At 42.0% G+C, this 57,039-nt stretch overlaps 3 protein-coding genes across 4 annotated transcripts; 2 read left to right on the forward strand and 1 right to left on the reverse strand.

Moving 5' to 3' along the window:
- Window positions 1-4,350: 4,350 nt before the first annotated feature.
- Window positions 4,351-26,355, forward strand: zdhhc5a (zDHHC palmitoyltransferase 5a). Of its 2 annotated transcripts, XM_076091063.1 has the most exons (13): window positions 4,351-4,850; window positions 8,145-8,653; window positions 8,784-10,256; window positions 11,555-11,676; window positions 12,361-12,518; window positions 14,466-14,638; window positions 15,326-15,428; window positions 15,971-16,062; window positions 17,011-17,137; window positions 17,661-17,769; window positions 17,897-18,006; window positions 20,728-21,863; window positions 23,386-26,355. In XM_076091063.1, exons 3-13 carry the CDS (start codon window positions 10,093-10,095, stop codon window positions 23,618-23,620), a joined length of 2,529 nt encoding a protein of 842 aa, XP_075947178.1. In that variant the 5' UTR covers window positions 4,351-4,850; window positions 8,145-8,653; window positions 8,784-10,092; the 3' UTR covers window positions 23,621-26,355. The 2 variants fall into 2 exon arrangements, with proteins under 2 accessions (XP_075947178.1, XP_075947179.1); XM_076091064.1 differs by lacking the exons at window positions 4,351-4,850; window positions 8,145-8,653; window positions 8,784-10,256; window positions 11,555-11,676 and adding an exon at window positions 13,506-13,594 and having other exon boundaries at window positions 12,378-12,518.
- A 587-nt stretch (window positions 26,356-26,942) lies between these two features.
- Window positions 26,943-33,819, reverse strand: tmx2b (thioredoxin-related transmembrane protein 2b). Its single transcript, XM_076091065.1, has 8 exons — window positions 33,514-33,819; window positions 32,402-32,462; window positions 31,921-32,034; window positions 31,200-31,276; window positions 31,002-31,108; window positions 30,846-30,911; window positions 30,619-30,748; window positions 26,943-29,162 (listed from the first exon to the last, which is right to left on the reverse strand). Exons 1-8 carry the CDS (start codon window positions 33,700-33,702, stop codon window positions 28,989-28,991), a joined length of 918 nt encoding a protein of 305 aa, XP_075947180.1. The 5' UTR covers window positions 33,703-33,819; the 3' UTR covers window positions 26,943-28,988.
- A 4,279-nt stretch (window positions 33,820-38,098) lies between these two features.
- On the forward strand, window positions 38,099-53,078 carry tesk1a (testis associated actin remodelling kinase 1a). Its single transcript, XM_076091066.1, has 11 exons — window positions 38,099-38,259; window positions 38,864-39,700; window positions 42,765-42,886; window positions 43,777-43,825; window positions 44,172-44,318; window positions 45,321-45,403; window positions 46,035-46,125; window positions 47,032-47,115; window positions 47,377-47,463; window positions 47,680-47,773; window positions 49,582-53,078. The coding sequence occupies exons 2-11, from the start codon at window positions 39,494-39,496 to the stop codon at window positions 50,814-50,816; spliced, it is 2,199 nt and encodes a 732-aa protein (XP_075947181.1). The 5' UTR covers window positions 38,099-38,259; window positions 38,864-39,493; the 3' UTR covers window positions 50,817-53,078.
- Window positions 53,079-57,039: the final 3,961 nt, after the last annotated feature.

The raw sequence follows: 57,039 nt of genomic DNA on the forward strand, positions 1-57,039 counted from the left end.
CTGGCACACAAGGCCCATGGGTTGCTGATGAGCTCAGGTGTTTCCACTCTGCTGATGACCCTCTGCCACACCCACCTCCAACACCTGCTTAGACAGGGCAGAGAGGGTCGTCACACTAATATAGAGTTCACCAAATGATCTCTTACGTGGACGAACTAACTTGTGTGTCCCAGAACATCACAGGCAGCACTAGAGCACAGAGAACCCCCTCACACTAGACTTAAGTAATATCACTATGATAACCCTGCATGCTTTTTGTCAGCACATTAGGCCAGATGTCTGCTGTTATTACAAAAACTTGTAATTTAATTTCAATCAATTTATTTATACAGCATTATTTTGAGACACTTCATAAAGAGCGGAGCCAGACTGCATTCTATGTTTTCAGAGACCCAGCATTACCCCATGATCAAGCACTGGGGGGACAGTGGCAGGAGAAAAACTCCATCTGCCTTGACCTGTTGGATTGAGACACAGCAACAAACAATAACAGCGCAACAGCTGTAGTTATAATAGAATTAGGTCTAATAACAAAAATTATAGTAGCGGTGGATATAATAGAATGACAATAATAAAAGCAGCAACAATTATAATAGAACTATGACTACTACTACTACAGCAGCAGTGGATAGAAGAAACTGAATTGAATACAAATTTGAGAAAACTTCCTCAATTGTCCCTTGGCTAATTATAACCCTGGTATTATTGCAGGTTTGAAATACATTTCCCAAAATGCTGTGGTTTGCATGACTCTTCACTGTTATGTGATATTTCTTCCTCACATATTGGCAAACAAAGACCATCACTGACACAGGGGGTTGTGTCTGTCCATTCAAATCTTCCAATCAATGTTGACACTGAAAGTGAATGTCCAAACAGTAATGTATCTTTGGGTGATGGTCACACTTTTTGCAGAATGATAATGTTACAGACAGAAACAGTTTACTGTGATGGCATGAACATGAACATGAACATGAAAGTAATAGTAGTAGTATTTTGGCGTTGAACACAGTTACTTGATTATGCCTATTGTTCTACTGTATGTGCCGCTTGCTCCCATCACCTGTGCGCAACCCTCCCCCTGTTTACCTGTAAACTTCAACCACCTGACACACATGACCTAACCAGTGTCATAGACTAGGTACATACTTCCATCTAGTGGTCAAAATGTTCTAGTCTGTCTGTGTGACAGTAAACGTTGATTTGATCTGATATTAGGCTGAGGAGATTGGAGCTGGGCTCCTCCTGCTGCTTTCCACCAGGCTCCTGTTGGACTTCTTATCCAGTCTAATGATCTAGGGCCACATTCTTTTCAAGGCTGAGCATAGATCCACACTGGTGAGACTACACTGTTCACATATTAGATCAAATTCACAATTGATACAAAGGGTTTAAGTGCAGTACATCTGTCGGGGGTTATTGAGAAGTGTTCAGTGCATTAAGGGTTAAAACTGTAAACTGAAACTAAAATGTGAAAATTTCAGATTGAGATTGAACCATCCATGTGAAAAAAAGGCCCTTTAAATATGGCTGTCAGGCCACCACTTCCATGTAGACTGAGGTGTAGTTCTTTGGTATAAAGACCATTTGCAGTCACTGAAGGTACCCACATCCAGCTGTTTCCTCTTGAACTGTTTGACCTCTTTATACTCTTTCTATGTATATGTACAGGTGAGTATTGTATTACCGTAAGATAAACTTGACCTATCCTTTAACACATTTAGGCCTTCCTGCTTCACATGGAAGCACACATGAAAAACTGTTTTCTTTGTCCGACCCCATATGGCAGTGATTCTTAACCATGGGGCCGCGGCCCACGATGGGGCCGCGAACGCCACCTAGAGGGCCGCAAAAAACTTTCAGTTTTGCACCTGTGGGCCGCGAGGGCCGCGGGACCGCATAGGTTATCAATTGAAGACACCAGAGGTATTACTGTTCTTCATGAGACGCTCAGTTGCAATATAGCTTCCCACCACCTGGTGGCGGTAATGCGTAAGTCAGTTGTTTAACAAGCTACAGTAAGCAGAAGAAGACACTCAGCTAGCCGCTAGCCCAGGCATGGGCAAACTACGGCCGTTGGGCTTTTTAATCCGGCCCGTCAAATATTGGTACAAAGTTGTCCAAACTATAATAAAGACTAGACCTGGGCAGTATACCGGTTTTAATTTCCCGTATGATATGAATTCTTCACACACCATTATACCGGTGCATAGCCAAAACAACTGTTGTCTGCTTTCAACAGGCAGCTAAATGTATTCTTTGCTGCTAACGCACAGCGGTCAGCGCTAGTTGTCTTATATGTATTGAGAGGGAACCCTAGTCATGGTCATAACTTTATACCATAACAATTAACAACCCACAACTAATGCTCTTTAACAGAGAAAAACACAACAGCACACAACAGTCTGTGATACATAAACAATTTGTAATACTAATGATTGTACATTTATAAAATTTCACCGCCGAACTGCATGCTGGGTACAGCTCGCGAGCGAGCCTGCTTGCTAGCACAACAGTCTGCTAACAGCTGGGAGAGGCTCCGTCACTCCAGTAACGTTACATTAAAGAACAGAACAGAGGATGCAGGATGAACAAAGACAGACCGGAGCAGTGTTACATCAGTGTTACATCATTGAATGAATCATAAACATTATATGATTTAACCACTAGAGGGCAGCAGTGTTAAATCATTTAATGAATCATAAACATTACACGATTTAACCACTAGAGGGCAGCAGTGTTAACTAATTTAATTAATCATAAACATTACACGATTTAACCACTAGAGGGCAGCAGTGTTAAATCATTTAATGAGTAATAAACATTACAAGATTTAACCACTAAAGGGCAGCAGTGTTAAATAATTGAATTAATCATAAACATTACACGATTTAACCACTAGAGGGCAGCAGTGTTAAATCATTTAATGAATCATAAACATTACACGATTTAACCACTAGAGGGCAGCAGTGTTAACTAATTTAATGAATCATAAACATTACACGATTTAACCACTAGAGGGCAGCAGTGTTAAATCATTTAGTGAATCATAAACATTACACGATTCATGGAAGAAACACTGTAGAATCATCATACTTTGTCCAATCTTCTTCAAATTTGAGGCAGTAGTTCACTGATAGTGTAGTTACAGCCCTATACTGTAATTTACCTGTACAGATACAGCCACAGGCAGTTATTTATACTGAAAGATACTTTTTTATTTTTAGCGGACAAAAATCTTCAATTTTTTTGCAGTTTTGCTCCAAAATAGGGGTGGAGTTGAACAGGTAACAATATAGTTATTGAATACAAATCAAACCAAGAGTGAGATCAATTAGTTAAACTAATAGTGTTAATATTTGAATGGGCCCCGGGACACTTTGTACTTGAAAAGTTGGGCCCCGAGGTCAAAAAGGTTAAGAACCCCTGCACTATGGGAAATGGGTCATCACAAAATCAGCCATTGTTTTTTTAATGCCATGATTGCCTTTAGTTTAAGAGCTTTGTGGACTTGTCAACTGCCAAGGGGCTTGTGTGTGTATCTTGTGTGTGTATCTGTGTGTGTACAGCAATCTTTATGAGGACCTTTGTGAGGACCAATTTGAGGACCAATTTGAGATTTAGACCTTAGTCCTCACTTGGGAAAAGACCTTCAAAAGCCTATTTGAGAGTTCAGACTTGGTTTTAGGGTTTAGGTTATAGGTTTAGGTTAGGTTGGGATCAGGCATTTAGTTGTGATGGTTAAGGTATAAAGGGCTAGAAAATGCATTATGTCAATGAGTGTCCGAACAAAGATAGAACTACAAGCTTATATGTGTGTGTGTGTGTGGGGGGGGGGGGGGTTGTTGATCAGGAGCTTGGTTGTGTGGGTTTATTCTCATAGCCCCTGCTGTCATTTAATCTCCTATTTGTGTTGCCATTATGTGTGTGTGTGTGAGTGCCCACATAATTAGAATAAACATCCACATGCACACACACACCTACACTCGCACACACAACATAAATTACTGTGTCAGTGTGTCACATGAGAGGATTAAAACCTCATGTCAGAGACAGTTTATGTGCCAACCATGCTTACTGACAATAAAAATATATTACCACGGTGTTATTATCTATTGTCTATTATCTATCTATCTATTAACTCAGTCAACAAGCCCCGGACTGTGTTTTGCTGTGCTGGGGAATAAATCTAATCACGATTTAGTGCAATCATGACGTTTACTGTAAGGGAGGGGGGTCAGGGCTGGGGAAGCAATTGAATACGCGTGCAGCTTGATTGACACCCTTGACGTCCAATCACTGCTATTTTTATTGCGACAATTCTGCTGTTTAGACCCTGACATTAGAGTTGGTAGTACTGACAAATATGTCGGCCTCTGGGAATCTCTTGGCCACCAATATTATGGGTTTAAAATAGATCACATACTTGTTTGGGTATTATATTCACTTGTTTTTATTCTCTTTAACTTCCGTATTGGTGGAGCGGCCTGCAAGACAGATACTAGCTATTTCAAAGAAGTAAAAAAACAAGCAGCTTCCACCTCTAGCTAACAGTTAACGTTAGTCCAGCTAGCTGCGTGTAGTAGAATAACGGCAGACGTATCCGTGTCTGGCAAACCAGCCTAACGTTAACGTTTTCTGTAGCTTGGTGCCGGGGTAGCTGGTTTGCACAGCAAGACTCGTACTGCTTTCTGGCACCGCTGAATGAGTTGTATGGATAATAATGGACGTAACGCTAACGTTAAGGAGTTGTCTCAGCTGATAATTATCCCAGGAGGAAATAACACGACCAGGACCGGCACATCCCATTCACCGTTTTTGGACCCAGAAGAAGTGTAAACCCCTCACAGGTGAGGTTAATTGTTAGCCTGCTGCTAGCGAGGGCTAACCAGTGGAGACCGGAGTACCGTTAGCTTACGGCTAGCTAATATTAATGTTATTTGGACAATGAGCTCATACAGTATACTGAGCCTTACAATCACATGGACATTACTTGTCGCCTGAACCACGAATCGTCTTTGCTTTGGTGCAGCTAATGTTAGATCTTTTCCATTATCGTGCTGCTACTGAATCATTGCCGTGAACGCTAACGTTAGTAATCTCCACCCTACTTTCATTTCATCAGTATGGACTCGCTAACGTTACAGTGTGCATCCTGATACAAACCGGTTACTGTTAACATAGCACCAGAATATATACTGTAGCTAATGCTTGCTCTTCATCCCAGGTCTGTAACAGTGCATCGTCCTCACTATGTGGGCTACATGTCTTTCACTTGTATGCACGGGACATTTGACCAAATTATTTCCCGAAATTATCATCAGAAATTTGGCAGGGAACGGCGGAATTATCGCTAGCAATAATCAAACCCAGATGCCACTGCATAATTATACCGTTATATGCACGATCGAAGAGGGCTTCAAGTAACGTGTATGTGATGAAACATGGACACGAGCTTAGCACATCCGCCTCACTCAATTGTGAGAATTCAATGTAGTTCGGCGTGATGCTTGTCTTAAAGTGAGTGGCACATCTCTGCCGGGCTGAATCGTGTCCTGAGCTGTCAGACCAATCGCTGCTGTGTCGTTTGACTCCCATCAATTCAGGTTGTGTGTCACCTGGCTCATCTGTCTCTAGAAAGCATCCTCTGCCTGCATTGGAGACGTCAGTAAGCAGTTCTATATAAACCAACGCTGCAAAATGTCACTAAAATGTCAATCCAAAATTGGAGACGTGTGGTCAGGAAAGGAGGTTGTTGGCATCATTTGACCGGTTTGGTGCATATACTGATGCTTTAACTGCTGTTGGTACAGAGCTGCTGACTGCAGCGGGCCTTACACACCCAGGACGCGCGCGCGCGTGTGTGTGTTTTCTGGCATTTGCAAGATAGAGATTCTGCCTGATGGAGTAAGGATGCACAGTTTGATGAGATCACATAGAAAGGACTAATGGTTGAATGAGGAAATACCTTATATCTTCATGGAGCTTGAGGAAATGCAAATGGTGGTGGTGTACGTTCAGAATTCCTCTACAATGTAGGTATGAGTAAATTGAGGGCACTAATAAGGTAAATATCTCATTGTGTGTGTAGTAACACAGTGATGTGATAGGCTGTGATTTATTGAGCAGCATATCAAAGCAGATGTCTCCCTTACTGTACAGGAGTGTGTATGTTCAGTGTTGGACATCATGCCACTTGGAGGTACCAGGTCCATTAGACAGAGTTACAACCCTTCATTTTGGACTTGACATGTCATAACGTGGCCACCTGCCAACTGTTCAGGCAAATATTGGGTAATAAGCTAGGAGCGGTATTTTGTGTTGGTGTTAGTTTTTCATGGCAGGGTGCGTGTGTTTGGCAGCATACTTTATAAAAATCCCCTCCACAGCGAAACACTGAGCTTCAAAGAGATCCCTATTCTAAAGACTGTTTGGTTTGCAAAGGCTACTAATATAAGGTCATGTTAGAAAGTGGGTAACCACAGACACTGCCTTTTCACGACGGTATGACCAAATGCTTTTGTCCAAAACTCAGTTAATCAGCAATTGTGTAATACATAACAAATACAGATTAGGTAGGCCAATACTAAAAGTAGTACAGCAAATGTAATGGAGAAAAGATGTTTGCCAGGAGACCTGCGTGACTAAATGCTAACAATGATTATTGATATTGGTTCAGTGTATGAGTCCGTTCTGCTCACTACTCGCTAGTGGTAATATACAGGTGGTGAAAAAGCTTCCGGAACATTAATGGATAACCATTTTGCAATAAATGGTCAATTCCTGTGTCTGTATGTTTTTGAATTAGGTACATTATTTATGACGAACAGATGATGATAATTGATAATTGGGCTGTAGACCTGCTTTCGGAGGAGGTTTTATTTGTTTTCCTTTACTTTATAGAGTTTGAAAAGGTTGTAACATCACCATGAACATCAATACAGGTTGAGGCAGAGAGAAGTAGTGATTTAAGAGCAATTAATGCTGATGAATGGGGCAGCAGTAACGGATAGAAGTGTAGGAAGACGGGCCTGAACAGGTGTACTCATTTGCTTATTGATTGAAGCGTTGATGTCTCAAGTCCAAGAAGTGAACAGCTGTGCACAGGGTCTTTGTCTCTGGCTGAACTGCTGAGCTGTGAGGGCTCTGTGATGACCCACAGAGAGGCCAGGAGCAGCTCTGCTGAGACACCTGAGAGCAGCACAGGGACCTGTGGGATGGTTTAGTTGAGAGGAGCTTAGTGTGTCCTTCTACTTACGGTGTTTCGGTTTACTACTGGGGAGAGGACCTGATGAGTGTGGTTGTTAGGCGTCCTGTCAGATTGAGCAGACACTACTAACTTGAACAACTTATTTGGGTTTATTAAATGCTTCAAACCATAGCTTTCTAGTTGCAACTGTAGCTTGATCGATACTGAATTTCTAATACTGTAATAATAATAATTACATATTTTTTATGTGACCAAGATTCATGAGCTGGATATTTTAGTCCGTGTTCTCTGGTGACACTGTTTGTAAATGTACTGCACCTGCACTGTAACGATGACCTGATTACATTTTGGTGGTCAAAGGTCACTGTGACCTCACCCGAAACGGGCCATACCTAAAGAATTAATTTGCTAATTATAACAATTTCACACAAATATCTAACAGGAAAAAAATGATGAGGTGATGACATTTATTGACATTAGTATAGTCATGAGGACTGCAGCATGAGACGTACTTATTAACTTATCGGCCGACATACTGATGCTGAGATATCCAAATCATTTGATTATGCCATCCAAAATAACACATAGGTTTGAACTATTCAAATATCTATTTCTTTGCTTATAGTGTCCATAAGAGAGCAAACTAATATCAGAGACATCATTTTCTGTATAGGTATATTTATTTCAGCATAAACATGTCTTGTGAAGACTGATGTATCTACACAAAACAAATGAAGAAGATACTGTAAAACTATAATTAGAGACGTGGACCTCTCTCTACCTGTCCCGTAGTGAGGCCTTTTAGATAGAGTTCTCTGCCACCGTTACGGTTCTTGTTGAATTGTTCCTCGTGTGCCTGTACCTGTAAATACATGTTATCCCATTGGAGTATTTCATCTTTACCAAACCCTTGTTCCTCTCCTTGCTACTGTAGGTGCATCTTGACCAACCATCAGATTGGATTCTCTTCTTTTCTTGACCCAGGACGAGCTGCTGAGGTTGATATCCACTACAGCCAACTCCTGTGTGTTATCCATGTCTACGAAGCTCTCCTAATGAATAATCCAGGAGGCCGCTGATCACCACCGAATCCTGCTTTCGAGGTTGGAGAAGGATACTTCAAACCTAGGAATATCTGGCTTCCACACATAAAAGCCACCGTTTTTTAACATTTTTGTTGAGGTCATTTTTCGGACGTTGCTCCGGGGAGAGGCTGTGTCCTCCAAAGGATTGCCGTGGGAGGGTTTTATCCAAGCCTCAGAGCTCTCCCCTGGGGAAGGAAGCAGAGGAAAGGCCCTGGAAGTCCCTGGAGAAGAGGCCATACTTGAAAACCGCCCGTAGCTGGAAGGCAGACGGTTACATAACTAACAGGCACGGTCGTCCACTAACACAGTGGAACCGGGGGAGGAACGGAGTTGTTCTATGTTGCCATTGCTGGCTGATGTATGAGATAATACTGCTGTCTATTCACACATAACCCCTGGCGTTTCAAATTGATACTGTAATTTTAGCTCTATTTCAAACATTTAATTTACATGGATACCAATGGATGTTCTACTGGATTTCCCCCCAGATGTTTTGGAAAGAACCACACCACCACCTGCTGCTTTTTGTCTTCCAATCACATCCCTGGTGCAGCCAGCAGGTGAGGTGGTTTGAATCAGCCACCAGCAGGGTTTAGGGATGCCCCGACACAGGAAAACCAGGCTACTCTACTGGCCCGTTTACAGACTGCTGTTTCTAATAAGAGTCCTGGACTGAAAGGAAATTGTCTCCTCCTCTAACGGAGAGCAAGGGCTCGGCACTTTTTAATTTGCAAAACCTTTTCACACATTGCTACAGCTGCCCCAACTGCTTATCTCTGGGTGCTAAAAACTTTCAATTGACGTGATCTCCACACTTTTTGCTTGCGTAGACTTAGCAACAAACACGCCCATTTCCCATTTTAGGTCTTGCCTTTTTTTTCTTTTCAAGCTTTCCGCTCCATTTTCTTTCAGCCTCATTTAATTTCTTTTGGTCGATCTTGTAAGTTCATCTCCTACCGCCTACCTCTGCCAACTCTTATACCTCACCAAGCTCCCATCTACAGACCGGTCAAATCAAACTGGACGAGTTCACATCAGGCACAAGGTTCATCAGTTCAGCTTAGGTTCTCTGTTTGTCAGGACAAAATCATCTAACAAGTGTTTTAATGGAAGGGCCCAAATGGTGTTTTTGTATCTCAATAACAGCCATGTTTTGTTAATTGCACTATCATGTTTTTCACTGAGCCTTCATTCACCTTGTTATACCTAAAGCAGATGTGCTGTTTTGAGGCTGACTTTACTCGTGTGGAAACAGACCAGTAAGGTTTCTATTGGCTTGTGTTAGTAGTTGATTGACATGTTGGGGAGAACAGAGTGAAACTAGTGTTGTGTATTTACCTGCAACTCTATAAGAGAACTCTGTCCACACACTTCCTCCTCTTAACAATCTGTGGCTTATTTGTTCATCCCGCCTTCCCACCTGTTGTCAGGCAGACAGGGAAAAAAGGCTTTTACAGCAGAGCGACTTATTTTAATCTCACACACACACACACACACACACACACACAGTAGATCAGGATCGACCTAATAACCTAAGACGACAAGTGATCACTACTCAAGTGTTTTCCACGTGAAAGAGGAAGCCCCCCCCCCCCCCCCCCCCCACTTATCCCTCCATCTCTTTTATATCTGTCCTTTTACATAATTTTTTTTTTTGTTGCCAATCCATCATTTCTACCCCCAAACTACAAATCCCCACAACCCACCAGACCAAAAGAAACATTTTAACCCTGACTTCTAAATTCCACGGCATAGCAGTTGTTGAACAGCCACACACACCACTACACTAAGAAAGTGATGCCAGGTGTCAGCAGCAAGAGTGGAGGGCGGGGTCCGTCCTCGTCACCCCTCCCCCATACCGCGGTCCCGCCCACCAGACCCCTGAGACCCTCCCGCTACGTCCCGGTGTCGGCAGCCACTTTCTTCCTCGTTGGCTCCACCACGCTCTTTTTCTGCTTCACGTAAGTAGCAACAGTGCATTGTCTCACTCACATGCAGGCCTGTTTATAAGCTGCAGTGCTGCGGGATAATAGAGAGCAGAGCATTGTTCTGTGTACAGATTCTCTGCCCAAATGATTCTGCAGTGCGAGGTTTTATGATGGTTGAGCACTGAACCAATCATATCGGAGCAGATCCTAGTTTGGACTCTCCATTCATGTAAACCTTTTTTTAAATAAGAGTCATTCAAGATAACGTCATCCAAGGACTCATCAGACCTAAAGCTGTGTTTCTCTCACGTCTCAATTTGATGTGAGAGAAGTTTAAACAGATTTACAAAGTGACTTTGTGTTATCAAGTTTATGTACACCCTTCTATGAAGCTTTAGCGAGCCACTTACAAACAGGTAGCGGTATTTAATGTCCTGAGACAGGCTATGAACAGCCTGTTATACAAAAATAAACCAACAGAAAACGTGTGGACTGAACCGAGGTCGTTTCACTTGTCAACAGGGTTTTGAGATTTATCCGCCTCAGTGTGGCCTTCAGCCTCATGAGTGTCTCTGTTGTCGTTCCTAATCTCCCCGACACCTCGCTCTGGAGTGGGTTTGTGTGGGAGAAGGAAAAAGTAGTGGTGAGAGTTTGACCGTCTGGGAGTAACAACGTGTATGTGGTTTAAATGTGAGAAAGTCAGTGTGTACATGTGTCTGTGTTTGTGTGTGTGTGTGTGTGTTTGCATATGTGAGAAAATCTAGTGTGTGTGTGTGGTCAGTGGGGTGGGCTGTCAGATTAGTGAGGAGAAAATAGGCCAACATCTGTCACTCTGACAAAAGCCCCTGATCCAGTCTCCCTGTCTCTGTTGGTGTTTGTCTCTGCAGTCACACTTCTCTTATTGTCTCACTGGTGAATTCATACGAAACAAAAAGGCAGACAACAGTTTCCTGAAAACACAAAAACATCAAAGAAACCTCCTTGGAGACCACGAAGCAGTAATATGGTTGTAATTCCTTGTATACGTTGGCTTGAGTTTTTTTTTTTTTTTGAAAAATAATGTGCATGAATATGGTATGCATATAGTGAGTAATTAGTACAGGGTGTCAGTTATTGCCAGCTTTATTTATTCCCAAAACATTTTTCATATCGATTGTTTTGGTCCAACCGGGAGTTCGTCATTTTGGGAAACACACTACTATTTCTCAGGAAATATTAATAATGATAATATTCATCAGTCTGTATGTTAAGTGAGGATGCACAGCCTCACCTTTATTACAACTGAACAATAGAAGGTGACAGAATCGTTGTCCTCTGTGTTCATGTCTCAGGTGTCCGTGGCTCTCGGAGCGTTTCTCAGTAGTTGTGCCCATCTACAATGGAGTCATCTTCCTGTTTGTTCTGGCTAACTTCTGCATGGCCACGTTCATGGACCCCGGCATCTTCCCGAGAGGTGAGTCCATGGATGGTAGAATATACTATATATATATAGTGTGTGATGTTGCTCATATGTTGATGTTGTTGCATAATGTCAGGTTTGCCTTTTGGCTTGATTTTTAAAGTGTTTACATTCAATTACATTTTTTTAAATGGCTCAATATTAGAAATGACAGATTTCCCTCAGAGGGCTTTACAAGCTGCAGCATTCAACATCCTCTGTCCTTGGACCCTTGCTTGGGATATGGAGAAACTCCCCAAAAACCCTTTAACAGGGAAATAAAGGATAGGCACATTCCTGTTTCTCCACACACTAGATGATCCTGTGATAGCCTCAAAAAGATGAAAAAGTTCTCCGCTTGTGTCCACCAGGCAGATTTTTGTGGATCAGTAAAGGGAGGAGTTGAAGCAGTACATTTTAAATGTGCTCAGATCTCACACAGCAGTCATATAACTGACCCACAGCAATGGCTAACTGACTGATTATTGACCTGTAGTTGATCTAGGATAGGAGAAAATAGGGAGAAGAATATTTAAAGCACGATCTGCATCATCAGATTTTTCACTAATCAGGGATTTTTTGCCGTATTAAGTAGGAGTATTGAGCACGTCATCTGTTTAAGTCTGTTCAATATGTTAAATCTCAAGCTTTTGTGTTGGTGTGTTATCATATCTGAGTCTTCTGTTCCTGTCCCTGCAGCTGAGGAGGACGAGGACAAAGAGGATGATTTTCGGGCTCCCCTCTACAAGACTGTGGAGATCAGAGGGATCCAGGTCCGGATGAAGTGGTGTTCAACCTGCCGCTTCTACAGGCCGCCCCGGTGCTCGCACTGCTCCGTCTGCGACAACTGTGTCGAGGTGTGCTCACACTCACCCATCCAGCTTTCCATATCATAAATGAGGACATTGTTCATGAACACGTCTCTGAATGATGTTTCAAAGTACCCGGTACAGCTGCACCATGCACACTAAACCCGACGTAGGCCGACATTATAAATCGGTAACAATCCAGTTTAGATATGAAACACAGCTGTCCTTTAATGGTTTCTAGTGGAGAGAAGAGTATCAGTGTTGATCTGCTGTGGAAAGACGGTTTGGACAGATGTTGGACAGCCTCTCTACAAGCTTTGAATCAACAAAAACCTGAGACTCAAATGCAACCAGCAGCAATAGCAAAATGTTTCTGCGATAGACACAAAGAGACTTTGTTTTCTGCCGATTCACTTGAAGTAATACATTCCTGTGACAGCAAGGTCGTCCAAAGTGCATTGGGTCAAAGTCAGTTAATGGTCGGAATGGATCTGGCCATATATAGCTGATACCAGTCCACTAAACAACCTTCGGATGGGCTCGGGATATCTCTAGAGCTTTTTTATTGAAGGTGACCTATTTTGATCTTGGCACCATGAATACATAAAAACAAGCTGCTTGTGTCTTTCCTTCATTCCACTTATCTGCTCTTATTGTTATCAAATGAGTTGAATGGTTGCAGGATAATGCAGACGGAAGTGCAGTTTGACTTGGAAAAAGCCCACTCTGCATCACCAGACAGTAGCCATATCAATTCTGACCTAGCAAAAGTTTAACTCGCATGACTGAAGAGCTGGTTCTGCTGTCGGCTATTACCTTAAGGTGTGAATGTGTGTCTTTGTCTCTGGACAACATGGAACATTGGCCATGTTCCATAACGTGAACGAATAAAGACACTAGAGATGTGCGCGATAAGTCAACTAGTCCATTAAATGTTGCTACCCTCGCTAGTTGGCACCAGAAATACTAGTCAGTTTAGCGTATTATTGTTTTATTTATGTACACATTTAAATTCCGTCTCATTACACTCATCAGCCGCTCCTGACTGGCTTCCACCATGTCGTGTTCTCATGGCCTCCACCTGCAACCACCTCTTCTTTCTGAGACAGCAGCTGTGTTCAGCGGTCAGTCTGCTTCTCTCCTGATGGACTGGATGGCCAGCTGCCAAAAGCCCAACTAGCTTATTAGCTAGCTAGTCGGCTAGCACGTATGCTACACACTAAAGCTAAAGAAGCGGGCTAACGCCAGCCAGCTCAACGACTCAAACTTGTATGCTAAGATACTTATGGTACAAGCCATGCAAAACCTGAGCATTTCATCAAATATAACACCGCACACATAGTTTGAGACCGGAGCAGAAACTGGGCACATTTTGATTTTGGTGGCATTTAAAATATGATTTGGTTATTGAAAAATGTGATTAACGATTTCAAATGTCTCTTAATAAACTCTATTTTTTTTTTCGACGATGTTTAACTTAAGAGATTCAATTTCTCTTCATTTTGACTGTTTTGTGTGTGTTTTCTTACTGTACGCCAGCTGAAGTTTAAACTTCAGAGAGATTAGTCATGAGGAGATCCTTAAATGAGTGCTACAGGAATGAGTCCTATAACCCGATCCTATCAGGTTTTGTTCTACAGTATAATATATGTCATGCTAACTTGTGGTTTGGCCCTGCACCTCTCTCATTAGAGTGGTACTGGACATTGACCTGTGGAGACCTGGCTGCAGACTGTAGCTCATGTAGTGTGATACATTTAAACTTAATGTTTACGTCATTGGGGCAAAAGTAAAACATCAAAACTAATTACCCAGCAGTTGTCTTTGTTATCATGACACGTCACATGGTGTGTAATTTCCATGTAAATTGCAGCTACTGTATGGGGAAGTAAGGAATGATGCAACACTTCGTGATGGCTGTATTCATGTTGAAGAGTGCGGACAAATTCCATTTCTTTTTTGTCTCATCGGTGTCTTTTAACCCTCATAATACAGGACTTCGACCACCACTGTCCTTGGGTAAACAACTGCATCGGCAGGAGGAACTACCGCTACTTCTTCCTCTTCCTCCTGTCTCTGACAGCTCACATCATGGCCGTGTTTGGTTTTGGCCTGCTCTTTATCCTCTACCATCGGCAGAACGTCGACCGCCTGCACGCCATCGTCACGTATCCTTTAAGGATCTTTCCCTTGTATTTTCGTCCTGTCCATTTTGAGATTGCTGATTCTGTTCAGTCACAGTGTTGGCTTCCTCCTTGGCTTCAGCAAGTTGTTTGGTTGTATCAGATGTCCTGAGAATTTATTTCAGTGTGGTGTGGGAAGATTGCTAGAGGTCACAACACTCATTTTATACATTGATGTCAAGTTTAAAAAAAAAGATGGTCTTACTATGTGAAATGGCTCTGACTAACATGACTAACATGACTAACATCATCAGCCATTTATACATCCACAAGACTCTCAGCTTTCCAGTCTAACCCAAGACGCTTAAGGGACCCCAGTATGCATACATTTTTAGAAAAGACAAATATAACACATTTATACTGCATGCAAAAAAAGGGGAGACTCGTGGGTATCCATAGAAACTATTTTCATTCACATATCTTGAGGTTGGAGGTCAAGGGACCATGCCAGTTTTTCCCTTGTCAAAATTGAGCCTAATTTAGGAAACTAAATTACGTTCCATTCTGTCATGCTAGCATGCGTGTCCTAACACCACCACCAGGACAAGCTGTCCATGTACTCTACACAAATATCCAAATCAAATGAGATCGATGAACTGATCCTGTGTTCGTCTGCCCTGATCTGTTTATTCTGGTCTCTTGAGATACTCCTTGACCCCCCTGTGCTCTCAGGCTGGCTGTAATGTGTGTGGCAGGCCTGTTCTTCATCCCTGTTGCTGGCCTCACTGGTTTCCACATAGTGCTTGTGGCCAGAGGCAGGACTACCAATGAACAGGTAGGACCAGTAAAACAGTTGAGTCCCAGAAATCCTGTAGTTGATATTAAAACATGTACAGTAGGACATCGTACAAAGAGGTGCTTTTAGGGGGAAAGAAATGGCAGCACAACAGTTACTTTGGAGAGATGCCAAACCAGAAAAAATACACAATTTTACAATTTGTCATAAGGCACTATTTCACATTGTGCACACAGTTTAACACAGATTATAATCCGACTGGGCACATACCTGTACTCTAGGTAATTGCAGAGCAAGCCCCAGACAGCGGCCTCTTGAACCAAGAGCAATCAAAACACCATTTAAAACTATTATATCTAGAAACTGTAGAATAATGATAAATAATAGCAGCGATCAAAGTTTGGCGTTAATCTAGAAAAACATTAATTTCTAAATGACTCGGTACCTGTAAAACCTTTCTGCTGGAAGCTCCATTTAGATTAAGAGTCCAATCCTTCAATCATGGTAACAACCTTTAATACTCTAACCGTCCTCCCTCTTTTGACTCTCCCCTGTTGGTGTCTCTGTTTTTCTTTCTCCAGGTAACAGGGAAGTTCAGAGGAGGTGTTAACCCCTTCACCAATGGCTGTTGGAACAACATCTCTCATGTCCTCTGCAGCTCACAGGCACCCAGGTGCATTGCTTTTCCTTTTCTATTTTTAACTACTACTCTCTCTGGTCGTCCGTTCATAAGCATTACACTGCCCATCAACACTCCACCGTGTACTCAACATAATACATTCAAAGATCATCATTATTTAGACCATTGTGTTTGCAAGAATTTAAGTTTGATATTTGGAAACTGCACTGATGATAAATGGCACATTTCAGTGCAGTGTATCACTGCATTCAAAACAGAAGAATAGTTTCTACCAAGAAGATTCTGGTCATTTTGGCCTAATGACCAGCCTGGAGACTTAGCAGGGCTGCTGGTGGTCGCAGTGGTAAACTCACAATGTGTCCGTCCGTCATACATGTCGAAAAAGAAAATCTAACTTTGTTTTGTCTCAGCGTCTCTCTCTCTCTCTCGCACTCTCTCTCTCTCTCTCTCGCACTCTCTCTCTCTCTCTCGCACAATCTCTCTCTCTCTCACAATCTCTCTCTCTCTCACAATCTCTCTCTCTCGCACAATCTCTCTCGCACAATCTCACTCTCCCTTTCTGTTTCTTTTTTAAAATGAGTGGGAAAGTGACAGTAAAGCCTAACTTTACTTCTGATGTTATCAAGCAAAGAGAAGTTCTCTCCCCTCGTCCTAAAATGGTCCTAAATCGATACTGGAGTGCTTCCTAGTTGTTATGAATGAAGGGTTAGGTTAGAGCGGTGCTGTGTGTGTGTGTGTTACCAATCAGTGACGGTCATCCCTGCAAACCCCACCCTGAAAGTTCCTGTACTTTCAGAAAGTACTAACCCCAGACTAGGGCCTGTTTGGAGGGTGAAATGTCCCCGGAACTTAAGTTAGACCCTGGTCCATGCGGGGAAACACAATGAGTCAAAAAGGGGCTTATAACTTGTGACAACACTGTACTTGTGTCGTTGTTTGTCTTTATGATGTGGACACTCACTGTCTCTGTGCTCTCTGCAGATATCTGGGCAGAAAGAAGTGTGTGCAGAGTGTGTGTGTGCAGCCTCCCTTCCTGCGGCCACAGCTGACAGAGGCCCAGCTGGCTGCAAAGATCCTGGACAACGGCATACAGGGAGACCTGCACCGGGTAAGAACAGCTGGACGGGTGCTCATTTTGCCATAAATACTGCAGTTTCACCGTTCTGTTTTGATTTTCACAAAAATAATTGTATGCCTGTTGGTGAAGACATGGTATGTAAGTTTGTTTATAGGCTGGTCCAGGTGGCAGCAAGAGGTTTAAGAGCTGTTTGAAATAGACAACCACATCTATCAGCCCAGCTTATCCAGCCTCTTCATTTTGCTCTCATCTTTGCTTTTAACTTTGAAATGTAGCCTTCAAAATGATTGTTGAATATTCCTGTAGTTTTTCATATTGCAATATAAAAAATGTCATGAAACATGACATCATGCAGCTCTACGCTGAAGGCCATAACATATGATTTACATCAATTTCATGTGTGAAAGTATCTGTGTTCATTATATTTCTCCACTCATTCATTCAGGGTTTTCTGTCACTGGTCTGTGCATACATAAATGATATAGAGAGTTAGTCAACCATATTTCAGTCGACTGATTATGATTGTTTGAGTTTCTATCTGACTTCTATCCAGTCTAAGTCCAGTCTGGAGATGATGGAGAGCCAGTCATGTGACGCTGAGCCGCCTCCTCCTCCTAAACCAGAGCTCCGCTACCCTGGAATCACCAGAGGAAACACGGAGGGTAATGCTTTCTAACTCCCTGCTTCAGCTCTAATCTCAACTTCCTGTTGTAAAACTCTGCTCTGATCTGATTCTACGTTGACTTCACAGTGATATTTCTTATTCTTTGTCTCCTTACCCTCATGCAGAGTGCAGCCTACTGAACAAAGCCCCTCCCACCCCAACCATGTACAAATACAGGCCCAGCTACAGCCCCGGCAAGAACCACACAGCGCTCACACACGCTTACGCCAACCAGGTAATGCACACATAAACACACAGGTGAGACTGCCGATGAACAAGGATAGTCAAGTCATTTGCCTAAAGGGGCTTTACAATCTGTACAGCATACGACAGCCTCTGTCCTCGGACCCTCGCTCTAGGAAGGGAAAACGAGCCTAAAGAAACTTTTAACACAGAAAAAAGGAAGAAACGTCAGTAACGGCAACAGAGGAGGGATCCCTCTAATTGACATACAGATGTGCAATAGATGTTGTGTGTACATATTAATCAACATAGTCAAATTAGAGCATTGACACTGAGTGTGATCAAATGATAGATACACTGTACACGGCTGTACGTTGATTAATTCATGCTAAATAGACTGTATGTTGTACAACATACAGTACAAGCATACAAGGTTGTATAGCCTAAACTACTCTAAGCTATTTTATTGAGTTTCCTTTTAGCATAATGCTCTGACTTAATTTATCACTGGTAAACAGTTGCGTAGTTTAGAAGTCCAGGGCTTTTATTGTGAAAGGTAAGAACCGTAGTGTGTCTGGTCTGTGCTGCTTTTGTCAGGGTTGAAAGGAGTAATAAAGTTGTCAGTCTGGTTCAGACTACGGAGTTTCAATATGTCCGTACTGTGGAGGTTTCCCTTGCTGGACATATTGACTCTGAATCCATAAACCTAAGAGTAACACAAGACAAAAATCTGCTGTACACTCTTATTTTGAAGGTGTATGGTGTGTGTGTACGTGTTTCTGATCAGAGTTGTTTTTCCATTTGTCCCTGCCTCTGCTTCTTTTATCGCTCATCGATTTCTTTCTAATGTATCTCATTTTTGTTTGTGTTTTTCCTTTTGATTTCCTGTCGGCCTTCTGGGTTTGGTTTCTCAGTGGCTTTCTGTTGATCAGTATCAGTAAGTGATTGTTCTGAGAGCATTTGTCCTTCTATCTTCTCTTTATTTCCTGCCCCTTTCTGTTTGCTCCGGACATGGGTGACATACTGTTTGAACACATTTGAAATGGTTAGTGACTAAATTCATCCGTCTCTGGAGTATAAGGCTGATTAAAAGTCATTTTTGTGTTAAAATCCAAGGATTGTACCTGAATACATCTGGATTCATACAGATAAGTTGGTTCTACTCAGTGTTTGTACCCATGTCTGGCCCATATCCTTCCACTTGTCTATCCAGCACAATATTGTTTTGATTCCTCCCTGATTAGAAATGTGTCTCCTGTAGATTCCCTCCAGAGTTTGTGTGAATAAATTGCTCCCCTGTAGTTCAGATCCAGTATTAAAAGCTCAAATGGACCTTTTGATGTTTTAGTCATGTCCTACAAGTAGTTTGATGTGTCACCCTGATGTTTCATGCTCTTGTCACCTGAGTTGGTCTCATGGAGAAAACATGTCCTGATGAATGAAGAATCCTTCTCCTGTACTGGGAAAAGCCCACAATATAAAAGGAGGAAGTTTAAATCTCAGTAACGAATCTTTTCAGGTCATCACTGCCTATAAGAGTACCAACAAAATGAATTATTTTCGATATTTCTGTTAAATTCAAGTTTGGACAATAGTTTATTTTTAAATTCATGAGGGATATTGTGTCGAAACTGATGATGATGATGTCATGCCAGAGAAATGCTCTCTCTCTATAATGTATATTTTGTACAGATGTTTAGTACTCCTATGATTGATAATGCATTAGGACTGAACCGAATACCATTTTTGGTTCTTCAAAGCTTCAGTGAGGAATATTTCCTTCTCTTTACAGGTGTTCCTCGCCCTTCACTCACTCAGTCAGTATGAGAAAAGATCTCAGCCACATATACAGCTGCTAGAACAAGTTAGATGCCTCCACGTTTAGCAGGATGCTTTATATTTTTCCAATTCTCCGTTTGTATGTACTTCCATACATCCGGTCCATTCTCATATCTCAGGAACAACTAGAGGCAATTTCTTCAATGAGGAAAAGATGTTGGTGGTCAAAGGTCACTGTGACCTCATAAAACACATTTTTAGCCATAACTCAAGAATCCATAAGGTAATTATGACAACTTGACACACATTTCTAACGATGTGAAGGATATGATGAAGTGATGACATTTTGGACAGACATGGATGTAAACTGCAACATGACCGTACTGTAACCGTGTTCCGTTCCCGCTCAGTCAGCAGAAACACATTAAGTCGAGCAGGATTTTAAAAAAAAATAATAATTTCTTCAGTGGTTGACAAAAGGGAATCTATTCATTAATGTATAATTAATTCATTGTTTTATGATGACATCAAATAGAGATCACTTAACAGCTGCGCTTCCATGTCGGCGTCATAGCTACAGTAAGTAGAGTGCAGGCGTGTACGGCTGCAGGTATGATGTTGAATCTCCAGCAGCTGCAGCAGGTGGTAGAGATTCAGTGCTAACCTTTCATTTAAGTACAGAACAAAAGCTTTTCTATTTGAATTCAGCCACTACACGCCGTGAGAAATATGTGTTTACCTGTATTAAGTTAATGGGGTGGAAACCCCGCCCAACTGGCACAACCAGACAATGTGCCGGTCGGGTTTTGGGGCGCATGGATGGAAAGTAGTGTCCTGCCTGCTCAGATGAAGGTTCAGGGACAGGGAGTGTCAGTTCAGCAGGAATTCCTGGTCTCTACTCTGATTTGCTCAGCTTCTTCTTGTTTCTTTTCCCTCCTGCTGCCCCTCTCTCCTACACCTCCCCTCCTCTTTCTCCTCCTCATGCCTCCTCCAGTTAAGTCGAGGCGAGAGTGTTGGCAGTGCCAGGGACTCTTCCTCCTCCACCTCCTCCCTCCTTCAGGCCAGCCAGCAGCCTGGTTTCCGCTCCCAGCCCAGCCTGGACCGGAGGGACGCTTCATCTGACAGAGTGGGAGTCGGAGGAGGTGGGGAGAGGAGGGAGGTCAGAAGAGAGGTGGGAGCAGGGGGCATCCCTGGCTACTCCCTGGGCGGACGCTCGTACCCCTCCTTCTCCGACCCCACGGTCCTATCTGGAGTGGCCTCACGATCTTCCAGCTCCACGCACACCTCAGCAGGCGGCGTCCACGTCTCCGAGGCAACCACCACCTCAGCCAGCTTCAAGAGCTTAGCCAATCAGACACCTCCGCCTCACCACCCGTCCCGCAACGGGAGCCTGTCATATGACAGCTTACTGGCAGGTGGTGATGAGTTCGACAACAAGGTGGTGGCGGGTTCAACAGCCCCTGAGGTTTCTTCTGGGAGACCCTGCACTCCAGCAGCAGGCGGCTATAACTCCTCCTTCCTGTCGTCACAACAGAGAGATGCTGAGATACACTCCCACTCCGCCCAGTCGCCCCATCACTACCACCACTCCTCCCACCACCACCACTCCTTCCTCCATCGCTCCTCTTCCTCCATGTCCTCTTCCCCTCCCCCTCCCCCAGAGAGGGAGCGCCTGCTGGAGCTCCACCCCGGCTCTCACCCCCCGCCTGCCAATCATGCCCCGGCTGCCCCATCCTCTTCTGCCCCGCCTCCCCCACGTCATCATCACTACCACCATCACCACCACCACCACGGCCATCATCACCACCACCATTCCTCGTCCTCTTCCTCCACCTCCCGCCCTCCCCGCTTCGCTGCCCCTCAAGCACCTCCCCACCACGCTTATCCCTATCGCACCCGCTCCACTGACACCCCTCTGGGATCCTCCTCCACCTCCACCTCTACGACCCACCCTCCCCGCTCCCCGCACCCTCCACCTCTGGGCAAGTCGCTTTCTTACTCGAGTGCCGCCGCTGCCGAAATGCAGTACCGGCTGGTCCGAAAGGCTTCTGCGTCAGCCGGAGCGAATGCGGCGGGGGTAGGAGGAGGAGGAAGCATGGGAGGAGGAGGAGGAGGAATACAAGCGCCAAAGTGAGTATGAATTTCACCTTTTGTCAGGACGATTGGTTTGCTGTTAACCCTGAAAAAACCCACCTGCCCGCTGACAACCTGATTGACTGCTCCTCCTGCTCCTCCTCCTCTTCTTCCCTTCTCTCCTCTTCCTCCTGCCAGATTTCCTGTGAGTTCTTCCTTCTTTTCCCTTTGCTTGTTTCTCACTGTTACATGTGTGCTGCTGTTGTGGTCTGCCTGTTTGTTCCTGTCCTCTACGTTATTATTCTAATTATTATAACAACCTTCCGTTTGGTCCGTACATAATTCTGTGCCAGTGCCTTAAACAGACAAATATCCATACCCACAACATGGATGTGTGACAATATAAAAGACACAGTGTTCAACATGACACAGCAGTGGGATAGGGAGGACTTAATGTTACACTCGGCAGGTAGTTTTAGGTTTAGAATATATCCATGACAATCACAATCCATGACTTAGGATGTACAGAAAAATAAGAAATAAGAGGAAATAAATTCAGTGTGCAAAAGTACCAGTAGCAGCAGTAGAATGGATAGAAAACTGCAAAGTGACAATATCCACATTTCTACCATCTTTTTAAACATATGTATGTAACATAAAAGAAGTTCTGCAGGAAACGGTATGTATATATATATATATATATATATATATATATATATATATATATATATATATATATATATATATATATATATATACACACACACAGTCAACACAGTGCACACAGTGCACACAACAATGTGTTTGCGCTGTAGTTTAGTATCAGCTGAATTCTTATCGTTTTAAACTTTAGCATGGTGACAATTGGGCTGTTTGATGTTCTGACATGTTGGCGAGGGTGACTCTGTCCTGAACAACATCCTGTTGCTTTCTGTTGACTGTACTCCATAACTGCACGGGGGTAGATTGTGGTTCTTAGACCACAGCAGTGTCTCGTTGTGTGTCTCCATTGTGTCTTTGATGACTGAATGTGGCACATATTCTAGTATTCTAGTTCAGAGTAACGCCTATTAAAGGAAATCTGTTTCTGATCATTTCTCCAGCAGAGCGAACATTTCCAATCAACTATTAGTGTAATATTCAAACTTCATCCAGAGATACAAGCTTGTTCACCAACAATCTCTGCAGTACTTACGAACACGGACATTACTGTAGTGTCCAGCAGGCTGCCCCAGTTCAATGTCCAGTTGAGCACAAGGCATCCCGTTGTTATTGTCACTGTCAACTGTGGTTTTGGCCCTGGTGTGTTTGACTCTTTAGGTTGGTTTGTTTGCAATAGTGTGAAATTAAATAAGTGCAGGATTTATTGACAGTAGATATGTGATTAGCATAAAGCTAAACTACCCTCTGCCAGAAGCAGTTTATTCAGTAACAGTAATGCTTGTAATGAGTCATTAGTGTTGTCATCAGGAGTGATTGGACATGACATAAACCATGTCATGTGAGGAGACCTGTAGTAATGTCTCATGTGTTGTCCTGAACTGTCACGCTGATCATCTTTGTGTTTCTCCCAAATCAGGGATGAGCTGATCCAGATGAAACCTCTGAGTCGGACCAACGGCGGCCTGCTCTTCTCCTCCACCTCCTCCTGCTCCGCCCCTTCCTCTCCCTCTCACCCAGTCAGCGTGTCCGCCCGGCCCAGAGTGGCCTATCCCAGCTCGGCATTGACGCAGAGTCCCGCCCACAAGCCTCAGGGTGGCGGGGTGAAGAAGGTGACGGGCGTCGGGGGCACCACCTATGAGATTTCTGTCTGAGTGGCAGTCAGCCTCCCGCTCAACGACCAAATAGACGAAGAGGAGAGATTGCTGCCTCCTCCTGCCTTTTGAGGGAGCGATTTAAGACAACAAACCTCTGACCGACTGTACTCCTGGACATCTGAGGATGTTGAACCATTTTGTCCAGATCTCACTCGTCGTTGGCTGATTGACTGTAGAGCTGAACTGTGCTGGACTGTCATGCCTTCAGACATCCACCTCAGTAACTGAGACCTGTACTGATGTAAGTCAGCACCACCTGGCACTGGGCCGTAAGTCTGTTTTCTGGGATCTCACCGAACAGGATCCACACTGTGGGTTTTATCCTCACTGTAGCTCAGTAGGAAGCACGAGGCACTAGCTTGCTCTGGTCTGGGTGTTACATCACACAAGAGTCACAGCGCAAGGCATTACCACTGCCAGGGGGAGGAGTTTGATCCTTACTGGGGCCACCAGTGAGCTCTGGGTTGGCTGGGAGTCCAATCAGCACTTTTGGACTGGAGCTGCATTTGGGTAGAAATTGTTGCAGATGTTTAATATTTTAACATTTCACCATTTCCCGCTCACATTTGGATCATCACTAAACACAAAAAAAACCCAGGAGGATCTGTGGCACCCGGTCCAAATCCAAGTAGAATCCATTGAAAGTTAAGGGCTTCCCATAGACGTGTGATCAGCCTCATCAGATGACGTCATCGCTAGTTCTTATTACCGGTTATGGCCCCAGTTAAGCTCTACTTTTAATAACAGCATCCACCAAATGGAGTGATTTCATTGGACCATAAACAAAACAGTTGTGTGGTGCATGGAGTCAGTAACGCAGCCCAGGCAGAGCGTCTCATTCACACAGGACCTGACCAGAGGTCAGTCCTCCAGCAGTCAGCAGGTCTGTTGTGGATTGTGACAGTCTAGCAGTGGCTGGAAGGAACGCCACACATGAACTCTTCCATCAATGTTGCTGCGTGAATTGACTTGCCTTTGGATGCAGGGATGAGGATGATGATGATGATGATAAGTGTGACATTGAAAAGAAACAAAAATGGTGATTCCCTGTTTCTTTGATTCATTTGTTGATTTATTCCTAGATGTGAATATGATTCCATATTTGTACAGAATGATGTGATTTTAAATGTGGATTTCTTTTTTTAAGTGGCGTTCAGACTGCAGCATGCACTACTATTACTACTAGCCACTATAGGCCACTGTTGGTCTGTTTGAACAAACAGGACGGGAGGAAACTAAAGTGAACAAGGAAGTTTAGGTTTAAGTTTCGGCCTAAAGACAAGGCTGGTCTCTAGAAAATTCATTCCTTGAGCAATTGCCTTGACAATTAAGGTTTTTTTTATGTCGCCTATTTAATTTGAAATTGTTTTATATGAATTTATATGGAAATATAGCTATTGTTAAATGAAGAGTTTTTTAAATATTGACTCAAAAGAGGGTTGAGTTGTAATCTCTCAGACCAGACGCCTTATTTCAAACATGGTCTCACAGTCCGATTGCATCTTCAGTCATGAGTTCAGTCATGAGCTCTCTAAAGAGAATGAAGCCACTGGCCCAAGACTCTCTTACTATTCAAACTGGAGACGGTGTCAGTGAAAGTGCTTCTGTGCTCCGAAGTCATTTGAATTCAGCTGAAGTGTGGCATGGGAAATGATTTCAAGAGGAAGTTCAAACATAAATGAGGCTGCTAGTCTGAGAAAATGTGTTTAATCGTAAAAAAAAAATAAAAATAAAAATAAGAAGAAAAAGAGTTGTGATGATGTAGTGGACACTTGTGAAGCAGCACCAAGTCTTCCTTCTCCCTGCTAAACATCAGCTGTGCATTGTTTGCTTAAGGTTTCCTGTCCAACAAATCCAAACACATCCAGCTGCTTTATGGGATGAAGGCTAGCTGTGTTGGGCCATCGTGTTTCATTGCACCTTTCTTTCATTATAAAAAAAGTGAAGTTCTGGAACTAGCTAACTGGTGCAACAGACTGGAGGACAGCAGTTGTTGGTTGGAGACCCGGTTCCACTTGTCTTTTCAGAGCGACTTGTTGTCCACACTCGACTCAATGCGACCTGCCTCGTGGGAGCGGCTGTAAAACAGTGGATAAACACATTTCATATCCTGTAAATCCTTCACAATTAAAGTTATTTTGTTATTTAAAAACGATTCATCAGCTTCACAGGAGACAGTCAGCAGGTCTCCGCTACATCTGACAGTCACTGTGTCCTGGTGGTGATCCAATGACAAGAGTCACATTGAAAAGACAAGTGGAACCATGGCCTCATGTCATCACTTTGTAATAAACGTAATGGTAACATGTCCAAGTATGACTTTAACTGAAGCCTGTTTTCTCTGGTGTCACCTTAAATCTCCATCTGTAGCCATGTTGTCTTAATCCAGTCTGGGACACCACAGGACCACATTCTAACCAGGTATGGTCAAATACATGAAGCACACAGGAAGTAGCATCAAACCCAACAGGAAGAGAATCCTGTCTCTGATCTATGACATGACAAGAAAGGGAAAGTCTTTCATTTCAGCTCAGTTTATTTTAGTTGGCTGTAATTTGAGGACAGTAGGAAGAAGGTAGATGAAGACGGACTTTATCTGCGTTTGATCAGGACGCGGTTGGGAAACGGACATTAATCAAAGACATGACAAATATGTGTACTGTACAGCTTTGTGTGTGTGCGTATGGATGTGGTGCGGGGCTGGAGGATTGATAATAAACGTTAAACAAAGAGGTGGAGTAGTCACTTTTTCCACTTTAAAGGGGTTTCTGAGCTGGACTCCAGACTTGTGCACTGTAGGAGCAGATGAAGGTGAGGGATCACCCTTTATTACAGAGCTTTATAGAAAGTTCACCATAAGGTATTCAGAGCATTAACATATCAAACAACAATCATTTCTGTGAAGAGGAGTAATGTCTACCTGAGCAGCGCATTAGCTCTGTCAGCACCTTTGTGGTTTGTACTGTTAGCGGCGAGCCGCCGGCTCAACTGTCGCATGTTGAGATCTTTGTGGAGGCAATCGATATGCTCTGAACATCGCGTTTAGCACCTTTAAATGTCATGCAGTTACAATACATTAGCTCCTGTATACACACAGTGTGTAACCACATCAGTGCAGCGTAATCACATAAAACACAACAAACCTGTCCTTGGGAGAATCATATTGACACTGGGAGCAGAGGCCAGTTTCATTACACAATATTTAACTTTATGTCATGACATGTAATGTGGAGATAAAACACTAAAAGGTTTCATAGGAGCAATGGAAACCCAGCTCAGCAGAGGAACTATCTGAAGAAAGAAGGCTGCATTGGAATGCTTCATGTGCACATGGTTTTATTGCATGATGACAACAGGCCAGCAGACTCCTTCATTCATGTACAGGAGCAAATATACACTTGGAATGCAGCGCCAATGAAATGGAACAAGACATACGCTCAAATCAATTTCACAAGAAGTGTACAAAACAAAACAGTTTTAGAAATAAAATGATTAAGGAAAAAAACTCATTCTTCAAAAAGCTAATCTAAACAGTGTAGGTGTGCATATGGTGACCAGTTTAAGAGCTCTAACTCCTGGTAGAATGTGAGCAAGAAATAATGCTGGAAAATGAAATGAAATACCACAAAAACTCGTTTTATCTGGTCCTAAGAAGACGTAAAAATATTAAGATGTGGTCTTTAGTTTGAAGCTGCAAACATGCTCTCACTTCATCATCACGCTGATCACAGGTCTGTACATTTGTCCGCTATAGAGTGCTACAGGGATGATGTATTTTTGTAGGTCAACAGGAAGTTAGCGTCGCACAGGAAAAGTCAGAGGATCATTAAAGTTAGTGGGATTGATCCTCTGAAGACCGTGAACGTCAGTATAGAATCTCACAGCAGTCCGTCCCGTAGTGGCACAGATACTTCAGCCTGGAGCCAAGTGGACACACGAGCAGGGCTCACCTCTGTGCTTGGTCCAGCGGTACAGAAGCAGGTTCCATCAGTCAATGACTTGTGAAAGTGTGAAGGACTAAAGCCTGGCAGACACTGACTCAGATCAGCTGTTGCTGAACGTGCAGTTTCAGGTCAGGACATGCAATTAAATGCTTCATCTACGATCTGGCTGTCAAAAGATCTGTTAGAAATTGCAGTGAGCTTGTTTGAATATTATTTTATATATTGTAGTCTGGAAGGAGACTGCTGGGATATAAAAGTGACAGACAGATCTGCATCTCTCACTTTCCATAGAATGATAAGGTTACCCTGTCTTCTGTTTTTACCATCGCTTTTGAGGGCGTGGCCATTTTTAAAACAAACTTTATTGGAACTGTCAATGTAACACAACCGACTAAGCATTGAGAAACATGGAGAGCCAGTACAGCCTGAAGCTGGAGCACTGCTTGCTTCTGAAAACATAAAAACACTGGTTACCTTGATGGCAACGTAAGAAAAGTAAAAAAAACAATCAGTTTAAAACCTGAAAGTGTTTTCAAAGAAGAAGACGTCTCACAAGTGAGCCGTGAACGCATGGCATGAATGATGGCAAAGTTAACTAGGCCCTGTTCATCACATCTGTATCTCTACGTACAGATGTGACTGCATCCAAGACGCATCACATCTGAATGCTCAGACCACATCTGGAGGTGGTCTGAGCATTCTTTCTTCTGCTCTTTGTGGAGACGGTGTGAACAGAGTTCAACAGGAAGCAGATGGAATGACAGAAGTAGCCTGGTCTGTCCAACGGTTAGTGACACCACCCGACTAATTCAGATGTGCTCGTGTTAAACAAGCGCTCCCATATCGTACCTCTCATTTAACACTGCAAAGGAATTCTACAGAGTTAGAACTTAGTTTACATGAATATATTCATAGAAGGATTTTTAATCTCATTAAATTAGTTGCATAAAAAAATCTAAAACAACAAAAGTAGCATCACATTCACTGCTCCCTTCCTTAATTAGTAAGAACTCAACACAGTCACTCAGACTTCACAGCTTTCAAACGTGTGGTGTAGACTGCAATAACCCGCACATGGCAGGCCTTCCACCCACATACTGGACCAGGTGTTAGCATTACAACCCCCAAAAGCTGGTTTACCGTTTGCCAGTTAGCTCCTCTGCTAAAGTGTGCACTTGTTCTCTCTTTGCTCTTGTATTGGGTTTAACTGGGGCTAAGTGTTAAATGGTGCTGAGACAGGCAGAAGTACAGTGGCTACTGTAATTCTCAGGATGATCCACGGCAACACCAGTCCGGTTCTGATTCACCGAGTGAACAAACTTTGAGAGAGAAGAGAGGGGAGGGGGGGGGGGGGGGGGGGGGGGGCTAACCTGGACCCACAGCATCCATCCAGCAGTGAAAGCTGAGTGATGGAAAGCATCTTATTTGTCCTTCTTGGATTCAGAATCCAGAGCCTCGGCTCCTTGCTGCTCGGTCTCGTCCTCCTCGGGGACCGGTGGGAACTGGGATTGGCTGATCTTGTCTCCCTTGGTCTTGTTGAGCTTCTTGGACTTCTGGTAGAGTTCATTCAGGTTGAACTCTCTGAGGATGTTCTCCTGGTGGAGAGAGACAGAGACTGTCATTGACGTGAGTTTACATCTAAACTGTCACATTCAAATAAACTATGTATTAATAAATATTAAGTATTTGGCACAGAGTACAGGAACCCTCAATGATGCTACTGCTTTGTAGTTGCACTGTCGTGTTCACTAGAGTCCCCCCAGCAGGTAGCGTATTCACTGAATGATGGAGACTACAGGTCATGGAGGCACAAGGTGGTGTGACTCACACAAACAAGTCAACTCGCATGTTCTAGAGCGTTCTTAGAACGAGGTGAACAAAATAGTCTTATGTTACAGGTCAACAGTGTCATGTGACCCGTTGAGCAAGGCAGTCTGTGGAACAACAAACCAGATATACATGACAATAATGGTTTAATGTGCAGCTTGCTTACTATAAAGGGTCACAGGATTTCCACTCTATCTTAATACAATAATTACACATGTCCACACCGACTGTAAAGTGATCTCAATCCACAGAGCTCGTTCTGAGCCAAGTCACTTCCAAAGTTCAGCTGAAGCGAACACGACGCTGCTGAAGTCTGCGTTTCACGAAACGAGCAGGCTCCTCCAAAGTTAGTCTTGTCATTTAATTTTTATATTTTTATATATATATATATATATATATATATATATATATATATATATATATATATATATATATATATATATATATATATATATATATATATATATATATATATATATATATATATATATATATATATATATATATATATATATATATATATATATATATATATATATATATATATATATATATATATATATATATATATATATATTTCCTAAATATACACAATGTGCTGAAAGCTTTCAAATATACCAAAACAAATATAAACAACTGTTTCATTTTGACATGGTTTCATCAACTAGCTGTGGATATCACTTTAAATTAATTAATCTACTCGTTGAATGAAAACAGACATTTTTCCTCTCCATTTAAAAAAATAAAAAAATAAAAAAATAAAAAAAAAAAAAAATAAATAAAAAAAAAAAATAGATGACCTTTAACAAATCCAACAATAGTAAAACAATAGCAGTTAGTTATTTCTTTATACATGTTTGATACCTATTTATTTAACATCTTTCTCGTACGCGGCCCACGGTGCTATGGTTGTTGTTTCTGGGCATGCTCATTACATAAAGCAACAATGTGTAAATTGTTCGCTCTGTTTTACAGCCAGCGAACCTCTGCACCTTAGACGGAGTTTTCAGAAGTCTCTTTTCAGAAATGTCTGTCTACACATGTGACAGAGTCTGGAGCTCTAAAGGAGTTATACACAATGTTTCAGCTCCTTGAGGAGACGGAGTGTAAACTGCAGCACAACAGCACGGTCTGAATGAGTAAAGTGAGGTTTGCCGTTTATACACAGAACTTGTTGTTGTTGCACAAGGCCTGTATTTTGTGAAGTGCACTGTCCAGTCTGACCTCAGTGAAGCTCCAGGATACGGCTCTACCCTTCTTGTCCACCTGGGGGCGCCGCATCACCTCCTTCCCTCCCTGAAACAACACCAAGGACGGAAGCTGCTTGGACAGCGGAGACGCAGACACTCTGTACCTACAGAGCACAATGAGACAACATGTTCACGTCTAGTCATGGCCACCAATCTAGGACACAAACCTCTTAAAGACAAAAGAGAAACAAAATGTCTTACTTTTTGGAGACCTCTCCATAACGTCCGATGTCCACTTTACCAAACTTGAGACCAGCACAGTTATACCTGAAACACGAGAACCAACGAGTAGCTCAAGTTAGTCTCGTCAGTGTCGCAGAGTGTCCCTCTACTGTTGCTGAGTGGGCGGAGTCTTACTTGAGAGAGAGATCAGCGTAGACAGACGCGAAGGACTGGCACTCTGGAGACCAGTTGGCGAAAAATTCAACAAGCCACGTCACCCGACTGTCTCTGACCAGCTCATCCTGGACACACAATGATCAAAGAGAAAGTGTACACGTCTCTGTTCTTGGTCATGGATAAAATGGTACAGAGCATTCTACTGTTTCTACTCACATCGATGGTTTTGTCGCTGAAGTATTTGATGTACTCTGGTCCCATGTACAGAGGAGGCTTACAGGTCATCAGAGACACTGAAACACACAAAGGACCAACAGAAGAGACCATGAGGACATCTGTAGAATTACTGCCGACGATGAGTTCATTAACTGATCTGAACTGGAAATATTTGGATAGTAAAACTTCCACAAATGTGTTATGTATAACATGTATGCATAACATGGCTGCTTAAATAGCAAAATGTACACATCTTATATATGTTGTGCTTTGAGTATCTCCAAAGGAATACTTGGCTTTTCACCATGATATCAAGTACTAAAGTACTTTATGAACTTACACTTATATTTTATTGAATATTTATTAAATAACTATTTTTCAAGGATTTTTGAATAGATGCTAATTTTAAATGCATTTAAAAAAAATCTCACATACCCCCTGGAGTGCCTTCACGTACCCCCATTTGAGAACCACTGCTCTAGTGAGTATTCGTGGCAGCAGGACGGTGTGTGTGTGGGACTAAGTCAACATTAACTACAGTGTGTGTTGATGAAGTGAGGCTCATGGAGCTCAGAGGAAGAGGATACATCAGGCTTTGATACACACAATACCTGTTAGTATACCTGATTATGGTATTTTATCAGAGTTTGTTTACAACAAATGTACTGTGTGTGTGTGTGTGTGTGTGTGTGTGTGTGTGTGTGTGTGCGTATGGACTGACCTATGCAGAGTGTCAGGTAGAGCAGTCCCATCCTGATGTCCAGTCTGAAGAACAACATGACGTTGGCCACTTTGCTGAACAGGATGATGTTGCCCACATGCTGCTCCACCGTTACTGATGTGAACAGATACAGATACACCTGCTTTGCCATGCTTTTTCTCCAACAGCCATACAATGAGCAGGGGATAATGATGCAACATCCTGAGCAGTCCTTTTTCTAAGATTCCACCAGTACGGGTTTTGGGGGATAAAGCTATGACAATAGCTAATATTCAGTAGCCTCTGTACTGCTGTAACAGAGGGGGAAAGTTCAAGAGCTTGAATGTGTTTATTCTAGAATGTCATTGTGGTCACAGTGGAGGAGATGGATCATTAAGCTTCCTGTAACTGATTTGTATCATAATGCATCATGACATCTCACCATGTTGCCGCTCAGGAGAAATTAATTCAGAAGACGATAGAAAAGAAGGACTTTACTCACTCGCTCGTCTGTTCTTCATCATGACGATGGCACTGAGGAACATGAGGATCTCCACCTCCCTCTGAGAACACAAACACGCCACGTCTTAACCATGTCCAGCCACGTTAACCACTGTTCATATTGAGAGAATTGGGGTCATTTTGGGCACCATGATGTCAGACTACCTCGTCATTTTACATTTTGTGACAGCATAATTGTGTAATGTGTCAGTTAGTGGACAGGGAGAATGGAGGAAATGTCAACTAACTTCTGTATATGGGGATGGACACAATATATTCTTGCTGATTTATTAGTTATATTACTACAGAAAAATGCAGCATATATATCTTTAACCCAGCCGTGGGTTGTGTGCTTTGAAAAAACAAACGCACTAAATACAAACTACTTGGTGCATTAAAGTACACTGAACTGTGCATGTATGCAGGGTGTTTGCATACAGCAGCATGTGACAGCGTTAGAGAGGACTCTTTCTCCACACTGTGTTACTATCATTCACATGCTCTCTGGTGAGGCGGCAACGTCACAACAAACCTAAATACATCAATGCATCTTAGTGTTTAAAGACATGTGGCCTGTTGCTATAGATCCATGTGCTGGAGCCTGATATATACAATGACCTTTAACAGTTTAGTAAGGATCCTCTGTGAAATTCGGCAAAGAATCAATACACGGTTTGGCTTTTGAAAACCTGGATTATTTTACTCTCCTGCATTGATATTTATATTACTGTTTCTTATCAACGTCCGAGAACGTCAATAAATTCGCTAACATTCGCTAGCTGTAGATTAATTCTGTATTAAGATAAACACTAATTTACAGTCCATGTGTGCCGTATATAATTGAAATACTTCAGCTTATTCTAGTGGGTTATAAATGAAGCTTTTTGTCTCGAGTTTCTCTGCCAAAAAGTAAAACGTTATGAATTTCCAGTTTTGGGACCAAGGTTTGGCCCGTCATTCTCTGCCTATAGCTAAGAACAGCTAATGTCGCAGCTATCGCTAGCCTTTGCTGTCAGCCTGTTCAACAATCCGCAGCTGTGCCAACTGGATAGCTAGCTATTTGATACCAATTCCAGAAAAGACATTTGTTAATTTCCAGCATTTTCTACAGACCCAGTCGAAGTCGCAGGAGTTGCCATCCTCTCGCTGTGTGGGCAGATGGTCGCAGATGCCAGGCGTCTTGCGGACAGCTAGAAAGGCTACTGACATGAAGAGAGAGGCTATATAGTAGGGCTTCAGCAACCACTTATACACCTGCGGAAGGTGGTACAGGAAAGCGACTAACGCAGTCAGCAGAGCCATGTTCTATTCAACTGTAGCACGACAATTAAAACTGTTAATGAACCCCGAAAAGACGGAGGCAGCCAGTGATGAAGCAGTTAGCTCAATATGAATGGCTCGACGCTAGCTAGCTTGGCGTTAAAGTGTGAAAGTAGGTGGAAATACAACTTCCGGTTTAGATGTTTAAAAAATAAAAATAATTATAATCAAATAATACGAAGCTACATGCCAATAACTGTGAGACCTTTACATTAATTGTATTGTATTATTAAGTGTATTTTAAGAACACATGAAATTATTATTTGTTTTAAATACATTTTTTGCATTCATTGCACCCACGGGCAAGTTTTCTCGACCACTTTTAATATGAAGATGGAAGACCTAACTTCCTGTATAACTGGTTTACTCTTGGTGGCTTGTTTTGGCTTTGCAGTTTGCAGTCGGCAAGATTGTATTGAAATGCTGATTTAAAGGGGCGGAAAGAGGCGCAGGCTGCGGAGGTCAATCAGGACGAATGTGTTATAGCTGGCGCTGATTGGTCAGGGCAGACAACAGGTCACTGCTGATAGGTTCATGTTGAATCTTTTATGGATGCCTATACTATGACATTTTAATGACTTTTTCATGGAATTTTTTTGCAACATTATGCTATTACTTTTTTATGGCATTCTATATCATTTTTGTTTATGGCCTACAATGACCTTTTATTTATTTGTAATGACATTTTTATGGCATACTATACTATAACTTGTTTTATGATTTTATTTTTAGCACATCATACTATGATATTTTTACGACATTATTATGACATTCTATCACTTGTTTTATGGTTTGTTTTGGCATATTATACTATGATATTTTTGTGACATTATTATGACATACTATCACTTGTTTTATGATTTCTTTGGCATATTATACGATGATATTTTTACAACATTATTATGACATAGTATATGAGCAAACTAGAAATATGTCCTGTTGCTAAGTCCTATCTAAGGTCCATCCTATTCACTGGAGCAGTGAACAACGTTTCCATTGCATAAGAAACCTTATGGGATGATAATAAGGTTACCAGGGAAATAGAGTTAATTAGTTTGTGACTTTGTTTGCAAAGTACATGAAAATACAAATGAATGGTCTTAATTTATTTTCTTTAGCAAGTGATAGTTCTAAGAGGGATAATGTCTTTTGAGGTGTACATTATAAAGAATGAATGGACTCCATATGTCTCCACGTTGTCCATTAATACCGGATAAGGGTCACACACCTTACTTGTTCAAGAAATATAATACTATGACTTTTTTATGGCATACTATACTATATGCTTAGACATTTTCAGGGCATACTGCTATGTTGTATGACATTATGACATACTATACTAGGCCATTTTAATGTGATACTTTATGGTTATGTTTTTTATTGCTCACTATATTATAAATGTTTTTACGAAATTATTAATGACATTACTTTTGTATGGCATACTATACTTACTGAAAAAATAATCAAAGTATCAAGAGAATATTTTGCTTTTGTGGTGTGTCCTTACTCTGAGTTTGTTCAGGATACTTCATCTTTTCTTAGACCTCGGCTGCGATGGAAAGTAAAGAACATGACATCCTAATGTCTTTTCCTAACCACTTCTTCTTGACCTCAGTGGAAAACATTGTGAGATCAAGGAAGGAGTGAAGGAGAACTCATAAGGATGAAGGAAAAGACAATCACGGTGCTCTAAGAATCTGACTGCACTTTCACTAAAGCTGCGTTGTTATTGCATACTTTTTTCACTTTTAATAATGCAGCTGCCCTTACAAAGCAGTATGCATTCAGCTGGGACATACTTCCTCATAACATGGCCCCTTGAACTTTGACCCTCTAAGAAAATGAGAAAAACTAAGAAATGAGACCATATTACTCCCGTATATGTTTTTTTGCAATGAATCCCTGTAAAATTCAGAATATAATTTAAAATTCTTCTCCTGTATGAATTCATGTCCCATTAACGCTCATTACTGACTTTGCTTCTTCCTCAGAGTCTTTGTGCTTTCTCTCCTCTCAGGTTTCCATGGATCGTGGTTTTATCTGGACACTGGTCCTTCCTCTGACTCCCACTGCAAATATTATTGTTATTATTATTAGTCACATTTCTATTACTGGTACTTTTACTGCTTTTATAATCATTACTACTCTTTTATATCCACTGCTGCTTTTATTATTAGTAGTCATCATTTTTCCATTATTACTCTGCTATTATTAGTGCTACTAAGCGTGAATCGTTTATATCAATGTATTGACTATGTTGTAATTGTATTATGTTGTTCATTGTGTACACATGACATCTATCACACTTCTGTCCATCCTGATGGATCCCTCCTCTTTTGCTCTCCCTGAGGTCTCTTCCTTTTTCTTTCCCTTTTTTGTACCGATGTGAGGGTTCTGGGAATGCGGATGTCGTATGTTGTACAGATTGTACAGATTTTTGATTTTGGGCTATACAAATAAATTGAATTGAATGGAATTTAATTACTCATATCCCTGCTGTGCAAAGTATCGTGAGTCAGATTAGCCAGAAAAGAATGCTGGCTTACACACTGAAAAATGCAACAAGATGTAGTCAAGCATCCTGGTGTTTTTGGCATATTGCATTTTTGTATTGAGACATACTGGTATGCTAAATTATACGCTAATGTTTCTGGTACGCTAAATAGTATGGTAGTATGACCATGAATTATGAATTGACAACTGACAATTCACTTATCAAATAAACTGTTCAATACCAATATATCCTATGTGCAATAATGTGAATTCAATCGTTCAGTTATATTTTGCTTTTTTAATCATTTATTATTGGTCTCACTAGTTTCTTTTTGGAACTGATGCTTGGTTATTGCATTATACCGTTTGCTGCTGTAACACTGCGTCCCTGCCGTGGACTTACATTATCTTAAACCTGTGATCAAATATGACTTCATTACCAAGGATGGAATAAAGTCTATAGGTTACTGTCTTCACAACGTGCATCTACACAGGCTTGCGTCATCATGAGCAGCATTATGAAATAAGGCGGTAAAAACGCTCCTCGAGATGAAACCAAGCCATGACGTCATCCTCTCTGGATTTAAAACGACCAGCGTTGACATAACTTTACCCACGATTATTCATGAGATTTCATTGTTATCACGGGATTATCAACGTTATATCAAACATATTACACATATGTTCATGTGCTAAAATGACATACGAACATGCATTTATCTGATGGTGCAGTAACATCGCTCCAGTGGTTAGTAGGAAAGCTTGGCTTCCTCCGGGCCCAACGGATTTTGCGGTGGTGGGCAGAATGCGGGGCTGTGGGCAGAATGCGGGGCTGTGGGCTCGTGCACGTGCGCGTTCAGAGTTCCCTCATCACTTCCTCCAGCGTGAACAGAAAATCGTGTCAGGAGCACCGCAGGAGGAGGAAGAGGAAGTTTAATTTGAATGACTGTATTTTGAAATTATTCTCTAAAATTATCTTTTATTCTTATTATTACCAGTGTAGTGCATATACTTTATCATTAATGTATTATTGTTATCATTATGATTTGAAACATATAATTGTTGACAAATTTATTTATTTATTTTAATCAAAATGTAAGTCATCGCCAGTGCGCCACTTCCGGCTCAGTGGCTGGTCTGGGATTGTTTTCTTGTTGTAAATCTCTGGTCTTCCAAGCCTGAAGTTGGACAGAAGAAACCGATTCCAGATCAGCTGTCAGGTTTAGGCTCTGGCTTCACATCTGCTCCAGTCAGCATTAGAGAACAACATGCAAGAAGTTCAACTTTGTCTTCAACACAAGAGTCTTGAAGGGATGAAAGGTTAAATGAAAACGATCCTCCGGATAACCCTACGGAAAAACATTATCAAGTTAAAAGACAAACCACTGAATAGTGTTTATTTCACATGACATAATTTTCATGAAGTCACTCTTGCCTGACTCGTGCAATTTGCGTTCCTTTATAAATGATGGAAAATATCTGCTTGGTCAAAGCATAATGAAAATCCACGTTATACTATATTATATTATTAGCCTATATAATTCAATTTTTTAATTGGATTTCTCAGTCATCTGTTCTAATTTAAAACTTGCATTCACCTTAGACTAAAAAGTGCTCTGATGTTTTGAATAATAGAAAATAAAATTATAAAAGTGTTGATTGAACTTAGAAGTAAACTCCTCATATGCAGCCTATTGCAATTTGTCCATAATTGTATTAGAAATAAAACAAAATCATTGGATTTTTTGTATGTGTTTATAAATTGATGATTCAAATATAGGTTTTAAGTATACGTCTAAACGTGCATACGGTTGCCTGTAAATCGACTGCTCATATTGATAGGCTTTTATTGTGTAATTACAGGAAGTCCTGTGTATCACTCTCGCTAGCTTGACTCCGCGCTGTCTCATGGTAGTAGTCCCAACAAGCGGCTCGTGAAGCAGGAATCCAGACAGGATTATCAGCAGCAGACACCGCGGAGCTGCCGAGCGATATTTCTGTTTTTACATCTTCTCGGACCGCACCGACATTTCCATCCAGACCGACGTGAGTATAGAAGGAAGCCGTCGACTGTGACTCCGCAGCCCGCTTGTCATTGACAGCTCCCGTTATTAACGGTAGCCAGGGGTTTTATTGACCAGGAGAAATATGGGATTTCAAAACGCGAACGTTATATTCTCCTGTTTACTTAGCCGTGGCCAAATTATACGCTGATTGACTATACGCAGTATTAAAAAAAATGAATAAAATGTTTTAAAAAACATGGTTGAAAGAGGCCTGTAATTATGTCTAAGCCTAACAGTCCGGTTGAGCAGTGCCGCTCGATCTTATCCAGGAGGTGATTGATGGCTTATCGCCCTCCTAGCGGTGCTTCTCTCCGGCTATCAGCCTCATTGCTACCGTTTACCCACATAAACACATCCAGCACATCGGCCCGGGACCCGGGTCAAGAGGAGGCTCTCAGTCATTAAATGCGACAGAAATCAGCGCATACTAATGTGTCCTAATGTACCACAGTGGTGTTAACACCGAGCATTCCGTCATTCCGCTAACATGAGTGAAGTAATCACGTTATAGCAGCAGTGAACCTGTGACATATTGTATATTGTGTCCTATAATATCTCTACATTAATCCTTAATACTTCCACAGGGAGCTTTACATAGCAGCTGGCTGCTCCGCCCTCCTACCCTCTCTCGGTACCGTGCAGCTGCAGCGACCGTCATCTCAGCCTCAAAACTAACGGGATGACGGAGGGAACCAGCCTCCTCACGTACCGGCACGGAGAGGCGACGTTCACGGGCTGCAGGAATTACTAAAACCGCTGTGGCAGCGGCTTTGAGATTTGAAGTGACTTTCATTAGTGAGACTTTTCCATCTTTCCTGGGACGTCAGAGGACAGGGTGACCCACAAAGAAGCCCTGGAGCTGGTGGGAACTTGGAGCTTGCTCAGAGGAACTTTGGGACCATGGATGAACGAACCTGGAGGGAATGGTAGACTATCCTTCACCTCCAATGAGTTGAATGAGACGATGCTGAACCAAGGAGAAATGTGGCCCACTCCATAGAAGTATAGATACTAGTCTCTCTCTATTAGTGTAATAAGGCATCATCAGATGTAAAGCAGCTATATTATCAGGTCATCCATATAAAGGTATTCTGACATCATGATGGTGGGCACCTCCATCACCTCGTGTCTCAGGACTACAGCGGTCTAACACATATTCTGGTTCCCCTGTGGGAAAGAACGGAGCTACTGGAGCGCGGTGGTCCACCAGCACCATGGACTACCACGCCGAGTGCTGCTTCTGCGACCCCGAGGAGGGTCACGGCGGCCCGGATGAGCCGCCCCTCCACAGTATCCACGCGCCCAACCGGATCCGCCCGTCCTCCTACCGAGCCCTGAGGAGCGCTGTGTCCAGTCTGGCCCGCATCGACGACTTCTTCTGTGAGAAGATAGGTTCAGGCTTCTTCTCTGAGGTCTTCAAGGTATGTGACCTGTCGACTGGTTAAACTACTCTGAGTGGGTGAAATAAAATGATAATGAATCAAATGTCAAACGATCAAGGTTGGGTCAACATAGAAAGATCCACTTTCTATAGTTGACTATGTAGAATATATGTTGTGTTCACTTTAACCGCAACATCCCGGTCACCTCCCGGTTCACCATTTTACCAAATATCAACCAATTGACACTCAGTGTGAACCTCTGACTTGTGGAGCCCCTGGGGGCCCGGTTTGCATGGTTAGAAACTAAGCCTCATCTGAGGTCGTATTTCAAATTGTTTGTCTGACCAACAAGATGCGACGATAGATCCACATTAGACACAGTTTCTCTGTCAGTGTCATGGTAACATTCAGCCACAGTGGGCGGCTGCCATTGTTTTTAGTGCCTCAGCACTCCTCGGCCTGATGTTACCCATTATAGCAAAAATCATATCAAATATCACATCAAAATTACGGATGTCAACAGGACATTTTTACGTTCTATATATAACGCGTTTGTATGTTAATAAATGTGTTAATAACCACTGGAGACAGGACGCACATCACACGTACAAAACAGTGAAACCTGGCTCAGCGTTTATCACGATGCAATACAACATCATAGGGCGATGCATACGCCATTAGTCTGTCAAATATGTACAAGTGCACATTCCTGCTAGATTACTTTGTGATGTGAATGAATGATTTCATTTACATGACCCAACCCAAAAATTCCAATATGTTTAACGGGACAATATACTGACCAGCCTTGAAAAGCCGACACGTAATGTCCCTGAAGATATCCAGCAGCAGGATACATACTGGACTGATGTTTGTCATACATGTAGATAGATACATGTGTGTGTGAGACTGTGTGTGTGTGTGTGTGTGTGTGTGAGGGGACATGCTCATTGGAGGACAGGTCCTACTGTCCAGGCTAAGCAGATTACTGTCACACCGTGTGTGTGTGTGTGTGTGTGTGGACACTAGGTAACCTTTACGGACATGATGTAGATGATCACCTCCTGCCCACCAAATCAAGAGTCCACTCAGCACCCACACATAGCAGTCACAACCACCTACAGTAGAGTTACCTGAGGTAGTTGTTGGAGTATTTGCTCAGGGTGAGGGTTTATACAAAGTGGATTCCTGTTCACATTCCTCTGCTCTTATCTGAAACAGCCAAAGCTTTACACACACACACACTCACACACACCTACCATACCGTACGTAGTTATTCAGTACCTCATATGATTTAAATGGCATGACTTCTTCTCGTAAGGTCCAGGGTTTAATGCTGGAGTCAGTAGACGAGTAGATGCTCTGTTTCATGGCTTTTCTTTGTCCACAAACTGTAAACTAAACCAGCTACTCCAAGAACACTAACAATATAATCTTTATTCTGTTTATTCTCTTTTACATTATAGATAAGAGAGCTCCATAGTGACCCAACCCTCATGTTTGATCGTTACCATTCTGGCGGTAGCATTTCACTCAAAGCGATGATATTCTCCAGTTGAGGAGGAGTGAAAACAGAGCTACTGTTCCTTTAATAAAAGCATGTAGTATGTAGAGGGAGCTTTCTCAAGTGCACCTCTTACTGTTGGATGGGAGAGGGTTCATTCAGATCATTATTATAAATGTAAAAGAGAAAGGTGGTGATGTGAAAGGCAGGTATCAGGCCACTGGCCAAACGACCCTTCACCTGCAGCACAAGTTTGGTAAAACAATCACTAGCTGTTCCTCCTGCCTTCTCTCATCATCTCTTCATTCTGATGACTAGAAACAGAACAACACTCACCCGGTGGTTGTAATGCTCCTAAGGAGTGGATGATGCAGTATTATTAAACACAATAAGCACACAGATAAAAAGACATAGTGTAATACATTCATTCACTAACAGATGACACCTTGAAGTTTATGTTACATCAAAAAATACCAATGCATCTATCTGGTACACAAAATGTACTTCGTCTAGTGCTTTAATAAAGCTAATTATTTGTTATTATACGGTGGTTTTTCAAGGATGGACATTTTTCTGAAGCAACTGCCACACACAGATATCCAAAGGGAGACTTAGACTACTGAAAAAGGTAAAATTGGGTAAATTCCAAATGTATTCAAAGCCCCAGCAGGCCGAGTGTCTGAACGGAAGTTACTAAAGAGAGAGGAAGGTCATTTTGTCTTTCACTTCACATTGCACTTCTTGCTGTTGGACCCATCCACAGAACCAGTGCATGAGGTCTGTTATTACTGTTCAACCCAGCCTGCTGTCTGCTGCTGGGACAGGTCTCAGTAATGGACCAGTGGATTTGTGCAGATCAGGAGGAGTGATGGGAAATCCAGAAAGCCTATTAGTGCTACGCTATTAATACACACACACACACACACACACACACACACACACACACACACACACACACACACACTCTCACACACACACAGGTCCAGACACTGGCTGAACCTTGCAATGACCCGTCCAGTCACACACATGACCACAGGCCCAGTGTACCTGCAGCATCACATGGTCATGTACTGGGACACTGTGGTTCTCTGCTGTGCAGAATAAAGGTCCAACCTTTGACAAGTGAAAAGGAGCCTGTTGTCTCCAGCAAGCAATCAGAAGAAATCAACAGCTGCCCGAAGATAACTCATGTTACTATTAGCCTGCTGCGCTAACATTGCCAACAAGCGATGCAAACACGACATACAGTACTAACCCTATATCAGATGACTTTATTGTACCTGGAAACATATTCAGTATTCTCACTTATTGACCTCCGTGGACTATCGTGAGGACATTTTGTTATCACTTTACAAAGTTCTGTTGTCCAAACTAAAGGTTCTATTTGAATGATACACTGTCAAAAGAAACAATTGGTTTGATTTACATGTGTGGGGAGTTTTGTCTGATACAAATGCATCAATTATGTAATTTCAAATGTAAGCTTCCGTACATATTGATATTAAATTTAGACAGATGTTTGAAATGAAAACGAGATGATAGAGGAAGTGCTTTCCAGAAGAAGCACCGCTCCTCGATCACCCTTCTCTGCTTGTTTTCCAGGTGCAGCATCGGATCACAGGGCAGGTGATGGCACTGAAGATGAACACTCTGGCTAGCAACAAAGCTAACATGCTACGAGAAGTGCAGCTCATGAACAGGCTTTGCCACCCAAACATACTCAGGTAATATATATATATAAGCCTGTTGCTAGGTGAGTTTAGATCAGCAACCTTTTGGATATGAATTGCTGTTTTCACATTTTCTTGTTTTTTAGTGTGTCACATCAACATTAAGGTTAACATTAAGTTTAATTATGACACCACATCAAATTTTAAATCTCCAAAGGATCTGTCATTTTATTCCATCTATAAAGGCAATGTGCATAGCAACATTTTTAACGCCCCCCCCCCCCCCCCCCCCCCCCCCCCATCATCAGCTTCCATAAATACTGTCACAATCATACTTTGGATTTTGTCATAACATCTTTACTAACTCAGATGTGCAATATCTGTGGAAACACTCATCACCTTTAATTTTCTATCTTTTTTGCCTTGAATGAAGTCAAATTGAAGATTCTGAACCTTGGCAGAGCAGCTTCAGTCCAAAGGTTATGCTACTTCTCTACAGAGGAATATAGTAAACATCGCCATTGGAAAGTTCAACCAGTGATTTTGGCATATTGTGAAGTATAAATTGAACACAAATTGAGGTAACAATGGAAGAAATCCTGTATGTGACATTATTGATATCCTCAGCCTGTGTTCAAGTCAACTTCCTCAGCTTCTGTACAGTGTTTGAGCGAGGAACTACTGCGAGAGAGAACAACACAGTGATCAGCAAATCGCTGAATATCTGTCGCTTATGTCGCTAAAAATAGTATCATAGGTGAGTTTTGAGCGTGAAAGCCTCAAACCTGCAGGTATTCCAGTAGGCTGAATCAAGTACTTTCAAGGCCTTCATTAATATTCTTTTTAAATCCTTTTACATAATTATTTTCCAGACACGTGGCAATTCTACAATATGGCCTACATTAATAAAAAATAAAAAATCATATTTCTTTCTGTCTCCTCAGGTTTCTTGGGGTTTGTGTGCATGAGGGTCAACTCCACGCTCTGACTGAGGTAAAACCATCTTCTGTTAATATTGTCAGATTTATGAAGCTTTTTGAAATGTGTTGAAAAGTGGTTCATGTTTTTTTATTTTCACTTTAAGTCTCCCTCTTCCATTTCCTTTTTATTTTTTATTTTTTTTAATCTTATCCGTTATCATCTCATCATGAACCATGTAGCGCTTCAGGAATCCTGCTCATATTACAGTGACATATACCATATGTTAGTATTCAACATTCAAAACTGTGCTTGTATCTTGCAAATGGTAATGCATGATTCTCGTGCTGGTGTCTTACTTTAACACACATGAATGTGCTGACTGGGCATCTCACTGACATGCTGCTGTTTCTCTCTGTAGTATATAAATAGAGGCAACCTGGAGCAGCTGTTGGACAGTGATCTGTACCTGTCGTGGTGCGTCAGGATTGGTCTGTCTCTGGATATCGCCCGAGGGCTGCAGTACCTGCACAACAAGGGCATATTCCACAGAGACCTCACCTCCAAGGTACAGCAGGCAGGAATAAGATGCTTATGGATCATTGATTATGGGTGGGAATCTATCTATAGAAACTCATTTTACGGAGAGACAATACGCTCCATTGAATTCCACCATGATGCTGAAGTTCTAGAGGGAACAGTGTGGTGACTGGGGCTCAGTGGTAGAGCAGGGTCGTCCTTCAATCAGAGGATCGGTGGTTCCATTGTGAATGACATGTAGTGTGAAAGTGCTTTGAGTGGTCGGACGACTAGAAAAGTGCTATACAAGTACAAGTTCATTTAGCATTTAGCATTTACAGTTTCCTGCATCCTGCTGAGAGAGTGTCTTTCATCCTGTCGCCTGTTGACAGAAATAGGAAAAGAGAGGCTCAAAGCAAATTCATGACAGGAAACAACCTGAGAAGTGTTTCCCATCTCAAAGTGTCTGCAGCCATGGCAGCGAGGAGGAGGAGTTCTGTTCAAAGTGTCTTTTGCGTCAGTTCACACCAGTCAGTACTTTGCGGATGGCAGCACAGAACATCACAATTTGCACCGACTAGAAAGTGCGATTGTTTGGAGGGCGAAGTGACGGTGCTTCCGTGTTGGAGAGCCTCCCCAGCGTAGCTACGGAGCAACCCATGCTGATCACAGATCTGATCTGATCCTTCGGAAATAACAGTGTGGACAGTCTGTCTTAAAGATTTGATTTGAGAAACAAATGGGATCGTCTGATCGAACCCTAAACACCTGCTTTAGCTCCACCTAGACATCTCCTCCACGTCATGTCGGGCAGGATGTAGAGAAGTAAAGGAGGAGCATGTGTTAGATGATGCTGCACGTGTGACTGGAAGTTTACAGCTTCCAACTATAGCCTGAACAGTTCAGAACAGAGGGCTCATGTTACACATGAGACATTTCAACACAACCTGGACAAATAAAACGAAAACTGTCCGCATGGCTAGACTAGACGTCAGTGAGAAAATGTGTATTTTTTATTGATTAATAGGCTAATTTCACTTCCCCTGTGCAGAACTGTCTGGTTCAATGTGATAACAGCATGTTCACTGCTGTGGTGGGAGACTTCGGCCTGGCAGAGAAGATCCCTGATTACAGGTCAGTGAAGGGAAATCCAGAATCTTGGTGTCTTTTCTTCTGCTGCAGTCTAACAACAAACGCTCCATGAAAGAATTGTAGTCAGAAATACAGTCTGATGTCATTCTGATATCAGTCTGATGTCATTCCGATGTAATTCTTGGCTTTTAGGGTCCAGTGACAGCTGCTTTATTTTAACAAACACATCTGTATCCATTGAGGAGCCAGTATAAACCATTATAAACCAGTATAAACCAATCATTATCAGAGGTTATTTATGCTGAACCCATCTCAGTTGGTCTGTTGTGCATTATATGCCGATGAATGACTCCTTGTGCAGAACCAGGTCTTCATCCGACTCCGGAGATGACTACATTCTTTCATTGGTTGGTGATTCTTGGTACAGAAGTGTCGCTAATATTTAGTTCCCCGTGGGAACATGGATGGAAAAGAATGTCAATGTAATATGAACCAAGAACACATCGTTGAAAAGAACCACGGTGTTAACTAAACTGAGCAGTACAAGCTCAACAAAGACGTGTTGCAGGGCTGTTGCTAGAATATACAAAATATTAAAGAGAAAATTATAGCACAAACTCACAGCTAATCCCGACTAGTGTGACTTTGAATGAGCACCTTGCTTTCTCTGCAGTGATAGTGTGGGGAAGCAGCCTCTGGCCATCGTGGGCTCCCCCTACTGGATGGCCCCTGAAGTCCTGAGAGGGGAGCTGTACGATGAGAAGGTAAAGCTGCACAGCTCACACAAACACCCACTGGACTACAGAAAACTGTGAAAGCACAACACATTCATCCTCCTACAAATGAAAAGCTTAATTTTTAACAATACAACCACCCTTGGTCATTTCAGTACACTCAGGGTTTTACTTTGTCTGGTAGGATCGGTAGCTTGTGGTGGCTGAAGTCAGATAATGTTAGCAAACTATAGATAGATGTTACTGACTACCACACTCTCTGGTGCTACTTTTATACTGTGTTATAGGAAAAACATTCCGATAGTTCTATTAGGAAATTAAAGAAGAATTAAACACACAGTACCTCACCTGGAGAACCATTTCACTCTCAGCCAGGTTGCCTAGTGGTCAAGTCAAAAAGACTTGTTCAGCAAAACTTACAAAGTCTCACTTAAATGTCAATACATTTCTGAAGTTATACGTTGGTGATGGTGACCAAAAAACTAGAATACTTCCTCCTATAAAGTCAGTCACTGTCACAGTCACAGAGCAGTTGAACTGGATGAAGACACTACCCTTTTATTTCTGATGTACAGGAAGAAGAAATAAAGACATTAGGCACCCAGATGTTTCGCCATTCATTACTAATGAAATTGGTCAAAGTACAATTAACATTTAAGTCGGTAAAACACTTTTAAAATCCCTTAACCTTTGTCTCAACGAAGTGTATTGTCTGGTTTAACACATCGACAGTGAGCTTGACTGAGATTTGGAGGCAACATTGGGCACTAAAAGTCAACCAACAAAGTCTTGAACCTGATATGAATTCAACTTTTCTCGTGATTTAAACATCAGAAACTTGGTATCAATTCTCCACAACCCATGAGGTTTCAGTCTACCACGGCGCGTCTATGTGTGCATGATCAGAACTAACATGCACTCCACTCCTCTGCTCAGGTGGATGTGTTTGCGTACGGCATCATCCTGTGTGAGATCATTGCCCGCATTGAAGCCGACCCTGACTTCTTACCCAGGACAGAGGTAGGCTCCATGCCTGTGATTTAGTCAGGTGGTGTAGTGATGTGTCGCTCCCTCACAGACAGAAACATGTTGCTACCTTTATATTTTATGGTGGGAGGAACGATATTGTCTACGTCAATGTTCCAAACTGCTTTTGAGAGCCATGGAAACTATTTGCAATTTAACATTTGCAACACAGCAACAAGATGTGGAGGAATCAATGTTTTACACTGAAACACTGTGTGTGTGTGTGTGTGTGTGTGTGTGTGTGTGTGTGTGTAGGACTTTGGTCTGGACGTGGATGCATTTAAGAACATGGTTGGGGATTGTCCAGCTGCGTTCTTAAGCCTCGCTGTCACCTGCTGTAATGTAAGTGCTCACACACACACTGTCTCATTGGTCATAACCTATAAGGTTGCAAAGTGTGTCAGTTTCCCTCGTCTGACACCACCTTGGACAGTTGGACCTCTCTGAGCCACTGTGTCTTTGCTGACAGCATGTTACTACGTTCTCGAAATGAATGTGTTACTGATGTTAACATTCTCATTCTTTGTATGTGGATCTTTGTCCTCGTGTTGTTTTCAGATGAGTGCAGAAAGGCGTCCCTCGTTCTCTGACATTGTCCTCACATTGGAGGGCATGGAGACAGAAGAAGAGAGAGAGACGTCCATTGCACTCGGTAAAAAGCATCAAAAAGATATTTTTTATGTCTTCATTAAATGTAAAAGATGTTTTTTACAGCACTGTCTGTGTGAGTGCTCCCACAAGTCTTTGTGGCTTTTCCCCTGAATACTCTGATCTGTCCCCTGTCTTTGAGTGCAGTTAGTCTAGTGCTAATGGGAATGGATCATAGATATAAAATAGCATAGAAGGCCAACATTTTGATGATGTCCAGCTTTTCTGTTAAACTGATGCCTCCTCCTAATGTGGGTAAGGCACTGGAAGATGTCTGTTTTGTAATCTCTGACCTGGTATCGAACGTCCTCATGCAGACCGCCTCAGCCTGTTTAGGGAAGCGGAAGTTCATCTTAGCTTAAAACACTAGCTGCCGTTCTATCACTTCTTTCAGACCTTTCACGTCGACCTCCCCGACAGCCGGATATCAAAAGAATGTGGATGCAATAGATGGAGTATGGTTCTGTTTAAAGGGACATCACTGGAGGAGGAACCCTGGGTCGGTTGGGAACCTTGCTGGGTTCAGTAGGGCAGCTTCTGACCCTGACCCTATCGACCCCAATCTAGATCCCAATCTGACCCTAATGTACACTAAAATCACACAACTATGTTTGAGCCCTGTGATCACATGCAACACCAGGCATAATAAACCAGCAGAGCATCAAACAATCTGAGCTAATCACATTAGTAAATCACATCAGAATGAACAACACCATTTTTACCTCAGCAGGTAGCAGGTTTGTTATTCAAATGCATGTTGAATTCGATACTACTGTCAGCCTATCCCAGGGGAAGAGCTGTCTTATCTTAAGGAGGCTATGCAGACACTCAGAGATGAGCAAGCCTGGACTTTGTTTATCGTTTGTTTTTACGATGAAAATAATACTACCAGTTACAAAAATATATATGATAGAATAAGGAGTAAATACGCCCTCTTCACGACTTCAAAAGTCCCCCCCCCCCCCAAGACCCAAATACTTAGTTGTCTCTCCCTATTTATACATCTTTACTTGGAGCATCTTAACCTTCAGATCCATTTATGGTTAACAACTAATCATCACCAAACCATTGGATTATACTGTTTATGTTACATTTAGTTGGTAGCCCATCTTCGAAGCTTCCTGTGTGGCCTTTACTGGTGGAACATCAGTCAGGATGTCTCTCACCGTTACAACCTGTTTCCTATGCTGAATCAGACCAGAGCAGGTTAAACAAAGACGACCTTTTTCCCTTATCTCACCATTCAGTGGATATAGAAGCACATGGGATTACATAATAATAAATGAAAGATAATCACATAAAGGTTTTCATCATTAAATGAACACTAAGTAATATGAGATCAGACATAAGGTATAAAATCATATCTGAGACCAAAACCCTCTTCGCTCAATAAAAGGAGAGAAATCAAAGTAACTTATCAAAGAGAATGAAACTGGAAGTAGTTGCCCAGTTGGCCTTGGCTACAGCTTGTGTCAGAGATGGGTTTCCCCTCCGGTTCTCCCTTGGAGAGTTAGCTTACTTGAAGGCCGACTCAGATACAGACTAGTGTTGAATCCTGGGAAATGAGATCCTGATATTTCCATGATGTCCATGATTAAAACTGCTAAGAGCATATGATGAACAAGAGGATAGTTTGGTTAGTAGTTTACATTCAAAGGGAATTGTTCTAGAAAATAGTACCATATCATACATCACACAATTCTTCCCCGTGTCATCTGTAGTTTCTACATTTCTCTGTGACATGTGACATTTCTCATTTCTCGTTTTTCTGTGACTTGTTCACTGACATGTCTCCCTCCCTCCCTTGCTCAGAGCCAGTATCGGTAGAAGTCAGCAAGGATCGGCGCCGCAGCTCTCCCTGTCACCCCGGTGACCGAAGCCAGAAAAGACAAGGCTTGGCGAGGAGCCAGTCGGACATGTTACCCCCGGCAACCCTGACCCCTCCTCTCCTCGGGACTCCCCCGCGGGTCAACCCCTTCTCTCTCAGGCAGGACCTGAATGGGGGGCGTTGTAAACTTTTAGACACACCTAGCAAGTCCGTCATCTCCCTGACCTTTACCCTCCCGGCACTTCGAGACCCGTGTTCCTCCCCCCAGCTTCTCAGAGGGATGCCGGGGAAGCGAGCTCTGCCGAGGAGATGTCAGTCGCTCCCCTGTACTCCAGAGCTCAGCCGGACTGTAGCCTTGCCACGAGACACTGAGGGGAAGGAGGAGGAAAAAGAGGAGGACGTCAGAGCGGCGCTTAGAAGAGGAACAGTGGAGGATGTGGAGGACGATATGAGGAAGGAGACAGGGGTGTCAGAGAAGACAGGTGAAAGGTTGCAGGTCGAGCAAATGGAGATAACTGAGAAGAGAGAGTTGTTAACGGAGGAGGATGAGATGGGAGAGGCTTCAGGGCTTCCTGTGGAGCTGGAGATGGTGTCTCTGGAGCGACTAGAGGAGGTGGAGGAAGAGGAGGGTGTATGTCTAACAGAACCCATGGACTGTACCAAGTCTCCAGAGCCAGCAGATGGAGTCATGGACTCCACACCTAGAAGACCCCTGCTCACCTCCACTTGTTCCTCCTCTTTACAGACCAATGGCTGGCGACTCCCCATCTCCAACGGACCGCCCTCCTTGCCTGCTCTGCCACAACTGGACAACAACAACGGCTCGGCCCTTGTAATTGGCCAGCAGGTGCAGTGGGGTGGAGGAGGGCGTGCTAATGGTTACAACGAAGCCCAGGTCCAGTCCTCTGACCCTCGTGGCCATGCTGAGCAGGATGAGGTCATTTCCTGTCCAGGCTGCTGTCTGGTAGGTCTGAGTTTCCCCTCTGTGTGCCTCCGTGGTTCAGCTGCTGTGCCTGCCCCCCGCCGAAGGGCTTCGTTACCACGGCAGCGGCCCTACCGTAACCTCAATGGTACCATAACTGGTGGCAGCGTTTCCTCGTCAACAACGGCCTCCACAGCAACCAAAGCTCTACTGTGTCGCAGCACAAATGGACTAGTAGTAAGTGGGCCCTCAGTGCCACGTGAACCCGGCCGGTCCCTGCCGGAGGCCCAGACATAGAGCCAGAATGCAACGCGTCATATAGTGAAAACCACGCCCACCGGAGGGGAAAACAATCTCCGACACATTATGCAACCAAGGGCTGAAAGGCTAACAAAATGCCAGTAGCTAGCTAAAACGATAGATGTCAGCATATCAGAGGATTATTTTATCACTTTATGTTTACCAGGGGTGTAGCTGATAACTAAAATGGACACGTTAGCTATCAGCGAGCTAATGTTAACTTTGTGTTAGCAAGTTGCTGTAGCTAGCTAAGGCAAACATAAAACGGCCGAGCTTTCTGATGTATCCACATTCCACAATAACATAAGTCCCAAACTGTCAAAATACACAATACAAAGTCGATGGAGAGCCATCAATTGTTTTCTCCTCCGGTGGGGGCGGGACTTAATTGTGCTATGTCTCTTTAAGCCTGCTGAAGGGGGATTTGGTTTTGAACTTGTGACACGCACCAGCACTAAATACTAGCGTTCAAGGTTAGCAACGCTAACTGTTCCTGTGCTAACACTGAGAACCCAATACTGACCCCAGCATCTGAGATGTGTTGTTAACTCTGTGCAGTCACAGCAAACAGTAGCATTGGTGATTAGAGGGCCACCTGGTAGGCACAACGAGTCACCATGACAGTGAAGAACGTGGTGGTGTGACGTAAGACGTGGCTAAAGCAGGCACAATACCGCTGAACCTGATAGGGTTCTAACAAAACGGGCTGAGCAGGGCTGTAAACTGAACACTGAACAGTCAAGGTCAACTACACTCATCACTGCTGGTCCAAACAGTGATGCTCGCCCCATTCTCTACTGAACCAAATCTAACCGAACACAGTCTGCATTCTACTGTGCTGGCTTCACTTCTGGAGGCTCTCATGGGGAAAGAAAGTGTGCGACTCATTTAACAAGTAAACTTGCAGTTTATTACAACTTGGATCTTATTTACGTAGTTATGGCCGTCATTTCTATCAGTAATAATAACAATGTACTGTCCAAGCTAATCGCTGAGATCTGTGAACACGTGACATGATTAAAAAGAAGCAACCCTGAGGTTAGTCAAACTGGTTTAGAAGACAGTAAAATAATGACCCCCGCTGTCTGTGGACTGTGGTGGATGTTTGCAATGGACACACGTCACTTTTGGTTTTTCCTCCGTGTAAAGTGGTGGTCTGACTGCTCGTGCTTGTTCCCTGTCAGATTATATTGAGACTGTGTTCCCAGTTCTCAGCATTTATTTTAGTAAGTATAGATATGAATGATGGCCCAAACTACAAAATATCCTTTAATATGTAGAGTACTTTTTGTAAACGGCAGTGGGGGAAGAACATTTTGGAATTCATTGTTCCTCCCTTTATGGAGGAAGTTTAGGAGAAATGAAAAGGCCCACTACTGACGGACACACTGCACTGGTTCTATATGGAGAGAACAGTTAAGCACCGTGTGGCTGCAGGGCCATTAACACATGTAAAAACACTGTTTTTGATTATATTTAATTGACTAACAATACCTACAGGGACAATATTTATACAATTAATAAAGATGATTTACTTCCTACATTTTTATTGCAGTTGACCTGCATGTGTGGGTGTGTGTGTGTGAGAGAGAGAGAGAGAAGCCGATATCTGTTGCTTTGGGGGATTTAAAGGAAGAAACTTGTCATGTAAATTCTTTATTTTCGCACTTCAGTTTGCAGCACTTTGCTTTTACTTAACGTTGCTTTATTTAAATATGTGCTACTGGTGTTTGTAATGTGTGTGTGTGTGTGTGTGTGTGTGTGTGTGTGTGTGTGTGTGTGTGTGTGTGTGTGTGCGTGCTTCTGGCCCAACAAACTACACACCTTTCATCCTTTGACATCCACTCCCCCTCACATGTATCTTGTGTGTTTACATGTGCATTTTGATGACACAGATGTAATTTAAAGGTGGTATGTGAAGCAGGTATGCATATTTATTGTACAGATCATTCCACACACTGTGTGTGTATGTGCTTTTGAACGAAGGGTAGAGTGACAGATACCTGCAGGATAACTTTTTCATCCCGTCATTTCTGATGTTAAACCCATTCTTGCTTCATTTCTATGTTAAGTTCTTCAATACAGCGAGGAACCTGCGGGCAATAATCTGGTAATAAACAAATATGGTTGTGCACAATCTTCTGTGCTGTTTGTATTTTATTCATCTATGCCACATATCTACCAAAAACCACAACACACACCTGAACTGTAACTCACAAGCCGGATACATATGTGAATAAAAGATGTTCTTGATCAGTTTCAGGTATTAGCATGAAAAAATACTCATTGAAGTTATATATATAATTGTTTTTCTTTTTTTTCTTTTCATCAAACAACACACCACCTCAATCTTTTTTGGGCCCTTTCCAACAATAATAGGATTGTAATTAAGATTGAAAAAATTTGTGTTACCATGACAACTTTACCAACTTTTTAAAATCTTGATAATAACTAACAAACTAAATATAGGTATATATTCTGTTTCTTTCCATGTTCAATCCATAGGGGGAACTGCTGTGCACTATTTCCTGCAGTTTGCTGCCATTTCTTGTAAATGGTGGAGGGAGGTGAAGTGTGGAGTTATGCAGGGGGAGGGAATATAGCAGCTCAAGTCTGATAAACAGCAGACTCTTGAGCTGGCATATGGAGGATTATGCCTGACTTATTTTCATACAAGTAACTGAATTATTTAATGAATTCAATCTTTCAGAAATGTATCACTTATGCTTTGTTTTACAGGTGTTTCATTTTTAATAATTTCCTAGTAAATTCCAAGACACTTGTAGAAAGGACTATGTATTTTGATATTATGTACAGGAAAATCAAGACGTATTAAAATGGTAGACTTCCAAATAACTTATTCAGATTTTCTAGCGTGACCTTGAGAGTTTTTAAGTCAGTACACAGCATGACAGCTGTACACATAACAATTTGAAATTTGTCTACAGGTTTACAAATCCAACATAGAAAACAAGATATTTAGCAACAAACAAAAAATGAATTGATGTTTAGATAGCGGATTCCTTAACATCTCAGTACAGTGGTGTTGCAATATTTCTATTTTTAGTTGCAAGATTATATGACATGTTAAAGAAGTTGTTCTGGTTATTAAAATGTAATTCTGCTCATGGAAAAATATATTCATCATTTATATCATTTTTACTGTGTCTCTAATATTGTCCAAAGACCCTGTTCCAAAGTCTGTCCCACCAATCTCAACATCCGTACATTCCCATTAATGTCCACTGTATACATATTTAGTAGGTGTGGTTTGCTGAATGGAGCCATGCCAAAGATAAGCAGCAGACAGACTCTGAACTGAACCGCCTGCACTCTGTGACCCAAACATGGCCTACAATTACTACCATGATACTACTACTGTCATTTTCAGGTACTTACACTTATGTTTGGGTCAACTACAACATGCTTGAATGTTCCAAGGACATATTTGTGAGAAAGGGCCTACAGAGCCCATGAAGAAGAAAACATTGTTGTTTAGGGACACAGAGGTAACGTGTTAGCATGTAGCAGAGTATATGTCATGTTAACACTTACAGTAACTAACAGGTTTTTGGGGGTGGAAGGTACAATATGAAACAATAGGAGATGTGAAATATTAGTCAAGTAATTCTTTCTGGAAAAGAAACAAACATACAAACGTAATCAAAGTATAGTAAAGTGACTACTGTCCCCATGTGTTATCCTGACTTCTCCTCTCATCATTCATGTATGTCAACATAACTGAAAGTGGAATTACTGATCTTACAAAGTAACTTATTGACAAAGTTGAAAAAACTGCTCAGTAGCTTGCGTGTCAGCAGCGACTGTACTTAGTCCATGTTTCACAGAGTAATTTAGATCTTTTCACTTAAAGTTTGGACTTGTCAGTTGTTGCTAGGCTTGGGGAGTACCGAATAATATGGAACGGCATTACATGATTAGGATACAAAAAAAGCTAGCTGTATTCTGTTACAGTAACAGGAAAAAAACGTAATCGGATTACCAATACATTTGGTAAAAATGGGGATAACAATTTCAAAAATGTTTAAAGTAAAGAACGACATACTATGCAGATGTGCACATGTTACAAGACTTCAAGACATGAGACTCACACGGCAATGCGAGCAGATGAGGGGGCGAGCCGCTGGGTAGAGGTGGGCGGTGTGGCCCATGTTATCACAAAGCAGGATGGTTTGCACACTTTTAATTAATTACATTTCTTTTTGCTGAGAGGTATCCCAGCTCATTTCTATGGTAGGATCAGTTTTTTTTTACCCTCCTACACACAATCAATTATGTCTTTCATATCACATGTTTTAACTGTGTAATTACATAAAGCCTTTTTGAAGGAACATGTTATATTTCTCTAACACCACAGGAGCCTTTATACATTTAAAAATGACCAAAACCTTCTTTAAAAAAAAGCTCTTTATTCATAGTCAATGAAAAGGAAATATAAATTGGGTATACATAATCAACAAAGCAGCAAAGTCATAACTTTTAGATACACTCTAATGGGACTCTCAGGTCACAGTGGTCCAGGAACACCTCAAACAGGAGCTTCAGGACTGAGCATCAGGTCACATAATCACGCAGATTCAATATGATGTGTACATATATACACATACAGTATATATAAATACACACATATATGTATATATATATATATATATATATACAGTATATATAAATACACACATATATGTATATATATATATATATATATATACAGTATATATAAATACACACATATATGTATATATATATATATATATATATACAGTATATATAAATACACACATATATGTATATATATATATATATATACAGTATATATAAATACACACATATATGTATATATATATATATATTGATATTGATATTGACATATTTATATATATTTAAGGGGCTGGGATTCAAAGCAAGTTGTTTTATCTATGCTTGTCTTTTGGTTTTGCACCTTCAACACCTCCAGAGCACTTATACCACACATCCAGCTTGCGTTGTCGATATCGCTAACTTAAACACTCCTGAGCCAGTTTGGGACAAACATTATTTCTATGAAAGGAGCCAGTCTTTGAGGGTATGACCTTCTGTGCATACGTATATGCAGTCACTCACTGACTGGAATACTGGAATTGGTGCCATTGGAAATACCATTCTGGGACAAAAGTGCTTTAAATCAAAGTTCAGTAGAACATCTATGACTGTAGACTGTTCCAAGGGCGAAGCTGTGGTGAATGGACAACTGGTATCGACACCCCGGACGCTACAAATGTTTGCTTCACTTCGTCATACAGCAGTTTGACAGTTTCAGGGAGGTTCGCTCCCCTGAGCACGATGTCAGCGCAACATGTCCTCCGTGTGAATATGTTGAATCGATTAAACCTTAAGCACTCAAGCAGTAAAGAACCTAAAGATCTACTGTCAAATTTGAACAGTAATTTCTATTAATTTCTATTGATGCACTTTCTGGTTAATGTGGTTAATACATTTTGAAAGGCACTTTGAATTGTCTTTATGTATAATATGTCATATTAAAATAAACTTGCCTCACAATGTCTTGCAGCCCTGACCTATGAATCATGTCATTCTTGTTAATCGTTGTATAATTTATTACATAGGTCGATGAACAAGTTAAAATCCAAAATATCACATGGAATTGAAGAGAACTGCTTCCTTTTCCTGTAAATACTGAAGGGAGCTTTGTGCTGCTTAAAGAAGTGCTGCCATTTATTGTAAATACTGAAGAGGAGGGGGAGCTTTGTGCTGCTTGAAAGAAGTGCTGCCATTTATTGTAAATGCTCAGGAAGGGGAAACCAATGTTTAAGGTGTAACGCAGGGGGTTTCCTGAAAGTACAGCAGGGCCTGATACAGAAGTCAGATAAACAGGACAAACTGTCAGACTGAATAAACCTTCTTTGAAAGGCTGAATTCAAAGAGAAAATACAAGTCAAATAACTGCGGGGATTTGCAAAGGAAAGTTAAGTTATAGGAAACGCTGTGACAAATAAACCAGCATGTGGTCACTGAGAAACACTTTTCTCCACACAAGTTCCATATTTATCTGGGATATACTAAGTCATTATCATGACTGTATGCATAGTTAAATTATTGTCTTTTTTCTCAATATTCATGGATGCTTTGCAAAGGGACCAAGGTTTAAAACATTTGAAAGTACTCTTTAATTAAAATGTTTACTACACTAAAGCTCTGGTAA

The sequence above is a fragment of the Anarhichas minor genome, unplaced genomic scaffold, assembly GCF_050575085.1.
Source record: "Anarhichas minor isolate MPS153535 unplaced genomic scaffold, ASM5057508v1 ptg000014l, whole genome shotgun sequence".
Classification (NCBI taxonomy): domain Eukaryota; kingdom Metazoa; phylum Chordata; class Actinopteri; order Perciformes; family Anarhichadidae; genus Anarhichas; species Anarhichas minor.

Excerpts from the sequence above, each read along its gene's own strand:
- zdhhc5a (XM_076091063.1), top strand. The coding sequence starts at position 10,093 with ATGCCAGGTGTCAGCAGCAAGAGTGGAGGGCGGGGTCCGTCCTCGTCA. Across the intron at positions 11,677-12,360 it reads CCCCGGCATCTTCCCGAGAG|CTGAGGAGGACGAGGACAAA; the intron begins GTGAGTCCATGG and ends CTGTCCCTGCAG. Across the intron at positions 17,770-17,896 it reads CACCAGAGGAAACACGGAGG|AGTGCAGCCTACTGAACAAA; the intron begins GTAATGCTTTCT and ends ACCCTCATGCAG.
- tesk1a (XM_076091066.1), top strand. The coding sequence starts at position 39,494 with ATGGACTACCACGCCGAGTGCTGCTTCTGCGACCCCGAGGAGGGTCAC. Across the intron at positions 42,887-43,776 it reads TGCCACCCAAACATACTCAG|GTTTCTTGGGGTTTGTGTGC; the intron begins GTAATATATATA and ends CTGTCTCCTCAG. Across the intron at positions 43,826-44,171 it reads AACTCCACGCTCTGACTGAG|TATATAAATAGAGGCAACCT; the intron begins GTAAAACCATCT and ends TTCTCTCTGTAG.
- tmx2b (XM_076091065.1), bottom strand. The coding sequence starts at position 33,702 with ATGGCTCTGCTGACTGCGTTAGTCGCTTTCCTGTACCACCTTCCGCAG. Across the intron at positions 32,463-33,513 it reads ACTCCTGCGACTTCGACTGG|AGGGAGGTGGAGATCCTCAT; the intron begins GTCTGTAGAAAA and ends TTGTGTTCTCAG. Across the intron at positions 30,749-30,845 it reads TATGGAGAGGTCTCCAAAAA|GTACAGAGTGTCTGCGTCTC; the intron begins GTAAGACATTTT and ends TGTGCTCTGTAG.